Genomic DNA, 72,089 nt, shown 5'->3' on the forward strand with positions numbered 1-72,089 from the left:
TCTAGATAGGAGGGCTGCATGTGCAAAGGCTCACAGAGATAGGAATGGTCATGATGGGTTTGGAATATTACATTGAGAAATGAGGACAGAAGGTGTGTCAGTGCCAACTTTTCAAGGGCATTGACTTCCATTTTAATGAGTTTGGACTGCAGCCTGTAGGCAGTGGGGAGCAAGAGTTTTTGAGCAGAGAAGTGACATGATCAGATTTGCATTTTAGAAATATGACTCTGGCTGTGAAGTTGAGTTTGGATAGGAATAGGGAAGACTGAACACATATAAGATAACAGCAGTGGGGTATAGAGAGGGGTTATTGAACACAGACAACAGGAATCAGGAGGTAAGGGCCTGTTCTCATTTTCTTTGGATCTGCCTAGTTATTATGGATTCTCATCAGCTTTTATTTCTGGGTTCACAGATGCCTCACCAATCGCAGCTGCAGACTGGCAGACAGGCAACTCTGGCTCTGCAAGTGCACTCACTGCAGAGTCTTGAAAATCCAATATATAAGGGATAAGAGCCTTCTAACTTTAATATTCCCTGGATGCCCTTATTCCTATATCACGGAACACATGGTACCAGACTTCTGTGGTCATCATAGACCACAGTTCAGAAAGCTGCTTCAAATGTTCACACGAGTCCCCCAGATCCTTCTCTTTTAGACAAGAGATGTCCCAGGAGGGAATGCTGAGATATTATTATAAAATTCATGTTTGTTGTTCTTTGTTCCTGTATCAGAAAACCTCTGACTAGTTTCATGGAGTTAATTTGGCTCCTACTCTTCTGAGATATTTTCTGCAGAAGAATGTTGGAATTGTAGGGGGAGGAGATGATACATAAACAGTAGGGATTTTGATTTTTAAAGCATATGCTTAAAATTAAAAGCAAACAGGCCTTCATATCCAGTCTTTCTTGCACTCCAATATCATCTGCCATATACAATTTAGTGTAAGTTTGAATGGTCAATTAAACATTTGTTAATAGGACCAGAGAAGAGTTATAATTCCATATTTCTACGAGCACACACCATCTATATTGCAGTAGTCTTCTGATGAACTACAAAGTCATAGCTGGAATCACATGAGTGTCTATAGATCTTGGGCAGGCAAATCCCATCCTATTCCTCTATTCCTACCACCACCACTATCACAAACCAAACCCATTCCTATTCCTTAACATAGATGGATGGGGCAATGTTATGATTTAAAATTTTTAAATTTTAAGTATTGAAAAGAACCTCTTAAGTGATCTAGTATAAAATTATGAGTTAACAAATACAGCTGTTTAGGTTGAGGCCAAGTATAATAGAAACCACATGTCAAAGTATAGAGCTATAACCCAGCATGCAGAACTTAAACCTGAGTTACACACCTGTAAGATGGAAATGATTAATGAATCTTTAGAGATAGTATTCTACCTCTGTGTATATACATATATATGTATACTCATATATTTATTTGTGTATATGTATATATGTATATAAAGTATTTCAAATTCCACTGACACATATTAAGTGTCACATTAACTGTTAGTTATATTTATATGGTTATTTGGAGACTTAGATTTACTGTCAACTTCCAACCTGAATGGGCTTGCTGGCTGCCAGCCCACTGAGTACTCCCCTGATAGAACAAAAGTGAATGTGCTACATTTGGCTGCATGCACCTAGGAGTTTGTTAGGGTAAAGGAGGAATGAATGTTTCCAATGAATCCATGCAGCAATACACAAGAGAAAAACTTTGATGGAATGATCCAAAGTTGTGTCCAAAAATGTGAACATGTGTTAGAAGTGATAAGCTAGAGCTCCTCCTGGATTCCTAGGACTGGAGGAAAGAAGGAAGATAACCAAAGCCGAGATGCATTCACCCTGAGAAACTGCAGGTGAAATCCCCAATAAAGAAAGGACACCAAATGACACTTGGAAATATCACAAAAGAGTCCATTGTAAGCATAATGACTATATGGTCAGGAAACACTTATTGACTGTTACTACATGCCAGTCACTGTTCTAATACTGAGAATGTAGCAGCAAATAAAGACAAATGTCTTCAATCTTGAGTTAAGAGTCTCTAGGGGAAAATGTATGGTAACCTAATAAAGAAATGATTGCATAGACAGTAGTTGTGGGGTGCTTATAAGAAAACAAGAGTAGGAAAAAATGAGTGAGGAGAGAGTAAATGGGCGAGGGCATAAGGAAAAGTTCTGTTTGCTTCTGATTTCTCGGTGTTCTTGGGAATGACGTCATGGTGGCCAGGACGGAAAAGGAAGAAGGTGTTGTAACTTTACAGTGAAGGGATAAAATTGTCACCTGGAACAACAGGAGAGAAAATAAAATTAGGAACTGTAGTCAGATTGTCAGCTTTAAGGACCCTCTTGAGAGCTGTGGCAATGAATGTAAAGTGACATAAATGAACATGTGTATATGTTTTTCTCCAGTTACATTCAATTACCATGGTGCAGACACAGAGAAGGTGGAGAATTAAATTTATTCAAGGTTGGGGTTTGGCCAGGGATCATGATGGGGGATAGGAATTGAGCCTATTCACAAAGAACAATTGAATTTACGTTGGGTATGGAGCAAAATGAAGACAAGATAGGTAGTGAATGCTACATCAGTGGTTTATTGATCCCACTGGGTTTATTCTTTATTTGATTCATGACATAAGAGCGCATAAGTTGCACAGAATAGGAAATGTGAGAGCAGGAGAGGGTATGTGAAAGGGAGATTATCGCAATGACAAAGTCCAGGAAATGTCCTGACAATTGCATAGCTGAAGATGGGGGGGTTGACACCATCATGTACATATGGAGGGAGCCAAGCCACATTTGTCCAAGAGGAGGGAGCAGTACATGAACTGTGCGGATACTGAAAGGCACAAGAACCACGGCAGGAGTAATACTTGAGGTGAAAAAAAATGACTTAGATCATAAAATTGTCAATATATTGTCAATAAATGAGGATGGAGGACCAGCATTGTGGTGCAGCCCGTTAAGCCACTGCCTATGGCTCCAGTATCCCATTTGGGCATTGGTTCAAATCCTAGCTGCTCTGCTTCTGAATTAGCATCCTAAAATGTCTCTGGAAAGTAACAAAAGATGGCTCAAGTGTTTAGGCTTCTGCCACACACATGGGAGACCTAGATGGAGCTTCAGGCTCCTGGCATTGGCTTGGCCCAGCCCTGGTCATTGTGGCCATTTGGGGAGTGAACCAGTGAATGAAAGATCTCTGTCTCTAATTCTGCCTTTCAAATAAATAATTAAATATTTAAAAAAATAGATGAGGAGGGGTAGGAGCAGTGACTAAGTGTCAGACTAGGAAGCAGTGTAATGCTAGTAGTAGTAGTGATATAGTCTGATGGAATTAAATTTGAAGCTGAGGATTTCAGTGAGAGGAACAGACAATAGTTTAGATAGGGTAAGGAGGTACAAGAATGAATGAAGCCTTTCTTGAGGTTCAATGGTATAAGAGGTGCAGGATAGAGAGAAAAACTACTTCAGTGAGCTATGGAGTTACAGTGTCTGCCACAGAACAAGCTTTTAATAAGCTTAAGTCAGTGAAACAGAAGAGAATGAAGATACGGATTGAGGGAGTTTCTGAGGATGGACCTTAAGTTCTGGAAGGTTTATGGGGAGAAGTGGGAGATGGAGTCAGGTCAGAGGATGCATGGAATTACAAGGGGATGAAGGATGGCCTGGGAAGTGGGGCTTCTGGTATTGATGAACATAAACGTGGCCATGGTATAAGATCATATTAGTCCTGATGCCATGGGTTAGACTGATTGTGATCTTGAGACTGCTGGGCGGGGAAGAATGGGGATCCTGTGTGGAGAACTTACAGCTCTGTGAGTGCCATGGTCAAAAAGAGTGTGCAAATTTAATCACATTTGCCTGGGGTCGAAGGAATCTAATGCATCTGCAGCAAAGAGATTTCCTCACATACATGCCCAACTCCAGTTAATTAGTATAGCTGCCTCATGCCTTAAAGAAAAGGCTAAAGTGAATTAATTAGTGAGTTCGGACATGGCATAGGAAGGAGAGTGGTTAAAATCTGCAAGTGAGTGATATTTCATTCATAGAGTTTAAAAACAACAACTTCACGGTGGGCATCTAGCCTAGTAGTTAAGATGCCTACGTTCCATATCAGAATACTGGGATAAAAGTTCCAGCTCTGGTTCCTCACTCCAGATTCCTGCTAATAAGGACTCTTGGAAATAGTAGTTGAGCAAGACTCTTGGCTCAAGTAGTTGGATTCCTGCCACCACCATTGGAAGACTTGGATTGAGTTCCTGCATTTTGACTTCAGCTGGGTGCAGCCCCAGTAGGTGTAGGCATTTGGAGAGTGAGCCTGCAAATGAAAGCTCCCTTTCTGTCTCGCTCACTCTTTTTCTGTCTCTGTGTCTCTGCTTCTCAAATAATACAAACAGAAATACACAAAGGTAAGTGGTTCACTCAAAATCACAACTCTTTAATGAGAAGATGAGAACCACTCTACCAGGGAATATCTGAAAACCACATTTATACAGCTATCGTCAACTAAATGTTATTTTTAATCTTTGCTCAGTTGATAAAATTTAGCAATATAGCTGCTGAGTTGTGGCTGTGCAATTTACTAGCTAATGTGACCCTGGGCAATTCGTTTGACCATGTATTAGTTTGGTTCTTCTAAGACACAAACACCAAGATTGGATCAGAAGTTCCAGAGATTTGTTGGGAAGAAATGCCTATGACAGATAAGGTGGTGCAGAGCAGGAACAGGCACAGGGAGTGAAACACTAGTCTGACCTGTTTCAAAGGTGAGAAGAAAGAGAATTGAGTGGGAAGAGCCTCAGATTGCAGTGCAGGTCTAAACAAGGACTGCCTGCTAGTTGAGTCCTGCCTTGGAAGGAATGGTTCACCCCCCCTTACCCCAGCTGCGCTTAATCATTGGCTGAGAGCAACCAGCCTGACCAAGCTTGACCCTGGGCAGGAATACTGTTTGGCATCTTGAAGCAGTCAGCTAATACCTTTTATATTTGTATAAAAATGTTTATTTGAAAGGCAGAGTTACAGAGAGAGAGAGAGAGAGAGAGAGAGAGAGAGAGAGATAGCAATCTTTCATCTGCTGGTTCATGTCCCAAATGGCCGCATAAGCTGGAGCTGGACAGATCCCAAACCAGGAAACAGGAGCTTCCTCCAGGTATCCCACATGGATGCAGGGGCCCAAGGATTTGGGCCATCTTCTGCTGTTTCCCAGGCACATTAGCAGGGAGCTGGATTGGAAGTTGAGTGGCTGGGACTAGAACCAGTGCCCAGATGGGATACCAGTGCCACAAGAGCAGTTTTACCCTGTGTAATATGGGGCTGACCCCACCCCCAGCTTTTTTTTTTACAGCCAGTTCTCTTTTTAAAAATAAACTTTAAAATTTTATTTATTTTATTTGACAGAGTCAGAGGAGAGAGAGAGTGAGAGAAAGAGAGAGGCATAGACAGAGAGACAGAGACACGGAGTCATATGGGATGCCATAATGGTGGGATTCAGGCAGGCTGAAACCAGGAACTAAAAATTCAATCTGAGTCTTTCGTGTATTTGGCTGGGACTCAACTACTTAAGCTACACCTGCTGCCTTCCAGAGAACTAGCATGGGCAATGGAGCCACAGCTCTGGCCCGGGCACTCTGATAGGATATGTGGGTGTCCCAAGCAGTGAGCATCTTAACCGCTGTGTACTGCTGTGTAGAACTCCTGTCCTCCAGTTCTCTTAGGGGGAGAAATGAGCCGTGTGTCTCCATGACCACTAACATTCTAAGCCTCACTTCAACTCTTTAATTGAGGTAAAATTCATATAACACAAACTACACATTTTAAAAGGTATAATTAGCAGCATTTATTGCATTCATAATATTATACAACCATGACTTCTGTCTAGTACCAAAATATTTTCATCACTCTCAAAGGAAAACTTCTACCTACTAAGCAGTTTTTACCTATATTCCTCTTTTCCCTGCCCCTAAAACTAGTCATCTATTTTTTTGTCTTTATGGTTTTCCTTATTATAGATATTCATATATATGAACTAATGTAGTATGTGTTTTCTACCTTGATTCATTTATCATAATATTTTGAGATTTTCCAGATTGTATCATATATCAGTGTTCTTTTATGGTGAATTATATTCCATTACATAGATATATCACATTTTATCTATTCCTCCACTGATAGTCATTTAGGTTGTTTCTTCTTTTAACTATTGTGAACATCACTGTTGTGAATGTATATTTGTTTGTGTATCTGTTTCCAGTTCTTTTGGGTACATACCTAGGAGTAGAATTGCTGGGTTCTATGGTAATTCTGTGTGTAAGTTGTCAGGAACCACCAAGCTGTTTCCTATAGTTCATATGTCTGATTTTATTTGAAAAATTTATTTATTGAAAGAGTTACACAGAGAGAAGGAGAGGCAGAGAGTGAGAGGTCTTCCATCCACTGGTTCACTCCCCAAATGGCTGCAACGGCTTGAGTTGTGCCAATCCAAAGCCAGGAGGTAGGAGCTTCCTCCAGGTCTTTCCACGTGAGTGCAGGGGCCCAAGGACTTGGGCCATCTTCTGCTTTCCCAGGCCATAGTAGAGAGCTGGATTGGAAGTGGAGCAGCCATGACTTGAACTGGCGCCCATATGGGTTGCCAGCACTGCAGGTGGCAGCTTTACCTGCTATGCCACAGTGCCAACTCTCATCCTCCCGTATGATTTTTCTTATCTGTACAAAGTAGCCTACAAAAGGTCCTACCACATAGGGCTAGTATAGATTGTGAGTGAGAAAATGCTCGTAGAGCACTGAGCACCAAGGCAGGCACCTACCATACACAGATGCTTCATAAGTGATGAGTATTATTTGTAAGGGATACAAAGTATTTTTCCAGACTATTCTTTCATAAATATTTTAGCCACAAGTTTTTTCTTCCTCTCATAAACATTAAAGGTATAAAATTAAGGCTATTATTTGTTCTTAAAGAAAAGCAGATTCCACTTCAATTTATAGGCTATGACAACAAGAGCCCTCAGATCAGGATTACAATAAGCAGGACACAGCTGTGTCTGAGGGTTTCCCCTGGTGCGGACTTTGTGGGCCCTTCTCTCACTGATGGTCTTCCTGCAGTGTTCCCTCCTTGATTGAGGCATGCAGTGCTGGTCACTGCCTCTCACATGTACCAGATCTGGGCAGGCTCTCACAGGCTCCTCTTGGGGCACCTGTTTCTCTGAAGGGGAAAGAAAACATTGCAGATTAAAATGAGTCTTCATATGATGGCTTCAGTGAGGAGGGGAAGAGAACAGAGGCTCGATTCGTCCACAAGTGACTCGGGAGGAGACAGAGAAATGCAGTCATTGAGAGTGAGCTGTCTCAGTGCTGATGTAAGTGAGTGAGGAATGCTGTCTGATTTCCTTGTCTGCAGGGTTTTTTTTTTTTGAAGATTTATTCATTCATTTGAAAGTAACTCTGACTTTCAGATGCATAGAGAGAGAAGGAGATGCATAGAGAGAGAGGTCTTCTGTCCACTGGTTCACTCCCCAATTGGCCACAACAGCCAGAGCTGTGCCGATCCTAATTCAGGAGCTCCCTCCAGACTTCCCACACAGGTGCAGGGGCCCAAGAACTTGAGCCATCTTCCACTGCTTTCCCAGGTCATAGCAGAGAGCCAGATTGGAAGCAGAGCAGCCGGGACTTGAACTGGAGTCCATATGGGATGCCGGCACTGCAGTCAGCTGCTTCACCCACTATACCACAGCACTGGCCCCTGCAGGTATTTAAAACCCTAAAAGCATACCTTTTCTCCTCAACATAAAACCTGTACCTTAGCCATAGTGATGATGTCTAATGACACCAGACTTTCTGACCACTCTATGGGCAGTCATCTTGCCTCTGTTCTAATTTTGCTTGTCATTGTTTGTACTCCTCCAACCCCCAAAACGATGCCTGATGTTCAGAAGGATGCGTCGATGAAGAGTTTTTGAATGAACTTCTTGTTGATGGCACAGTTGCCTTCTCCTTGTCCTCCTTTGATAACCTGGAGTTTGTCTGGGGTAGTGATGGGCACATGGGCTCCAGTACGGGGCTATTTGGGTTGAATCATGGCATTGCCCCTTAAAGTTGCATGATGTTAGGCATTCACTAAGGGACAGTGAAGTTGTTATTTTTCACTCTGTCAATACAGTAGGTCAGGAGATGTCATCTTTTGACATTATTGAGTGGTTTTTGTGATTTTTAATCCATCCGAGTCTTACCTTGCCTGGCAGAAACTAATGGTTACTTTTTAAAAAATTATTTTCTATTTATATAAAGGGAATAAATTTCAACCTTTCACATATAGAGTTTTAAGAATATAATGTTACTTTCCACCCCCCTCTCCCTCCCACCCTCTCTTCTCCTTCCTTTTTTTATTTTTCTTTTACTTTTTTAAATTCACTTTATAATCACAAGCTAAACTCCACTAAATAAAGAATTCAACAAGCAGGAAGTAGAGAAACTACCGTTCCTCAAGAGTATAGGCAAGGGTCATAAACAATAATCAAATCTCAAAATGTCAATTGCACTCATATACATTCCAATTTTTGTATTCTATATTAATTACCATTAATCAGGGAAAACATGATATTTGTCTTTTTGGAACTGGCTTATTTTGCTGAGCTTAATGGAGCCTTTATTTCACTCAGTAATCATATACATTTCATCACAAAAGACAGGATTTTATTTTTTTTGGCTGAGTAGTATTCCATCATCTACATATACCACAATTTCTTTATATAGTCCTAAGTTGATGGACAACTTGGTTGGTGAAATTACTGATTCTTGAGAACAGAGATTGTCTTCTGATATATGAGGGAACTTGAAAAGTTTTATGGAAAGTAGAATTAAAAATGAATTTATTTTAGCCCAATTTTTTTTAAAATTCAAACAATCAAGAAGTCTACAAAAATGTCACAAGATCAAGCATTTAACCTAGTGGCTAACACAGGCATATCCCACATTGCAATGCCTGGATTTCATTCCCAGCTCCAGCTGCCAACTGCAGCTTCCCACCAGTGAAGACCAGGAGAAGTAGCAGTAATGGCTCAGATAAACCTTACACATCAGTGAGAGACCTGAATTGATTTTTGGCTCCTGCCTGCAGTTCATCCCTTGCTGTTGGATTCATTTGAAGAATGAAACAGTGGATGAGAGTGTTCTTCCTACTAATAAAATATATTTAAAACATTCATGAAAATTATGACAAAGTAAAATGTGGGTTCATTTTATGCACAAAAATATTTTAAATTAAATTTTCAACAAACTCTTAAAGAACTTCATAGTGAGTGACACATAGCAAACACATATGCACAAATAACTCCTGTTTATTGATCAATATTTAGACACATGAATCTATGGCTACGGATACGTTATGTGAAGTCATAGGTAAATCCAGGTTTTTAACAAGTAAAAATGTTTAAAAACATAGAAAAAGAAAAGCCTTTTGGCCAACAAAGCAATGTTTCATAAGAATGTAACTTCCAGGATGGCAGGACTGTGCAATCCAACATCAAGAATGGTATCTGGGGCCAGTGTTGTGTGGCATAGCAGGTAAAGGTGCCACCTATGAAATTGGCATCCCATCGACTGTTCAACTTCTGATCCAGCTCCCTGCTAATGCACCTGGGAAAGCAGCAGAAGATGGCCCAAGTGCTTGTACTTCTACCACACACAAGGGAGACCTGGAAGAAACTCCTGGCTCCTGGCATTGGCCTGGTTCGGCCCTGGCTGTTGCAGCCATCTTGGCGGAGGGAGTGAACCAGGATATGGAAGTTTTCTCTTTCTGTCTCTGACTTTCTCTCTGTAACTCTGACTTTCAAATAAATAACTAGATCTTTACAAAAGCTAAAGTGGTTCCTGAGAGTAGACAACTCATCAGAATTAAGGGAATAAATTAGTGACCAAAACAGAACTAGGAAATGTTAGAATTTCTTCCCACATGTATTAATTTCAGTCTCATAAGACTGTAAATGTAATTGTCCCTGTATTAGTTAAGCATTGAGTTTAGCTGCAATTTGTTGAGACCTGATTATAACAGTACAATCAAGGTGGTTATTATTACTTGATGTAATGAGGAGTCCAAGTTTCACTGGCTATAGCCTAGTGGCTCGTTGTTTAGAACTAAATTCTCTGCAATTCTTTCTGCTTTTCATTGCGGTCCTAAAAGTGTTTGCTGCACCTCCAGCTATCTCACCCTGATTATAAATGGGAAATGAAAAAGAATACATAAGCCTTTTCCACATCTCATCCAGCTCTCTTTAAGGAAGCTTTCTTGGAAATCTTATTTCTAAGGCCTTGAACTCACACCCTATTGGCTACCCCTTTTAGCCAAAGAGAAAGATAGAAGGCTCATCTCCCTCCTCTTCCCCTTCCGCCTTTTACTCCTCCTCTTCCTTCTTGCTCCACAAACACATGATTGTCTTATTAAGAAGAAGGCAAAGCTGCTTCCAGGTAGGTACTAGCCATGTTTTTTGGGATCCCGGTAGAGACACAGGCTCAGTGCTGTAGAGCTTCCTACTGGGCTGACTGTGGCTTTGCAGAATTTTGTTTGCCACATCACCCAGAGTCCTCTTTGGAGGAGTCTCAGGACAGCTCTTGGTGGTGATTCTCACAGCAGTTGGAAGCTCAGGGTAGCTACAAATTGTGCAAATGATTGTGTGCCCTACTTATCCCTACCCCTAGGAAGTGAGGATATCTGTAGGATAACCATGGGGAAATATTCTACTCTAGCTTCATTTTTGTTTTCCTAAATGTCTTTGTTGTAGCACAAACATTTCTTTACAGCACCTGAGAATGCTGTGAAGAGAGGTATAAATGAACAATCACACACAAATACACACAGACTCACAAACCCCTCCAAATATGCAAGTGCACAAAGTGAAGGCTGTGAGTTTATGTCACCAGCTTATGTTACCAGCAGAGTTGAGGCAAGAGTCTACTCCATCTCTGTGGCTCTAAAATGTGTCCTTTTTCCTCTCCAGGAGGAATTCCCAACCCTGGCTGCACATCAGCATCAGCTGGGAGCTTTAAAAACCTTCAGTGCTTGGGTCGAGCCCTCGACAAAATATAAATCAGGATCTCTGGGGCTTGAGCCCAGGCTTCTGGATGTGCGAATCTTTCCCCAGGTGATTCTAATGCATATCTGAGGTTGAGGATCACTACTCCTCAGCTGCTCTTAAGCAAAACAAATGAAGTGTGGACTTCTCTAAAGAGAGCACTTTTTAAAAATTATTTTAACCTATCCCAGTGGTTTCTCATCTACTTTATTTTCTCCTGGTGGAACCACTAATACATAAAACAAATGAAAGCAGAGCGTCCTTCGTTCAAGATGGTAAGTGTGTGGGGAGTTGGACTGCCTTCTTTATCATGCTTTTGGCCACCCAATACTTACACATAGCTTCTGTGACTGTTCACAGGACATGACTGGTTTATTTTAATACATGCCTTGGGATAGATAGTTTAGTGACTCGGCAGACATTCTGACCATCAAAGTAACATGCATGGCTGCAAAAAGGCCCAGTCCTGTGGATGATGATAGTGGTGTCGTCTTCTGTGGAAAAGCCTCAAATCCCCATTCTTTTACTTAGAGCTGTTCAGCGGACAGGATGGTAAAAAGAGGGCTCTGTGAATAATAACAGAAGCATAAAGATATTTCCCGGTAGTGGGTAATCTCCATTCATATGGCTGTCTGTGTGTGCGTGTATGTTTGTGTTTAGTTCCCACAGCCACATATGCATAGCCAATTGTGTAGACTTACCACTCAGAGTACGGAAACTCAAATGCCAACAGAGACCAGTCAGAAAGCCGATGTGTGAAGTTTCTGTGGCTTGGTGGATCCTGTGGGGGGACGGGAGTGTCTATGCCTTCCTAAAGTCATTTAACGTTTTTAAAATGTCCAAGCTCTGTGTTGACATACATACAGACATTTGCACACATTTTCTAAGTATGAGATATTTTAATGAGGTGTCTAATGAGGTAGAATTTTTTCTTTCTTTCTTTCTATTTTAGTTATAGATGGACCCGGTTGGTGAGTGTAGAACACTATTCTGTTTTCATGAAGAATTTACTCTCTGCTGTGATTATCAAAGAAGCGTGCATGCATGAGGATGGCACTGAACATTCTGAGTGGTGACCAAAGCTGTCCCTTCTGCAGTCACTTGGAATGCAGAGTTGATCAGACAAGTGTGAGGGCAGAAAAATTTACAAAGGGACCAAGGTGACCCTAGGAGAGGATGTAACTAGAATCTCTTTGGTGGGTTGAGAAGATGCCAACTGATTATTAGGAAACTCCTTAAGGTCCCCCAAGGAGCACATGTCCCTTAGGGGAAGAGGCTAAAGGAGTGGCAGGGTTCATGGACAGCCTAGTTTTTCCACTGTAGCTGCTGAGCGGATCCTCCCGTTCTCTCTCTTGCTTCATTACAAAGCAGAACTGATCCCATTCAGAGGACCTGATCCCTTGGCTCTGAATAGTGCTGGAGGAGTCCTCAGACTTATGCATAATGTATGGATATTTTGATAGTTAATTGGAATGATGATGGCATTTGGATTTTGAAGTTGATAAAGCAGAATAACCAAGTTTCTTTTATAAAGGATTTATTTATTTGAAGTGAAGAGTGACAGAGAGAGAGGGAAAGAGAGAAAGATCTTCCATCTGTGGTTCACTCCCCACATGACCTTAACCAGGGCAGGGCCAGGCCAAAGCCAGGAAATGGAGACTCCATGCAGGTCTCCCATGTGGGTGCAGGTACCCTCACACGTAGGCTGTCTTTTGCTGCTTTCCCAGGTGCACTAGCAGGGATCTGAATCAGTAGTAGAACAGCTGGGGATGAACAGGCCATTGCATGGGATGCTAGCCTCGTGGGTGGCAGCTTAACCTGCTGTGCCACAATGCCAGCCCTTATCTGATTTTATTAATCCTTGTCTCCTCTTCTTCAAGACGAACCAGAGTGAGAAAGAAACACCAACAGTTTGTTCTAATTGTAGGTTTTTTCCATGAAAATAAAAGGACAAGAAGATGGACATTCTGTTCCAATCGTGTTGCAGACCTCTCACCCCAGAATAAAGGCATAATTAGTCCTCCATTGCTTAATTGTGCACAAAGAGTATCAGCAATCCCTCCCTTTTTCTATGACCTCCTTTCTTTATCAGATTTTTACTAATGTAGACCTTTACCATTTTTCTGTGACCCCTCCCAACATCTTTTAAAATCTACATAATTTCTACAATGCAATTATCTGAAGAGGTGACTTTTCCATCCCTTTAGATGTTTCCATCATTCAGAAACTCAGTGTAAGCTATCTGCCTTTTACATCTCCCACTAACGCTTTATCTCTCACTTGAGGATCATTTCTTTCAAAGAAACAAGGGTTTTATCACTCGCTGGAGTAACTGTGTACACACAATAGAGAATAGCATACCCATGTTGAGATGCTCATGTCGGGCAGTTAGCTAGACAGCTAAACTGGAAATTTAAATTTGTGTGTGAAGACTCTTCAGTGCTTTCCTAAATATGTGAAACTTTAGTTAAGTTATGAATTCCTGGAATCCATGCCACAGTTTTATTTCCATGTATGGATATTATAAATAATTATTCCTGTCTCTCTTCTTAATCAATTACAGAGTCCCAATGCATTTTCTTTAAATTGCCCCAAATACAATGTCCAATAATGCCCACTCAATATCTGTTAAATGAATGTTTGAAATGTCATTTACCAGACACGCACAGTAATCCTTCTGATCTGCCTCATGTAACACTTTCATGGGTCAGTTCCTTTTACAGAAGTGCCTGTGTGGCAGAGCATATAATAGAAATAGGTAAGTGTGTATTTGCTTCCTTTTTGTAGTGTATGGGGTGTGCACATCTAAAAGTTTGTGGACAGTGGCAATGCTGACATCTGTGTTTTCCAGTATAAATGAAGTATGCCATGTTGTACTTACTGTCTGTCAACATGACTGGACTATTGGGTTTGTGTCATAGTTCTATCACTTGGGAACCCTAAACTTCTGAAATTCCCTGTGCTGTTATTATATAGAGAATCAGAGAGGGCTGCAGTGGGAAAAATATGTCTAGTTTCCTTGTCAGGGTCTTAGAAAACCTAAATGTGTTCTAAAAGGTTCTCCACCAAATTCTCTCACTTCCTGTTACAAATCTGGCTAGCATTGGGTTTAGAGGCCTGGAAGAGAAGAAGAATTAGTTTGGTATTAGTGTTAGTTCTGGGGGTCATGGGGGCCACCAGAGCCTGAGTTGGAAAAGTAAAGATCGATGTTATTTTCCTAGAGTTGGTGCAAGAGACTACTACAAACTGGCTGACTTAAAACAAAAGGGATTTATTCACTCGTCTGACCTTTCAGATGTCTGAATTCAAGGTGTATGAGGCTTAGCTCCTCCGAGGAGTGCGGGAGAAGGGGTTCAGTGTCTCATACTGATATTCTGCTGGTTTTTGCAATCTGGGCCTTTCTGACTCTTGACACATCAAACCAATCTTTGTGCATGTGTTCCCATGATCATTCTTGTTCAGTGTGTATGTACAAATTTCTCTCTCTTTATAAAGATACTAGTCATTGGATTAGGGCCCATTCAGATGTCATGATCTCATCTTTATTTGATTATAGCTGCAAAAAACCATATTTCCAAATGAAGTTAGATTTCGTACTTCCAAGTACATGCACATTTTTGAAAGATACTGTTCAACTCAGTAGAGTACCCAGAAAGTTAGCAAGGAACTCCATCAAAGCATGGAGTCCAGGGTCAGGTTCAAGGTGCTGGATCTGGGATAAAAATTGGGGAATCCAAAGCCAGGAAGAGGAGTGTAATTTCTCCATGATAATGGGGTGGGTCAGGATTTGGCATAGATTCTGTCACCGTCTTGACTGGCAATCAATACATTGTGCCTCCTCCATTCTTCCACACTATCTTGAACTGTGTTGTGTGTTGACATAGATGCAAAATTAAGAAAATATATATTTAAATGATAAATGAGCAATGGAGACATTCTTAAAGATTTTGAAAAGGAGATCTTTACACTTTGCACTGTACAGTAAACAATTTAAAATTCATGGAACATATTTTTTTTTCTTTCTCTTACCTTCTGTTCTCACTCCAGAGTCTTTCTGGAGTTGTTCTCCCTCTGTTACACATAACAAATGAGTGCTCCCCCTGACTTTTATTCCAAATCTGCACACATGTATTCAGCTAAATGCTCTCTAAACAAAAGTCCTGTTATTACTGTTATTTAACCTTATCAGAAAGTCAATCAGGATTAGTAAATGCAAACAGTGATTTTTTCATTGCCCCTAAACTGCATAGTTAGTTCCTTTGGTGACAAGACCATTATTTTGTTTTTTACTTTTAAAAAAGGTAAAAATGTATTTATTGTATCTTTATGATGGGCAGAGATCCAGAATGAGAGACAGAAATCTCCCAACCTTTGCTTCAGTTCTCAAGTGCACACAGTAGTCAGGGCGAGGGTGCTGCCCCCCCGTATGTGCATCAGCGAGATCTGGACTCAGGAGCCGGAACCAGGGATTGAACCCAGGCATTCCAAATGGGATGCTGGCATCCGAAGCAGCATCTTAACTGCCACTCTAAAAAACTCCCTTCCCCAAAGCAGTCATTTTTACCAATATGTCTTCTACAGCACTAAGCACATCATTTTTCTCATATTAAGCACTTTATAAAAGGTAGAAATTATATTTTTAGAAGACTAGCTTCTGTTTTCCCTTTCCAGTAAATATTTCTGTTGTTTTTGAGACTTTATCCTTTTGAAGTGCTAAACTTCTGAAGTTATTAACAAGTCCAGAAAAAATTGTTCTTTTTCTTCATAATTCTATTTTTTTAACTATTATTTAGCAAATATAAATTTCCAAAGTGCAGCTTATGGATTACAATGGCTTTCCCCCCGCCCCATAACCTCCCTCCTGCCTGCAACCCCCCCAACTCCTGCTCCCTCTCCATTTCCATTCACATCAAGATTCATTTTCAGTTATCTTTATATACAGAAGATCAATATATTAAGTAAAAATTTCAACAGTTTGCACCCACACAGAACATAAAGTGTAAAATACTGTTTCAGTCCAATTCACATTGGATAACACATTAAGGACAGAGATCCTACATGAGGAGTAAGTGCACAGTGACTCCTGTTGTTGGCTTAACAAATTGATACTCTTGTTGATGGTGTCAGTAATCTCCCTAGGCTCTAGTCATGAGTTGCCAAGGCTATGGACGCCTTTTGAGTTCGCTTTGATCATATTTAGACAAGGTCGTAGTGAGAGTGGAAGTTCTCTCCTCCCTTCAGAGAAAGGTACCTTCTTCTTTGATGACCCGTTCTTTCCACTGGGATCTCACTCGCAGAGATCTTTCATTTAGGGTTTTTTGTTTTTTGTTTTTTTTTTTTTTTTTTTTTTTTTTTTTTCCAGAGTGTCTTAGCTTTCCATGCCTAAAATACTCTCATGGGCTCTTCAGCCAGATCCGAATGCCTTAAGGGCTGATTCTGAGGCCAGAGTGCTACTTAGGACATCTGCCATTCTATGAGTGCTGTGTATCCCGCTTCCCATGTTGGATCCTTCTCTCCCTTTTTTATTCTATCAGTTAGTATTAGCAGACACTAGTCTTGTTTATGTGATCCCTTTGACTCTTAGACCTGTCAGTGTGATCAATTGTGAACAGAAATTGATCACTGGGACTAGTGAGATGGCATTGGTACATACCACCTTGATGGGATTGAATTGGGATCCCCAGGCACGTTTTAACTCTACCATTTGGGGCAAGTCCGATTGAGCATGTCCCAACTTGTGCATCTCTTCCCTCTCTTATTCCCACTCTTATATTTAACAGGGATCACTTTTCAGTTAAATTTAAACACCTAAGAATAATTGTGTGTTAATTACAGAGTTCAACCAATAGTATTAAGTAGAACAAAAAAAATACTAAAAGGGATAAGGTATTAAGCTGTACATCAACAGTCAGGACAAATGCCAATCAAGTCATTGTTTGTCATTGTGTTTCCTGTGTGGTGCTCGGTTAGTTGTCACGTAACAAGACTAGGTCTTGCTCAGGAGCAAGTTTCTGAATATATGTGCATGTCTTCTAACAGGGAGCCATTCAATCCAAAAATATTTATTTAATGACAAATTTGTGAGCATTAGGAGAGTCAAGGAAATATGAGGTATGTTTTCTTTCCTGTTCAGTCTCCCACCCTATCTTGTTCAGGCTACCGCTGTAATTGATATTTTTGTGCCCATAGGAAGAATACAGATCTTGGTTTGCTGTAATACAGTTGACATTCCAAGCTTAACCTTCCACTAAATAGTTACTTGACTTTGAGAACATTTTAACTTGTCTGAGACTCAGTTTCCTCATCAGTTAAATGGGAATAATAAGTACCTAGGATTATTGGGAGGATAAAGAGAAATAATGTTTTCTTAGAACCATCTAATGTGTACTCAGTGAATGCTATTATCTTCAGAAAGATTGTGGAATAGTAAACTGAAAAAGTAAGTTTATTTTGGTGTTAAAACGTTTGAAATCCTCAATAAGAGTGTTGATATTTGATATTAATGATGAAAATAAATGCTTTGGGATTTCTGGAGGAAAGTCATTTTTATCCAGGAGGATCAGGAAACTTTGCACAAGATGGTCTTATAATAATGGATAGGATTTCTAAAGGCTGAAGTAGGATATTCATCTAGGGATAAACAGGTTATAGAACGGGCACAGAGAAGACTTGAGGTAGGCTCACACCAAACAATGGAAAACATAGAGTATTGGAGAAAAGATAACCATTCTAAAATGTTCAAAGCAAAGCTCTGTGGTCACACAATTGCATCTCCTATTCACGCTGCACATCCACCATGTCAGATAACAGCTGTTAGTAATGTGCTTTACATTCCACAGGTGTAGTCACGTGGTGGGTATGTGCTGACGGGAAGCAGAAAGCTCAAAACTAGTTGCTCTCATCCAATTAAACAGTCCAAGAGCTCGCTGTGTTTCCTGTAAGCTGTTGCAAGCACACTTTCGACTCCCTTCTAAAAGTCCAGATTAAAAGGAAGCAAACTTCCAAAATTAGAATCATAATTAAAACTTGACTTTGATCAGTAGCTGCTGAGAGGGCCATTAAGAGCCATGAATGTGCTGACACAGGGGACTGTTGGGCAGATGAGGTGAGGAGGGAAACAGGGAGATTGGAAACAAATAAAAATTGTTAAGAAGCATTATCGAATTGCAAATATCAATTATTATGGGTCTATGGATGAGCGATTATTATATTAAAAACATTCTTGGCAAGCAGCCCATACGGGCGTAGATAGCTTGACTCCATCAGAGCTCAGCTTTAATTTGATTTTTGCAAACACATTTTTGGTTTCTTTTCCTTTGATTGGTTTCAGAGAACACTGGACAGCAGCTGGGTAGAAGCTGTATCTAACCCTCTGTGAAACTTGTGAGAAGATGATTTTAGCCCCTTGCAAAGCTTCGAGTGCATGATTGCAGAAGAGATGGGGGAGATAGGAGGAAAAGTTAGTGAAGATGGGTTCTCTCTATATACAGAGACAAGGCTGAGCACTGTGCTCCTGTCCAGAATCTAGGGGCAGAGATCAAGGAGGGACACATAAAGAGGAAGAGGGCTTGATTTTGTTTCCATGATAAAGAATAATGACTCACTGGCATGAGCAATGAAGGTCGTGAAGGATATGGCAAAACAATTCCAGAAAGATAGTGTGTTTACCTCTCTTGAGCCAGCTGTGTGTTGTGGCTGTCAAAAAGATGATAGGTTGCAATTAGAGAGGATAGAAGAAAGTGATCATTCTACTTTCTCTCCTTCCTTTTTAGGTACCTGGAATGCCCTCTTGTCTCTGGTGTATTCCTGTTCATTTTTTCTAAAGCCAGCTCAAGGTCATCTTTGGACACTTTTTCCAACCCCATGTTTACCAGGCAGATTTAATCACTGGCACCTTGTGGTAGCTCAATTTTACCAACACATACATTACTTTTCATTGCCACATTACATGATTGTTTGTCTGGGAAGGCAAGGTCCATGTCCAATTAGATTTCATACCACAGAACCTGACACTTGGGTGCTTAGTACATATTTATGGAATTAATTGGAGCAAGCTAGCTGGAGTCTGTTTAGAGTAGATCAAGTAGAAGCTGCAAGGAGCTGAAATCCCTCTGGAATCAGGCCATGCTAAGTTAGCAGGTTGACTAGTACTGAGTGTCTTCTTAAGTGAGGGTGGTACTCATCCTTCCACAGGAAGGATGTGTAGAGTCACAAGGCAGAGAGACTTTCAGGGAAGCTAAAAGTGACTCTTTACCTTGCATCAAAATTAAGAAAGAGTTATAAGCAAAGGGAGAAAACAATTGTACCCCCTTTTATTCTTTCTTTCCACTTATTTAGCTACATGTGTCTATATATTTGCAGAGTAATTCAGGTATCCAACCACATTCTGAATTTTGCTAGCTTTGGAAGCATTTTCCCTGGGTCTTAGAAAATGATGCCAGGGCTGGTGCTGCAGCTCACTAGGCTAATCCTCCGCCTTGCGGCGCCGGCACACCGGGTTCTAGTCCCAGTCGGGGCGCTGGATTCTGTCCTGGTTGCCCCTCTTCCAGGCCAGCTCTCTGCTGTGGCCCGGGAATGCAGTGGAGGATGGCCCAAGTGCTTGGGCCCTGCACCCCATGGGAGACCAGGAGAAGTACCTGGCTCCTGCCATCGGATCAGCGCAGTGTGTCGGCCGCAGTGCACTGACCGCAGCAGCCATTGGAGGGTGAACCAACGGCAAAAGGAAGACCTTTCTCTCTGTCTCTCTCTCTCACTGTCCACTCTGCCTGTCAAAAATAAATAAATAAATAAAATAACGCCAATTACTGAGTCCCCATGGATGGTGGATTTAGAAACACCACAGTGTATATAGCAGAAGTGAAGGTGAAAGTTGGATGGAGACTCCAGATACATCTTACCAAGAGTGAGAAAATGTACAGAAAAGTTCAACTTTGTGACATGGGGACTTCCAACTTTCACTTTCTGCATCGGCGTATTTGTTACTGTATACAAATCTGAACAATTCTTTCCACACAGTCTTTACAAACCATTGCAAAATTTCTGGAATAAAAATGTTCGGGACAAATATCTATGCTGTATTTCAGATATTCTTAGTAATACTTGACAGTGAAGGAAGTAGAGGGGAATGAGGTAGGAACAGAAAGCATATAACACAGCAGAAACCATGGAGAGGTGAGCTGGCCTCTTAAAACATTGTATGAGGAAATGAGTAATGATTGAAGAGAAACACAATAATCTCACACATGTGAAGGACTATAATATTAAAGAGGGGTCATGCCATTCTTTTTTTCCTCAGATGGGTAAGTACAATTCCAGTAGGCTACCAAAAGGTGTTTTTTTGTTTGTCTGTTTGTTTGCAATCGCTGTAAATGGACTTTGCCTAGTTTTAAGCAAAAATTGAACTTATGGAAGTGGTAGGTGCTTACAGTTTTAAGATTAAAGTTGGAGAATCTATTTTTTAGAAAATCAAGATGTCCAAGTTACTGCCATTGGGATAAATTTGTTCCAACCATTTCCTTCTCATACTCCCTTACACTGAGCATTTAAGTCCCTGGGAGATAGATCTGAATTGTCATAGCTTGAATCACGTGAGTGCCCCTTGGCTAATGGTGAAGAGGACAACTCGACTGATGATCCCATTAAGACAGCATACAATGAAGAAGAACAATATCCCAAAGGAAAACCAAGGTGCTTTCTTCCAAAAAAAAGGGGGGGGATTCAAAATTCATAGTTCAAACATTAGTCATTTGCTACAAATGCATAGGCTGTTCCAGAAATTCTTTTTGAGTCAAGGCTCTCAGATGGGGGTTGAGTGCCTATTTGTCAAGTGCATGGTAGGAAAGATTCAATAATGGAGTGAGTAATTGGACTACATAACCTTCACTCTAAACCTAAGATTTTATATCTTCATGGTTTTGAAAAAAATCAAATCACAATGCTCGCTTCAGGAGGAATAATGACATTGTCTTTATTCTTCCTATTCACACGATTATTTGCAAATATCCAGGATCAACCTGTATATACATACACATACAAAAAAGAAATACATCAATATGCAACACACAGTGCAAATAGCTTGTAATTAAAGAATAGACTCATGCAATATTTTCCCACTTGCAACTCTTCCCCACTGCTACCATTTTTTAAGCCTTCTGTTATCAGGCAATTTAGTGATACACAATAAAAACGTATCCATGTATGAGCAGGTTTAAATATATTTTGTATTTTTCTAAGTGTAAATTAAGAATCTTAATACAACTACTCTGGTTTTTCAGGCTGGCTTATATTTGTTAAAAATTGCAGCTGAAAATAATTTCCCAGATAAGGTCATTTCTTTTCATTTAAGTACTACTGGAAAAGGATTCCTTTAAGTTTTGAAATATTTGGTTCTGTTACCTGACAGATATTAATGATGGCTTGTATCCTGATTATATAAAGGGATCACAGAATTCTAAGGTAGAAGACATGTTGTGATAACCTCTAGTATATATCACTGGCACACAAAATTATTTTAGATGGACTGAAGAGACACATAAAACTTGGAAGCGTGGACTCTACTCAGGGAAAGGCAGAAAGAAGAATCAAACAAATGGCCAGATGAGGGCTTATCTATTTCTAAATGTGAGGAACAGTCTTCAACATGTAGTTGGAGCTCTTAAATATTAGACCTTCTGGGACAGTTCAGAGATTCAAGTATTTAAATTGTTCTTATCTTACCTCAGAACTCACCCGAGGAATAGTTCATACTACCTTTCATAATATCAGTTACCAAGCCAATCATTCTCAGTGGTGGAAAAGAGTACACTTGGGAACATCAGAATCTCAGAAGCGGGGGAAGGTTTTATGGTTCCCATATGACCTCTGTAATGGTACTTGCCTCACTTCCAAGTTCAGAATAAGGGGCATTGGATGTTGGAAATTGGGATTGTCCCTGAAAACTGCAGGGTGTGGTGATTCTGAGTGTCTACTTGGCTCCTCACTCAGAACTAAACGTTGAAGGGGACATCATCTTTCTTTCTTCTTCTACATGTCTTCACAGTAAAGTGTGATACTTGGGGTAGATTTTATGATGCAAATAGATCAATAACTAGAACAGAGTAGGTACACAAAAAAATGGTTGTCATTCCTTTATTTCCATCATCTGTACTATTTCCTTAGGCAGTTCTAAATGCATCTCATTGTCAAATGTATAATACATTTAAATTGGCACTTCACTGTGAGAACCAAGAAAGTTCCCACCTAGTCTATGCATTTGGGGTCCTTGGTTATAGAGTTATAGAGTTGTTGCCTTTTTACTCGGTTGCCATGATGACTTTAGCAATAGCTGATGGGACTTGAAGGGACTGACTGGGCTTGTGCAAGTATTTTCATGCTTCATGACAGTCTGCTTCTGAAAGAAAAATGTTTTTCATGAGTGAAATGTAACTTTAGGAATATCAGAGGCAGTCAGATTCTCAGCATAATTATAGGTTATGTTTGGACCAGATAGTCAAATCATCTTCCTTTCATTGGAGGAGTGTTTGGTTGATTAAAACATTTGAAGCATTTCTCACACAAACATTTCAGAGGCATGTCAAGGGGATTTGGTGCCAGAAAACAACTCTTTCAAGCCAGGAAGTCAACTCCATGTGAGTAAACAGCACCAGGGAGAAAGATGCTTCAGACTTGATGCCCACATGTGTGGATGAACAACATTTTGTGACTTTTTTTCCATCTCATGACTCTGAGACAATAGTGATTTAGAACAGAATTTCTTTGCCTGTCTACCACCTAGTCACACATGAATGATGAGGTTCAAATCTCATGGCATTTGCAGGGTTATTGGGATTTCTCAGTGTGCTAATTGCAACCTTGTCCCTTTCGCTCTCCCCACAAAAACATAACCACTTACAAATGGCTAGCAGTGGCATTTTCCATAGGGCATAGTTCCACAAAGGGTGGTGAGTCAGTTCATAGACAGGAATTAAATCCCACTGATGCACACAGATAATTCTATTTAAATTCTCCAATTGCTCAGATTATAACAGAAGGATTCAGTTTGCTGCAAATGATTACTTAAAACATTTCAACCTTCACTATTTCATTTTGAATAGAGTAGAAACCAGCACTGACTCAGCGTTCTCAGTAATAGTATTGGTTGGAACTTAACATTCTCTGGTAATTTTGTTTATGTTTATTTTCTATTAGGGTTCCATTTATAAAAGTGAAATAAAATTTCCTTAAATAAATTCATTTAAGGAAAGAAATGAATCCATTTAAAGAAAAAGATTTAGGAAAATAATAGCAAATAGTAAACATAATGTCACATAGTATATAATAATATAGATATATTACAATAATAATACAGATAGGGAGAAAAATTCTGATAGTACTACCTGAATGATAGGAAGTTTAGGAAATATTGTTGAAGTAATCTTGAATTCGCTCTTGAATTGAAATCCTTTCACAAAATAAATGTTTCACCTTTCAATACTTTGATGATTATTAGTAATATATTCCTTCTGATATCAGATTGTATAAATGTTTAAGATATTCTAGTATGTTACCCCACTCATCTTTAGAACTGAAGACCAATGTAAACTTATTACAGAAAACATACAGAACATTGGGATATTTCTCTTTTAATCTTTTAGAATATATTTCACATTCATGGTCCATGCCTATGCTCTTTTTTTGAAAACAGTAACAGCCAATGGGACAGCAAGATGGTAGGAACCTATTTGTTTTGAATGATCCAGTGTAACTGAGTGACTAATTGAGATTGCCCACATAGAGATGAAGTCATTTTTTCTTTTAAGCCTCTATATTGCTCAAAGTCCCTTTGTTACATCAGCTTAATTTTACCCAAATGGAGTGCTCCTCCACCATCCAAACCATTCTCTATTAATATTAGAGATAATTAGTTGGCATAATGAGAAAAGGTGGGAAAGAAGTTGTGTCACCTTGTGCCTTTGTAAATAAATTACATTTGACTCATTCTATTGCAGTCTCTCTCCTCCCCTCCACATAAGATCCAAAATGAGTTCGGGAGAAGAGCATTGCACAGCACTTAAATATACAGTATCACAAACTTAACAAATACTGAAGCTGTTGCTTGATTCCCCTAGTCAGAGAGACTGATTCTGGGCACATCAAGGAAAGTTCATATAATCATGAGAAAATCTCCAGTTTCATAAAATACAGGGACTAGATCCTGGGAATAGGGTAGAGGTTAGGTCTTAGCACAAGCTGCTAGAGATTTTTTTCCCCAAAACATTTGTTCTTGGTTTATCTCTACTCAAAAATCTTTTTTTTTTTTTTTATTTGACAGAGTTAGAGACAGAGACAGAGAGAAAGGTCTTCCTTCTGTTGGTTCACTCCCCTAATGGCCGCTACAGTCGGTGCTGTGCTGATCCAAAGCCAGGAGCCAGGTGCTTCCTCCCAGTCTCCCAAGCAAGTGCAGGGATCCAAGCACTTGGGCCATCCTCCACTGCCTTCCCCGGGCCACAGCAGAGAGCTGGACTGGAAGAGGAGCAACCGGGACTAGAACCCGGAGTGCTGGTGCTGCAGACAGAGGGTTAGCCTAGTGAGCCATGGAGCCAGCCCCTACTCAAGAATCTTAGAAAATCTATTTGATCAAACTTGGTTCCTAGGATTACTCCTTCTCCGCATAAAGGAGATAAAGGAGTGTAGAGATCAGGGGGTTGGAGGGGGAGGGCTATAGCTTCATTGTTAGGTCTACCATGCAGTGGAGGATGGGTATTTCTTCAAATGGGACATATGAAGCTCTGTTATTCGGTACTCTGGGCGGGGACACTGGTGCCAGCTTGTATGGGGTCACTAGAGTCAATAGTACACAATTCTTTCGAACATTTTGTGTAATGCAGTCTCCATGGATATATGGAGAGAGCCATGCTGGGGACATCTATACCATGGAAATGAACAAATGATACAAGTCAGGCCCTTTTCTCCAATGAAGTCATTGTTAAACACTTACAGTACATCACTGACTATCCCTTTCCTTTTTTTCACATATTTTCTGTGTTGTAAAATAGGTTGGCTTTGCATGAGACCTAAGAGAAATGGATTTTTCTATTGACTTTTGAAACATATCTGAAGAAAATGAAAAATTTTATGAAGGTGACCAGATCAATGTATCATTTTACTTTACTTGGTCATAAAAACATGTGTTCAATTAAAATTAAGTTCTGGAGTGCTGTATCATCTCATGCAATTCTGAGAAAAGTTATTTTGTTTGGGCTTGGGCAACAAACAGTCCTGCTTTAGTGTCTGGGTAGCTCTCATGTTTTTGACCATTTCATACATAGAAACATTGCATTACAGTTGCCTGCCACTCAGTAGAAAAACAATGCATATATGATGTGTGAATAACTGAACTGCAAGAATCTGGGAGAAAAACATGGTGTGTGAGGGTGTTTCTAAAATTCATGGAAAAATGGAATTAAAAAACAAGTTTATTGAAGTAAAAATTTTTAAATCCATGAATGTATTGTTATAACACATTTTCTAGGAATTTTTGAATACCCCTCCTATTGTTATTTTTAGCAACTCTTTAAATAATGTGGAGACCATTCTGAACTTTTGGACTATAAATAGCCAGGGGCTAGATTTGACCCAGGAAGGATAGATATTTTTACCACTCAGTCAGCTGCTAGGAATGCCAAATGATTAAAATGCATTTCTGTATTACAATGTCCCACATATTAATGCATTTAATGTATCTTTACCGAGAATATTCTGTATGGTTTAAGCGAATGAAACAGTTGTGTGAATTTATAAATTACCTTGCAATATGATGAGTACCATAGCAGAAATACCAAACCAAGTGCATATGAAGAAAAAAAGAACACCAAGCTTCTTTTATGTCAACTTTTAATTGCTCTTGAAGTACATAGAGATTTACTAGGTAGAGAAAAAGGAAGAAAGAAGGCATTCTGCTAGGGGTATAAGCTTAAGTAAATCCACATAGGCATAGAAGGATATCACATATTTGTGTGTTATATTTAGCATATAATGGAGCTTTATGTGACTGGAATGCCATGTGTGTAGGATGACAGAAATCCAGGCTGCAGTATGTTTCCCAACTTTTGTGAATCATGAAATACATTGAGAGTTAAAATACCATGTTTGTTTGGAGCACCATGGGTCCAGAAACTCACACTTCCCCAAACTGCACTGCAGCACCTTGAGATCTGAGTGGATCACTGTGCTCATCAGCATCCCTTGGCGATCTATGGGAAGCTCTGGGCAGGGGCAGCAATGATTTACCAGGTAGAACATCAAAGAGGAGGAAGGTTGTTGCCTTCTCTCTACCCAGGGCTTCAGTCCAGGTTCACATTCTGTCACATGTTGGATGATATCAGAGTTATTTTGAAATACTTTTGCTTTCTCTTTTTTTGTGTAAAATGCTGATAGTTCCAGATTGGGAACCTACGAACCTTAAAATGAAGTAGATACTCTAGATGAAACTTTGCTGCAGAGTCAACACTCAAACTATTTCTTTTTTTTTTTTATTTTTTTATTTTTTGACAGGCAGAGTGGACAGTGAGAGAGAGAGAGAGAAAGGTCTTCCCTTTGCCGTTGGTTCACCCTCCAATGGCCGCCGCGGTCGGCGCGCTGCGGTCGGCGCACCGCGCTGATCCGATGGCAGGAGCCAGGAGCCAGGTGCTTTTCCTGGTCTCCCATGGGGTGCAGGGCCCAAGCACTTGGGCCATCCTCCACTGCACTCCCTGGCCACAGCAGAGAGCTGGCCTGGAAGAGGGGCAACCGGGACAGAATCCGGCGCCCCAACCGGGACTAGAACCCGGTGTGCTGGCGCCGCTAGGCGGAGGATTAGCCTAGTGAGCCGCGGCGCCGGCCTACACTCAAACTATTTCTTCATATCTTCCCCACCTCCCTGACTACAATTTAAAAAATTCCTACACAAGAAAAAAAATTCCCTTTTCAATCTCTACATCTAGCATCTGGAGATACCAGAAGTGCCTTTCTGGCTTTTAAAGAATGATATGTGAAGAGAAACCATAAAATAATGAGTAAATCCACTACTTTGACACTGTTACTTGAAATAATGTCTTTTCTTTAGATAAAGGTCATCAATTCTCAGAACACTTAGATATGTGTTAGGAGATTTGTTCGTGTTAGGAGAGATCCTCCTTTCCCTGTCTCTCCCAAACTGTCCCTCATTCCCTCAATCCCTTCATTGTTCCCTCTCTCTACACTCTCCCTCCCCCTCCCTCCCTCCCTCCTTCCCTTCCTCCCTCACCCAAGGTGCAGGGACTCAGTGAGCTGTGCCCTAGAGGTGAGCTGAGGACTCTGGTTAAACATGGCTATGGAGGAAACTCATCAGCTGACTTCAACAGAAACATCTGTGAGTTCATATTGGCCAAGTCCCTAGAGATTGTTTCACTGCTGAACATGCTACTTCCCAACTGTTTAAGATAGTGGCTCAGAGCTATGCACATATTTTGAGATGCATTCTGCTGATTGGATTATTTTTAAAGCCTGTTTCTTATCTAATGTATTTCCTTTAATTGCTTCTTTTTGGCTTGCTGCTAGGTCTCAGGATATTCCAAGTCTAGAATCACAGAAAGCTCCAAAATTGGAAGTAACCATCCCATCATTTTCCAGATGCAGAAACTGATGACCATCAGGGTTAAAAAAATAAAAAAGGACTGTCCAAATCTCACAGATATCTTGTTCTTTTTTCCTACTTTTCATCCTCCATTTTTCTTTCTCTTCTTCCCTTCCTGTTTATTGAATAGCCTCTGGATGCCATGCAGTCTTTTCAGTGTTAATGATACAAAGAGATGTAGGACACTGACTGCTGACCTTCCAATCTAGTACAGCAATAGTGATGTAAACCACCTATTGCTCTAAGCATGAAAAGTAATTCATAGAGTGGCACATGGGATTCTGTCAGAATCCAGACGAGGAGTAACTGGATTAGACTGGGAGAGTGAGGAGAATTGACTTGAGTGGAGTCTCAAAGGATGTGATGGCTATAAGTGGACTGTGCAGGGAGTAAGATGAGAGAATAGGAATGAGGGGAATAGTTTTCCAAATAGAAGGAAGAGTACAGTTGATTGCATCAGGTACATACTTTGTTTTCTTGAATTTGTGTGTGAAGCAAGACAGAGAGGGAAAGGGAGAGAAAAATAGAATGCATGTCAATGCTAAATGGGACTGCTTAAGTTCCTCATGTCTATGCTAGTATGCTGTGCCATCTCTCCAGCCTGAAGGAGTTCTGGTTGAACCTCACATTTGTAGAGGAAGAGGGGTAACCCCATCGTCAGCATCACCTCTCACAGGCATGTGTGAGCATCTTGGCAAGCCAGTGTGATCCAGTGCTGTTATGATTCTATGTGATTTTATTGGCCTAGTGTAGAAACCATACCCCTATAAGGTGCTCTTGCAGTTATAAAGGCGTTCCCATCACATCTTTATGTTTCGGGGTCTCATTGAGGAGAACTGGTTGCCAGAGTTGGTGTTAGGAAGTGCAATCCTTTCTATTGATTCAATGAGGACACATTTGATGGCTGCCATGCTCCATCTTTTCTGATCTTTTTTATCGGAGGTGGTGTTGTTAAAAAAGCTGTGCAGTCAATAAACAAAGTTAACTAAGTGCACAATTTTTACTTTCCTGGCTCCACCAGGGAGCCCAGAGCCAGCAGGATCCTGAGATACAGTCTCCCCATAGGTCATGCCCAGGGGCTTCCATTATCTCTAAGCAGCACACACTCTGGAGCATCTTATTAATGATATTTAATTATGTTGAAATTGATTATGTTTTTCATCTGATCTTGGGCTGATTTTACAGCTGGGAGATAAGCTGGGCAACTGGCTTCTCCATCTCTCCATCTCAGCAGTCAAGTGCCTTCCTTTATCTCTGTTGATTCTCTGCCTTCTCCAGGTGCTGGTTTCCCCCACCTGCATTCCTCTCTGAATACAACTCCTCCCTTTTTGGTAATAATTAGCTACCCCAAGTCACAACAATGATCCATTTCCCAGGAGGCTTTCTGCTGTTGTAGACAATGCAGTTTTTCTTGACAGAGTTAAATTTGCATATATCTTGGCCATAACTTCATTAGGTTTCAGAACTCAAAGAGTGTCAAATGAGCACTATCTGATAGCTCATACAATACAATAGTTTTAACAGATTCTAATCTCATCATTGTATACTTGAGTGCTCTGGGTTTTGCTGATGAAAATCTTTACAGAAGTGGAATTCAGTATTCAATTCTCAGGTTCAGGAATTGTTATTATTTCCCAATGAAAATAATGAGGATTGTAGATAGAATTTACTGAACTTGAACTGTATTGATAATTTTTGTTTTGTTTGAGCAAAAACAGGTGTTTGAGGGAATTAAACATTTCTGTTGTGAACTATAACACGATAGTATTGAGAATGACATGTTTAAAAATTGAGTACAGGCATGATGATGAAAGTGAATTGGATTGTGGAAGTAAATTCTTTCGAGTTCAAAATCTTAATGATATTTAAAGGGCCTGAAGAGTAAATGGAAACATATTCTTTTGACTTTTTTGTTCATGGGAAATGATCAGAAATGCATTCCTTGAAGAATGCTTCATTCTATTGGCAATCTAACTATTGATTCACTAGGACAGAAAGCAGAAGCATTACATCAAATAATTTCCTTACTTCTTTCTCCTGTTGTCTCAAATTCTTCCTTAAATTTGTCTCTGATTCCCATCCCAAAACAAGCTCGAAGAGCAACCAAAATAATATAAAAATTTCAGTTATAATAGCAGTAAATAAAATATCTCATTGCATCCATTCAGGCAAATTCGAAAATTTTTCAATTACCTCTATATCTGTTTCCAGGATACACAACTTTTTCCTCTTCCATACTCTCTTGGCTCACTTTTTTATTCATTCACTGAACATGTATCTGTAGACATCCATATGCAAAATACCTTGACAGGAAGTGCAGAAACACTGATGGGTCAACCACAGTGCCCTACACATAGAAATGTAAGATTATAATCATGACAATTAGAAGAGGTATATAGTGCCAGCAGAGCTTATAGAAGAGATTTAAACTCACCTGGACAATGAGAAAATACTTTTCTGAAACAGCCTCTGTGGAACTGAGATCTGAAGGCATTTGTTGGCCAAGAAGACAGTGAAGATGACTGTTTTCCAAATGAAAAGTACCATGTGTTCAAAGATCCACAGTGGGAGGGGAAATGGGGTGACAATGCAACTCTATACTTCCAGAAGAAAGCTTTACCTTCTTCCTATAATAGTTTCTGTTTTATGATTATTTTTCTTTTCCTTTGTGGTGACGATACCCTTCATATTTCTGATCCCTAGAGATAAAATTTTCCTCTCAGAGAATTTGCTTTCCTAAGGAGAAGCAGAAAAGTTTGGTATATATCTCCTGATGCAAACCCTCTTGTTCCCCTGTATTAGTTTTTTCAGCATGGATGAAGGAGCACTAGGCTACAAAGTTCCTCTCTAAAGGTGAGCTATGGGAAGGTGTGGGAGGGACTTAACATACCACGTCACAATTTTCAAGTTAGCAGCAAGGGCAATGGAAAGAGTCCTAGGTTTAGGCTCTAAACTTCAGACTTTTCAGGTGAGTCACTTAACTTCTCTGAGCCTTGGTTTTCCTTCTGGAAAATGATTTTGAGACTCCAGTGAGATGGCCACGGCAGAGAACATAGTACTTTTACTTAAATATGTAAAGAGATGCTTTATTGTTATTCTCCATTCAGAAGTTCTGGGCAGGTTCAGCATATTTTTAAAATAATATCTCAGGAGAAGAGTTTTTAACAGTAACTGGAATGTGTTTTTAGTGTATTCTTTAAAATAGTATAATGATAAATAGTCAACCTTCCATGTCTACATGTTCTGCACCCACAGACTGAACCAATTAAAGACCAAAAATATTTTTTAAAAATTGCATCTGGACTGAACATATACAGTCATTTTTCCTGGTCATTATTCCCTAAACAATACAGGATAACAACTGTTCAGATAACACTTACATTTTATCTGGTATTGTTAGTAGCTTACAGATGATTTAAAATAAATGGGAGGATTGTTACCGGTAAATGGTAGGGTTCTTGTCTTCACGCAAGAAAGAATTCAGGCGTGAGACAGAGAGTAGTGGAAAGTAAAATAGCAAGGTTTGTTAGGGAAGGGACATCCGTAAGAATGGATGGGCACCTCTCCAGACAGGACCTGAGAGAGAGTGCCCGGTCTACATTTAGGCCAGTGTTTTTAAGGAGATGGGTCTTTGTCTTCACACATCTCCTCCTGAAACAAAAGACTTTATGGATGTAAATACTAAAAACTCCTATCTGAGTTTTCCCCCTGAAGGTATCAGCAGGAGGAAGCCTGGCTGGTGGCGCCCTGGGTTAGAGGAAGGGTGAGCAAGACCCCCCCCCCCCCCCCCCCCCGGAGGATCAGGATCAGGAGCAGAGTATTTGAAATGCAGAAACTGGGCTGCATCTGGAAGAGTGTCAGGCAGAAGGGGTAGGGACCTCCACCTGGCAGGTTATTGGGTAGAAGGGACAGGGCAGGATGTTTCATGTGCTGATACTGGGCTGCCCCTGAAATGTTATCGGGATTACTTTGAGATGCATGTGCTGGACCTAGATGTCAACTCTTTAGGCCTTTGTCACACACACATAAGCTCATATCTGACTTCCTACCTAACAGGATGTGTGTAGATTATGTGAAAATATTTTACCATTTACATAAAGAATTTCATCATCTGTGGATTTTGGTTTCTTTATGGCTGGGGGCAGGGTCCTAGAACAAAATTCTTGGCAATAATGAGGATGACTGTACTATCTCTTCAGAAAAGAAAAGAGGATGATGTGGGTATTTGTCCCAGCACTTAAGACCCCCTATATCCTATCTCAGAGTGCCTGGGCTCAATTCCTGGTTCTAGCTTATCACTCCAGCTTCCTGCTAGTGCAGATTCTGGGAGGCAGTGGTGATGGCTCAAATAATTGGATTCCTGTCATCCACATGGGAAACCCAGATAGTGTGTCTGGCTCCTGATTTCAGGCCAGTTAAGACCCAACAGTTGAGGGCATTTGGGGAGTGAACCAGTAGACTTATTTGTCTCTCTATCAAATTAAAAGATTAAGAAGAAGAATAATGTTTGGCATTAGCTTCCTTTATTAGGGTACATCATATCTCTGTGTTCATAGTGAAGCAAACCTGTTGGGGAGTTCTACTCACCAACTGGATGGATTTAATTCTTACATCCAAGTACTAACCAGGACCAACCCTACTTAGATCAGATGAGACTGGGCACTTTCAGGATGGTATGGCCATAGACAGTATTTAATTCTTAGTTCAATTCTATCAGCACATGTAGGCCCAGCTGGTGTTCACTGAAACAAAATTAGATCACTCATGGAGATGATTTAGATACTCAAAGTACTTCACCAGAAATAGCAGAGAAATGAGCAAAGGGTCACTTAGGTTTTCTTTTTTTTTTTTTTAAATCTTTTTTATTTTATTTTTTTTTATTTTTTTTATTTTTTTGACAGGCAGAGTGGACAGTGAGAGAGAGAGAGACAGAGAGAAAGGTCTTCCTTTGCCGTTGGTTCACCCTCCAATGGCCGCCGTGGCCGGCGCACCGCGCTGATCCGATGGCAGGATCCAGGTGCTTTTCCTGGTCTCCCATGGGGTGCAGGGCCCAAGCACCTGGGCCATCCTCCACTGCACTCCCTGGCCATAGCAGAGAGCTGGCCTGGAAGAGGGGCAACCTGGACAGAATCCGGCGCCCCAACCGGGACTAGAACCCGGTGTGCCGGCGCCGCAAGGCGGAGGATTAGCCTAGTGAGCCGCGGCGCCGGCGGTCACTTAGGTTTTCAACAAAGAATTATCAGATGGATCTCCTTCATATCTGACACCAACTAACAGGTTTGAAGCTTCCTGGGTCTCACTGTTCCTGTCACTGAGGGGACTGGAGAAGGGAGGATGCATACAAAATTCATTCTAGCTATAACATCATAGAATCCAACAGTCAGAATTCTTGACTCTGGTTATCAGCAGCTCTGTGACTTTAAACAAATTAGCTTAAATTTTCTGAGCGTATTCTCTTGTTTATAAAACAAATGTATAAGCACTTTATTCATAGTTTGCAGGAAGATAAAGACATACATGTGAAACATGTTTATGAGAACTTCTTTACATGTGAGTACTAAGCAAGCAATAATGTTAATGTCCATCTTTTACATTTGTATATTTGATGTACATGAGCGTTTTACCTTAATCATCTGTGTCTAAGAACTTCTTGAGAGGCATGAAGAACTACCAAATTTGATACTGTTCAAAGCTGATAATCATTTGTAATATAGAAAATGCTTGAATTACCTCAGTACTCTAAAAGTGGAATATATCTCCATTAAGTGCAATTATTTCACTTGTAATAATTTGTTATCAATCTTATGACTCATAATATTGCATTATATTGAACTGTGAGGAAGAAAAATGCTTAAGAAGGTAAGGAAAATGATTGTGAGATGTTAAAGATCCTGATTCATTTCTGAAATAAATTTGGTGTGCTTGTTTTTGAAAGAATTGCTGCTTCAGGGGGAGAAAAGAGAAAATCTATTAAATGGAAAAAAAGTTTCTAAAGAAGTTGAGAGGTTCTTTTTATTTTCTTAAACAAATTCTTACTGCCTAGCATTGGGTTTTGGAAAACACAGTTAGCCAGCTATAAAGTTGTAATAGAAAATAGTAAAAGCAATGAAATGTACAATTAAGGATCACACACCCCAGATATCTTCTAGTTCATTAGTCATCCTCCTATCTCAGCCCAGGAGATTTCTCAATCTCTGTGCTGTACTCCAAGGCTCAACTATAGTGAAACCGATGATAAGGTTCAGTCTTTTTTATAGTGTTTCCTTGCACAAAGCAATGATCTCTTAAAGATGAAGTTTAATGCTCCCTCAGGAAATGCTGTCCATTTTAGACTTTATTTTTTCTGCTTGGTAGCATTCTCTTTTTCTCAGTAAATGTTGTGAGCTAGACCAGGAGTCACGGGGATTTTGCTAGATTCACCAGTAGAGGGAATCCAAACCAAGGTGTGTGAAATTCGGGGGAAGAGACTGCTTCAGTTTTTGAAGGTGCTATACATTCTGGGTGGACTCTGGAGAACTGAGATAATTGGTGGCCAGGTGGAGAATGATGCATGCATCCATCCTTTTAGTAAATACTTACTGAGCTGCCATAGGCACTGGGGAGATCAGAAAAGGATACGAGAGAATCTAAACCCCCTTTAAAGAGCTTCTGGTCTGGTGTGTAGGTACTATGTAAGCACATTAATTGTCATATCTTGCTCTTGGTGTAATTACAGGAATGAGGACCACTAATCTCTCCAGACTGGTAGGGGAAGGTCGTGAGTTCAATGTGAGTACTAAGTAAAGTGAGGAGAACTCATTTTTTTTCCTCCATAGTTTCTGGTTAGTCAAAAGAGAAAGGTCATAGATTCCATAAGCCTGGGGGTAAGATATATAGCAGAGACCTGAGAAACCTCAAGAATTTTTTTTTCTTTTTTGCCACCTAATGGAACTGTGACCTTTTTTTAAAGCCTGAGTTTATTTGACTCTGAATAAAGTGTGGTTGGTGGTTAAGTCTCTATTTTCCATCTGATTAGAGATGCATAGAAGCATGGCAAGAATAGAGGGACTCGGAACACTGACCTGTTGTAACTTAATGCATGCAGTCACCTCCTTCAAGGCCATGGGTCAGCTCCCCAAGTCACTGTCCAGCAGTGTGATCCTCACACAATTCCTTATTGACAGCTGTAGGTGTTCAGATTCTTTTCATAAGTGTAAATTGCATATACTGCATTCAAAGACCATTATTTCCAATTGGGGCAGGTGCATTCTGGTTTAGGAGACTTCCCTATGTATTGGTACATTTTCTTATCCTTACCCCTAGTAGAAAAAAACAAGTAAACTTACATTGTAATGCATTTGATATCCAGCCAGCTTTTTGAAGAGAAGAAGTCTTAATAATTTGTCCATTCCCAGCCTTCAGTCCCAAAATGGGCACGTAGCAAATCCCTAAGTATTTACTGGATGAATAAATGTGGAATTGTTACCGGAGAAATTGCAGGGTTCTTGTCTTCGCGCAAAAAAGAATTCAGGCGTGAGACAGAGTAGTGAGAGGTAAAATAGCAAGGTTTATTAGGGAGGGGACATCCTCCGTAAGGATGGATGGGCACCTCTCCAGACAGAGCCTGAGAGACTGGGGGTGGGGGTGGAGGTTACATGGTTGAATGGAGAGATTACACCTGGCCAGACCAGGTGGGAGGCAGAGAGCTGAGTGTGCAGTCCGGTTGAGGCCGGGGGTTTTTAAGGAGATGGGTCTCTGTCTTCACACATCTCCTCCTGAAACAAAGGATTTTATGGCTGTAAATATTAAGAAGCTCCTATCTGAGTTTTCCCTTGAAGGTATCAGACAGGAGGAAGCCTAGCTGGCGCCATCCTGGGTTCATAGGAAGGGTGAGCAGGACCCCCTAGAGAATGGGGATCCAGAGCAGGGTGTTTGAAATGCAGATACTGGGCTACATCTGGGAGACTGTGGAAGATTTGTCAGGCAGAAGGGGCAGGGACCTCCACCTGGCAGGTTATCAGGTAGAAGGGGGTAGGGCAGAATGTGAATACCGGGCTGCCCCTGAAACATTGTCAGCAGATGCATATGCTGGACATAGATGTCTTCTCTTTAGGCCTTTCTGTCACACACACATAAGCTCATAACTGACTACCTACCTAACAGAACGAATCCATCAGTGAATGTATTCAGATTTTTCTGGAAGTCTGATGTTTACAGCCCTCAGTTTCACCAAGGCTATGTTAACATTACATATTCCAGAAAAGTTAAGGTCCAGTTATAACCATGATTTTTCTTTCATGTGTAAATGTGTTTTATTTTATAGAATTTTGTATAAAAATTTAGTGTCGTGAACCTCTCCTTTTGAGATTGATTGATCCTTCGAATCTGTTATCTGTGTCAAAATGCCACAAATGAAGTTCCACAGAAATGGCAGCGAAGGTTCATCAAGCTAGGCAAGGAGAAAAGATCAAAGCAAATCTTTCAGGAGGACTAGACTATTTGAGGTCTGATAACCTTGTAGATTCCTTGTAAATCTGGATTAATTGATAGGTAAAGAGGCAAACCATATTGCTTTCTGTAAGAGCCTTTTTCCTTGCCCATCTTGAATATTTTTCAATGCTTTTGTTTTACTCCTGGTCCTTTCAAACTTGCACCAAATTCCAAAAGTAGGGGCATAAGGTCATTGACCTATATAAAAATTCACTCAAGCTTTGTTTACTTCTGTTTGAACAAATAACTTTAGGTAATAATAACTGATAGGTCCTTTAGTACTATTTGTCACATTGAAGATTTGCATTCTTCCAAACAACATATTAATGTCCCTATATGTTAAATATTAAAAAATAGAGGTTAAACAACTTGCCCAAATTTTGACAGTTGGTAAGTGTCAGAGTCAGAATTTATATTGTATTCTTTCTGTAATCTTTTATTAATTTATATTCTGTCAACTTCATGTTATCTCTAATGATATTCAGTGCTTAGTAAATGGAACATGGAACATTTCAACCTAATAATCAGAAAAGCCAGTGAAATTGTAAAAAATCATAAATAGCTAGTACACAGAAAAATAAGTTAGTGACCCACATTTTTGGCTTGTAAAAATCTTATAAGGTACTAGTATATACAGCTTTTGGATTTTCTCATAAGAAAATTAGGCAGTCAAGGACTTTAGTAAGTCCTTTTTCAGAAAATACTTATTGAGTATCTATTGTAAGACAGAATTTTGGAGCTTGAGGCATAGCAACCCCACAGATTCTTGCTTTAAAGGATATTGGGATATATGAGTGAACAACACAGAGAAAAACCCATATCTTATGGAACTCTAATTCCCAATATTGTCTCAATTATGATTCAGGTGGAATCAAATTAACCCAAATTATGTGGGTAATTGCCTCCGAACTCCACTTGAGTGCTCCCTTGGAGTTGACCAGCTTTAAATATCCATTGGGACACCACATAAACCTTCCTTTAAAAAAAGAATTAAATCTGGAGAATTGAATAAAAAGCAGAATATTTAAAATTACTTTCCAGTTCCTGGTCTGTTTCTCAGTGGGCTGTATGGGAGAAATAGAAATAGGATTTCTGCTTTGGTGAAACGGCAATGAGTCTTTGTGCTTCAGAATTATATAGGTACTAGGACTTGTTGATGAATCTGTGTCTCAAAAATTTGTAAATGATGTGAACTAAAGATATATATCTGCTTCATTAACTCACCCATACTGCACAGGAGTGAACAACACCCTTGGAGGTCATCAATTTCATTAAGTTGAGCCCCTCACCAAACAATCCCAGAGTAACTCATCAAACACTTCCAGATTTTTTTCATTTGGAAATAGGTTTTTCTTTTCTTTTTTTTTTTTTTGGTTGTTTGCTTTTTATAAGCAGAAAAAATGGCTATCTACACATTGTGCGTTCATTTGCTAATTGCTTCTTTTCCTTTACATGCCTCTGGTGTTGATATGAACTATTCCAAAGAGACTAGGAAACTTTGGTCTTTGACCTAAAAATGGTTCTCATTATCCTGCAGCATATCTTGGTAGATAGAATCACTGACTAGCCCCAGTTATTGGGAGTAAAGTGTATTTTGGGTGTACAGTTCATTAGCTTAAACTTTGGCATTCCTGGGATAAGATTTGAGGCTTTGACATTTTGGATGAGCTCATGGACATCCCTATGGGTAGTAATAGCTCATTTTTTTCAGGGGTAGATTCAAATCAGCTGTCACCAAAGGCTAATGTGTGGGCTAAATGAGGTATTTATCTCAGTGTTTCACCTTTTCTGTGCAGGCATATCACAAAGGATCTTACTAAGATTTGTTACCTATTGAGGGATACTCAGGAGGCCCAAGGAGGGGCCCAAGACTCAGCATTTTTCTCCAGGAGTGCTGATGATGTGTGTGCAGATGCTGGACTTTAGGGGACACTTTAGGAGGTATAAACGCTTTGTGGGTGAGCATGGTGGACTAGTCATTATTCACAGCTCAAGACAGCTTTGTTGCTTTCCTTTTATTGTTGCACGCCCAGTAATTTTAATTAAGGCTTTAAAGAAGCATCTTAAAATTTATGGTTGTAGTTGAATGAATTTTATGAAGAAAATATATGCTACAGTGCTGTTCACATTTGGGATTAAGAAGTTCTCACTTGATATAAGAGATGTCAAGGGCTCACTGTGTACATTTCGGGAACTCCTTTACATACAGGATCTCACTGGAACCTTCACTCCTCCATGAGGAGAGCCAGCCCAACTTCACTAGTATACTTTTACAAATAATTAAAGTGAAAACATAAGTAGTGAGGGATCCCTGCCCTGAGGATCATACGCAGAGCATTATATCAAAGCAGGGCTCTAACAAGAAGTCCAATTCTTACTCTGGCAGCAGGTACATCTGACATATGATTCTCGAATATCCTTTTCAGAAATCTCAGAGATTAATTACTTTGCTTCCCCTAATCTGTGTTCAATCCAAACCATTAAATATGCTTAAAAAGTCCTTCCTGTTGTCAACCTCATCACCATTATTACCCTCAGCAAGTGATAGCAGTGCTTCTGCTAAGCACTTATTATTAAGGAATTATCAAGGACCATTTTGTGTATGATATACAAAGGAATGCAGGCATCAAGGAGTGCCCCTCAAACACCAGTCAAAGGATTTCACTCACAACATGAAAAGGAGATGTGAAATATCATTACAAACAGCAAAGTAAATAAGTTAATGCAGTTGGTTAGATGTTTAGTATGTAATAAATGCCCAGGTAGTGTTGCTATCAAATAAACAACTTAATACATGCTATAGAACATTGAAGTGTGTGATAAAGTAAAGCTTAAAGATGAGGGAAACTTTAACGGTCCTTGGGAGTAGTAAAGTTAGATTGGATAAGAGATAAGCTCTATGGCCGGCGCCGTGGCTCAATAGGCTAATCCTCCACCTTGCGGCGCCGGCACACCGGGTTCTAGTCCCGGTCGGGGCGCCGGATTCTGTCCCGGTTGCCCCTCTTCCAGGCCAGCTCTCTGCTATGGCCAGGGAGTGCAGTGGAGGATGGCCCAGGTGCTTGGGCCCTGCACCCCATGGGAGACCAGGAAAAGCACCTGGATCCTGGCTCCTGCCATCGGATCAGCGCGGTGCGCCGGCTGCAGCGGCGGCCATTGGAGGGTGAACCAACGGCAAAGGAAGACCTTTCTCTCTGTCTCTCTCTCTCACTGTCCACTCTGCCTGTCAAAAAAAAAAAAAAAAAAAAAAGAGATAAGCTCTGGTATCCGGCTGGATTTACACCATAGTCCAAGAATTCCCTTGCTGTCTGACTTTGCATAAGTGATTGGCTCAGTTTTCTCGGAGCTTCGATTTCCTTACCCGTGAACTGAGCAGAAAATACTGGGTTCTACATTAGAGGTTGTTGAGAGAATGCAATATGACATACAAAACCCTTAGTGAGCTGCCTAATGCGTAGAATGTTCTGGAACTAGAGCTAGTTTCATGGAATGTTTGTTGCATTCTAAGCACTGCTGTCATGTGTCAACTCATTTCATCTGCAAGGCAACCCCATGAGACTGTGAATTATTATCCTCATTTTAAAGATGAGGACATGAGGTTTAGAAAGATCAAACAACTTTGCCTTGGTTCACACAATTTGGAATTATTAGCATTGTTATTAAAAAACAGGCATCTGGCTCCAAATCTGTGTTCTTTACTAAAACATGCCACCTATAGAAATGTACTACTAATATGACTACTATTTGTTGTGATTGTTACTGTTATTATTACATACCATCAAAACTTCGGAAAAGCTGGCAAAGATAAAATGAAGATAGGCTGCTCAACTGTGAGCATAGATAGAAATATGATCGTCTCACTGTCTTGATTGAAAACCTAGGCCAGTTTGTAGTGGTGGTCTTGTTGGTAGAGGAATGGGAAGCCAGAATGGAACACAGTCTGGAGACAGACCTCAGAAGAGCTGTACTAAGGCACAAATCAGATAGAGCTTTCCACTTAAGAAAATGGGGGAAGTTTGAAAATTCTTGTTAAGGAAATGATTAACTTGCATCGCTATTTAAAATGAATTATAATGAAAGGTTTTGATGTTTATGTGGATGTTGGTGCACACATTGATTGTAACTTCATTCATTGCTCACCATCCATTATAATGCATGTGTAGAGCACAGACAAAAAGGTGTATCTCTTTCCCCAGGACAAAAGATACAGTTACCTATCCACAAACACTCTACACCAAAATATACACCCAATCATAAAATGTGGCTATGAAGTAATGAGGCTAATTTTACAAGTGTTCTGTGGACTCTGTGTTGTTATTTTAATCTTTGCTCATACATGAGAAGTATATCAAAGAAAATAAAACCTGACAAATCAATCATTTTCCTTTGAAGATATCTTTCTACGTGACTCATTTAGTGGGTTCATGAGGGAAGAACTTTTATGGTGGGAAAATTCCTATCACTTACAGTTTTTATAACAGCCTATTGATGATATATATATAACCCCATAAAGGATGTGCTAAAATTGGCTTTTACTTCCTTAAACCATCATTGTATTGAACCATGTAACCAGAAAATCACAATGTGGTGATCTTTCTCTATACTAATCCTCCCATGAGCACTTAATGACTTATCTGTTCATCTTGGAGATAATAAACCTAGCATTGAAGCAATAGCTGTCTCGGTGACTTTGCATAAATCATTATTTGTAAAAGTGAAGCAAAACCTATAGGTAGGAGCCAAAGAATGAGATTGCTCCACTTTCAAGCATGAGCTCTGATAATTGCTGTGACTGCATTCTGAATACACTGAACAAACAGATGCAGACAAAAAAGTAAATATTATCTCTCAAAGTGATCGATATTTCAACTTCCAACACAAGAAGGGCAATTATTAAATATCCTAGTAAGATTTGTCGAAGCAAAACAACATTATAATGAAATGCTTGCTAGGGAGGAAAATGGGAAACAAGCAGAGACCTAAAAAGTTTCCACAGCTGGAAATCAAGGTGACATGTTGTAAGAAAGTGTACATGGAAATAGTTGTTCTTAATATAGTACAATTTGCAATTTTGAATCTAGTTATTTCCAATAATTTTAAATTATGGCTTCAATTAAAATAGTTTTTTCAAGGCGGAATACCTATTGGCTTTCGAAATGTTATTTGTACATCCCTACTTTTTTTTCCCAGCTTTTCCCTCCCACCTTGAGTCACTGTTGAATTACTCCATTTCTCAGCCTCTTCCCAAGCTAAGAAAACACACACATTTTATTGAAGCAAACACATAAATATTTTTTCTCTAAAAACAGATTTGCAAGAAAACAAGGGAAAGAAAAACTGAAATGAGAAGTAGGACATAGCACTATATTTAGTCCAGTTGCCTGATTTCCATTAGCTTTATCCTAATTTCTTTTCAGCTCTTTTCCCAGGGGCTGATTTTGTTGTTCAAAAAGCAGACAGGCCAAAAAGTGGGTAGCTCAGCTAGCAGAAAATACTCTCAGATCAATCAAAAGCAAGCCAGGTTAGAAGCCACTAACCCCAGAAAAGGAAGAGCGGATACACTGCTGAGTTTGAAGCTGATACCGTATCCTACTGAGGGGTTAAGCCAATGGTTCAGAGTCTGAACAGGGAGTTCTTTTTTGTTTCTTTTTTATTCTTTATGTCTCCTCTTTTCACCTTTTTTCATTTTCTCCTTCATGCCTCCTACCCCACTCTTCTTTCTCTTGCTCTTTCTGCTTTTTTTCTTTTTCCTTTTATTCCTCCCCCCTGGGTTGTTACAGTGACCTGTAACAGGTTCCCCTGATTCTATCTTTGCCCCTAGAGTATGTTCTTAACACAGCGGCAGAAGCAATGTTTTTGTAACAAGGGTCTGGGACCACTCCTCCTCTGCCCTGGCTTCCAACTTCAACCAACTTAAAGCTAAAGCTCATGCAAAGGTTTGCCATATGCTATATAATCCAGCCCCCTGTTAAATTGTGGAGCTTATCTTTTTCTGCTCCAGACAAGCAAGGCCCACCTCTCAATAACTGGCCCTTAACTCTTTTAAGTCTTCTTAAGTCTCACTATATCAGTGGCCGCTGGCCACATTCTCTAAAACTGAAATAAGCTTTCCCTTTTTCCCCTTGACCCAGCATTCTTGATTCCCTTTATTCCATTCTTTCCAGCATCATCCAATATACCTACCTTCAATGTTTATTATTTGTTGTCTGTGTAAAGTCCATTAGAAAGGGATCCATGGCTGTTCAATAGTGTGAGCCTTGAACATTGCCTGAGAGAAACTGTTATTCAACAAGTACTTTTGAATACATGAAAGTAACCTATCTTCTAACAAGAAGATTGACACACAGTATGGAAGTGTGACAATGGAATTCTATAGAATGTTACTGTGAAACAATAGTAGAAATTCTCCTTCTCTGTGGCATGGAGATAGGGACTTGAATATGCAGAGAAACGGTGACATCAGTGTAGAATGTGGATGCAGGATTGGAAGCTAACCAGACAGGCAGCCTATAATATGAAGATGGGGGGGGAAAGGGCATTCAGGTAGAAAAAGCTTTTGTGTGAGAAAATGGGACACTCTGTGCATATATTAACTAAGGAGATGCCAACAAGTTTTCTAGCTTTGTTACAGGGAATCAACAGGAGAATGATTGGAAATAACGCACTGATGGCACAATGCAGTGGAACCAGAGGGTGACTGTGTTACTTGCAAATCTGAAGAAGTTCAGCTTTTCTGTAGACAACAGAGATTCAATGAAGAAGTGTAAGAAAAGGAGGAACAACTATTTTTAAAGATTTATTTACATATTTGAAAGAGTTACAGAGGCAGAAGGAGAGAAAGAGAGGGAGAGAGAGTGATCTTCTACCCACTAGTTCCTTCCCTAAATGATTGCAGTGGTTGGTACTGAGCCAGGCTGAAGCCTTGAACCAGGAGATTCATTCAAGTCACCTAGTAGGTGGCAGGGGCCTAAGCAATTGGACCATCCTCTGCTGCTTTTCCCAGGCCATTACCAGGGAACTGGATAAGAAGTGGAGCAGCAGGGACACAAACAGGTGCCCAGATGTGATGCCAGTGTCAGGGGTGGTGACTTTATCCACTACGCTACAACAACCTGCCACTGAGAAGAACCATTTGATTTGGATTTGTATAAAAAATAATGCCCCAGAATTGTTATGAGAAAAGAGTACCTCTGGAGGTTAAGCAGTCAATTACAGAATACTGGAGGAGACATCGATTAGAGCAGTGAAATTGAGAGCAGAGAGATCATGCCTGAAAAACATTATAAAGGTAAAGCTAGAGCTCCCAGACTTTAGAAACTGATAGCATATAAGGTGCAAGGAAGGAGGAGACATCTGAGATCATGTGGGCATTTTTAGTCTGAAGGAATTGCTGGGTTGTAGTGCTATTAAATGTAAATGGAGACGTAAGAAATGAGCAGGCTTGATGAAATAATGTTTGAAAAGAAAAATCGAGTTCATGGTGTTTATAGAAATCTCAAGATAAATTACTAGGTAATTAAAATAAGTGAATTAAAGGATGAAACTTAGAATGGAAGTTTTGGAGATCAGTGACAGGGATTTGGGCAGTGATAGTTAAATGACAGTTAAAGCACAGCTATTAATGCCAAAGTCCAGCCAGAATTTGCGGAATGATAAGACAGCCAAGGTTGTGTCGTAGGGAAAGTTACTATTTAATTATCTGGCCAAGAAAGTACTGCCTGTGACTAGTAGTTGAATAAATGTTCAGAGATTTAATAGGACAAAAAGGGAGCAATAAGTAGAGAAGCCAAGATGGGAAGGAATGACCACTATGATTGGGAGTCATAGACATGCCATGAGAGAGAAAGACTGGAGAGCCCGGTTATTTTCTCAATTTAGTAAGAAAAGTTGTAGAGAGAGTGTAGAGAGGAAGACAAGCTAAAGTGTAAAGATGCACGTGAACTTACGATGGAGTTAAAATAAATCACACTAGCCCTGTGGCAAGTTAAAAATATCCTAAGCCAAAAACACATTTAAATTACTAGACATCCTAGCTTAGTGACACAGCACACTGTAGAGTACCTTTCCCACCTTGTGATTGCAGGGCTCACTGTGAGACACCAGTGACAGAGTATTTACTGCATGGTATGAGGCTGGGAAAAGATCAAAATCCAAAAGTACAAGTACAATTTTTACAGAGTGCCTAGCACTTTCACACCATCATAAAATAAAAACATCATAATTTGAAAGGTCTTGAGTCAAGGATCATATCTATTAAAAGTCCAAGAGATGTGACGAGTGGAAGAATATGATTAAAGCTGAATCTTCAGAAAACCAGCTGTGAACAGGATACAAATATGGCAGTGATCACAGTGACGTAAGGGAGAGAGAAGGCTATTTCTCTCATAAGAAAGTATTGTTAGTGAGATAGATCCTGTGCTGAAGATGTTGAAAACATAGAAGATGGCTGAAGGCTGGGTATAGCCATTAAAACATCAGTTAGGATGCTCACATCCCATATTGTAGTGCTTGAGTAGGACTCCCTGATTCCAGTTACCTGTGAATCTATACCCTGAGAAGGAGCAAGTAATGACCCAAGTAGTTGGGTCCCTGTCACCCAAGTGGGAAACATAGGTTCCAGTTTTGGCCATTGTGAGCATTTGGAGAGTCAGCCAATAGCTGGTAGGAGTCTCTCTCTCTCTCTCTTTCTCTCTTTCTCTCTCTTTCTCTCTCTGTATGTGTATATATATATAATATATATATAATATATTATCTCTATGTAATATGTATAATCTTTTAAAAATGTGGAATAGTGAGGAGAAACTTAACAAGGGTTGAGATGATAGGGATTGCAATGCAGATCATAGAACATTAGCTCTAAAGAAGAAAAAGAACTCATAAATATTCTTTGGAGTTGAGAGAACAGTGGTGTTTACAAATAAAATGCAAGGAGCCTTGGAGTTTTAAAGAAACAAAAGTAGCTCTGCCACTCTCCTTCCCTTAGCTCAAAACCTAAACAGTGATAAAACAATGAAGCAGAGAAGTGAGACTCAAAACAATAGCACCATAATTGGAGAACGTAGCTGTAATGTGTGTGCAGACTTGCTACTACTCTAGCCACAAATGAGACATCCTCTAAACGAAGCATTTAGAGACTGGACATCTGGACATCTCCCAGCCTTCCCACACAGGAGGTGGCTTTACTGAAGGAAAAAAGGATGGCTGAACAGATGTCACTGTGCATTTTCTGCTCATAGATCTCAAAGAGAGAAGGCAGTTGAAGGACACATGCCCAGTCTGCTTTACCATAGCATCCAATCCACCAGCTTCTACAAACATGAGGCCAGTGGTAGAATGAGTTCCCCTTCAAACAGGAAAATTTGTGAGACTGAAGGAATTCTCCCATTTTATTTGTGATGTAAAGCAGAGTTTAAAGTTTTTCTTCCATTTGAGGGAGGTAGGAAAAAGGATAGTAGGGCTAGGGAAGTGTAATGAATAAATTTAATGGCCACTGTAGGGAATGAAGAGTGACCCAGGGCATATGGAAGCAGTGTTGAAAAAATTTCAGCTGATAACAGAGAACGTATATTGACAGTGACTTGGTTTTCTCTGGAAGGCCCCAGCAGGTGTGTAGGAGATGAATCTTCTAATATATAAAAGATGGGAATGTTCATGAGGATTGAAGTTGTAGTGAAAGAACAAAGGAACTAATACATCATGAGGTCTAGACTTGTGTTGCTGTTTTCTATTGTGGCATAACAAACAACTCCTAAATTTAACGGCTGGAAGAAATAATGATTTATTGCTTCTAAGGGCTAGGAAGTCAAAGTTCAACTGGACAATTCTTTAGGTGGTAGCACTGGGGTTGCTAACTTGTCAACGTTCAGCCAGATCTGGACTGAGTTGGAAAGTCTAAGATGAAATCATTCAGTTTCTGACACTATGGTGTTCCTCTTCCATGTAGGGTCTCTGTCTTTCTGTGTGTGTGTCTGTCTCAGACCCTTGTTCTCTTCGTTCCCTCCACACATTGTTTCATCAGTAGTCTAGCCTAAGGTTCTGTTTTGTTTTGTTTTTCTTTTGTTTTGTTTTGTTTTTGACAGGCAGAGTGGACAGTGAGAGAGAGAGACAGAGAGAAAGGTCTTCCTTTGCCGTTGGTTCACCCTCCAATGGCCGCTGCGGCCAGCGCGCTGCAGCCGGCGCACCGCTGCAGTGGAGGATGGCCCAAACCTAAGGTTCTTGATAGTGTGAGAGCTATGTTTCCTAGAATACTCAGAAGGAGAAACTGATAGGCATTTTCAAAGCAAGGCCTGAAACAGCTACAAAGTCTTCTATGCACATTCTAATTGCAATGCCACTAAGGCCCAAAGAGAATGATTGTAGGCTTGACCTCCTGTGGAGCGTGTCTACCTACCTATACATAACGAAGAGGGAGCTGGTGGCATCTATCTTTAGAGATGGTCTAACACAGTGGGATAAGGGGCAGAACAGCAATGGAGCCATGTTCCAGATTTGCCATAAGAAAAATCAAGGTTTTCAATTGCACTTTGAGGAGATTAAAGGCTAGACTTCATGATGTACTTTATTTTTTGGATAAAATTCTACCCCTTGAAGGGTCTGTGCTATTTCTGCCTGAACAGAATGTCTTTCACTGTGCCACAGATTTTCTAGCAAAAGTTTGAGCACTTTGGAAAAAGAAAAAAAAAGCCTACATGTAGGCTTTCTTATTTGAAATTTCATTTTGATATTCAGCCTCAGCTTACTCTGAAGAATAAAAGTAGTTTGGACATGAAAGTGTCACACTAAATTAGATTCTGCTTGGCCTTTTGGGAGAAGGTAAAATTAGGATTTGCCATGAAAACATGTAAGAATTCAAATCTCATAGGTAAGGCTGTCATTCAGGAAATATGCAAGGTTGGTATACTGTGTGAAGGAAGCCCTCTTCCTCTGGGCTATATCCCCTTTATGCCAGTACTTGGCTCCCTTTTGAACTCAGGATTACTCATTAGCTAGAGCTTGCCATCTGTAGCCTCATATCCTTTAAGGAACTCTTGTCTTTGGGATCTGCTTATCAGAGTTACTTCTTCCTCTTGGACCCTACATACGGTCTCTCTGCCCTTTGGGTTTTAAGCTTTGGAATAAATGTTAGTATCTATCTCCATTACTGCTCAGGAATCAGAAAAAAAAAAGTGTTAATTTCTTTTGTTTTTAAAAGTTTCATCTATTTATTTGAAATGCAGAGTTTACAGAGAAAGAGTGAGATACACAGACACACACACACACACACACACACACTCTCTACAAATGGTTGCAATGGCTGCAGCTGGGCCAGGCTGAAGCCAGGGGCCAGGAGCTGCTTCAGGGTCTCCCATGTGGGTTACAGTGGCTCAAAGACTTGGACCATCTTCCACTGCTTTCCCAGGCGCATTAGCAGAGTGCTAGATTGGAAGTGGAGAACAGGTCTTAAACTGGAGCTTATATGAGATGCTAGCATTGCAGACAGTGACTAACAACTATGCCATAATTCTGGCCTGATGTTTTCATTTCTTTTTATATTGCATCATCTAAATTTCCAACTCTGAACCTTTTATAGCCTACCCAAAATTGAACTGCACTGTGTTATGGCTTCCTCTCACCACAGTCCTGAGGTTGTGCCAAAGTCCTGGGATCATTGCAAACTATAAATGCACTGACTCTGTTGAGAAGTGCATGGTAATAGCCTCCATGGGCCATGATGCATTTAGGGCTCTTTTGTAAGTTTATGCGCCTTAATCCTACCATCTTTCCTTCCTGGGCTAGCATGTAGTGATATTTTCTGAGTTATTTGCTCCATTTTTGGGTGTTACACAGAAGCAGTTTACAGGAATCCTCATCATGCATACTTGTGCATCTTTTTACTTTTGTAATGACTTTTTCCCAACCAGGAAAATCTCTTTTAATTGTTGGTAATGCTTATTACTTCCACCCCTACTGTTCTTAATGAACTTAGGCTTTTGATTATAAAAGCTAAGAAATCTTGTCACAATTCTTTCTTGGATTGAGCCTGTGGCCTGCTTGAATGGGGGCAAAGACAGAGAGAAAGTAGAAATTAGTAATGCAAAAGTCTTCCTGCCACATTTTCCCATCACTCCCAATCAAAGATGATTTGTCCATGTGTCTCTACCTCCCAAAGGAACCACGAGCTAGTCTGTTAAACATTTACATCTAAGTGAATATGATCATTCAAAAGAGTGAAAAAAGCCCTTTGAGCTCCTATAAATCTCATCCTTGGCATGTGTGTCCAATTCAATAGTGGCTTTCTGAAGAAAATGCCTAATGTTGTTAGTCATCCCAAGAAATGACTCCATTGATATGCATTTCAGTCTAGGTAGAGTGTAAGGGAAAGTCTGAGGCAGGTGAGGGCGAGCAGGGCAGTGTAAGATTATCCAACTATATTACTTGAGCAGTAGATGCGTAGCCTATTAAAGGATGGTATGCATTGATATGTATATATTGGCATAAATAATAAAATTATGACACTTGAATATTACTTTATATTATCTGGAGCACTTTTCAATCCAGATTTATTTTGACCCTGGTTTCTGAATTCATGTTGCCTTTGAAAGAAATTCCATTGCCTTCTCTTCCTACTTACATAGGATTCCCATTTAACAATGCAATGAGCAAGTATAGTTACTTGTCCTCGAGCAGTTGAAGTGGCAGGGAATTCACTACTTCATGATGCTGAGTATTTTAAATGTGCAACTCTAGTTGTTCAAAAGACGTTTTGTTCTCCATAGAGCTAATAGCTACATCATTCTATTCATTGACCCCAACATGCAGTTTAGAGAAAATCATAGCTTTTAGAATAAGATATACACTGATAAAAAAGCACTTATCTATCTCCTGTGTATGGTTTTGTGTAAGTGACATAGGCTCTGCCAGTATCATTGACTCACCTACCAAATACTAGTAATCATACTGACCGTATAAGATTGTTTTAAATATTAAAAGGAATGGTGAAGATTCTTCATGAGCCTTATGGATAAAAGCTCACTTAATCCTCACCCAGTTCAGAAGACTGTGTGCTAATGCACTTTATCCATTGCCTCCTGTGGTACTGTACCAGTTTTCCATTCAGCCGCTATGACACTGCTTTTTCTGTGACTGTGTGCAATTCATGCAATCTTCTGATCTCTCGTGTACTACTCGCTCACCTGCTATAATCATACAACCAGATAATCCCACACCTTACACTAGAAGGCCACTGAAAAGTCATTATGTTTTGAATTACGGTTTAGCCTAATTTGGTGTGTTGATCAAGTCTGAGGTTTTATTTCCTATTTTTTTAAAGAAAGATTTGTTTGTTTGAAAGGCAGACTGCCAGAGAGAAACAGATCTTCCATTGGTTGGCTCATTCCTCAAATTCTCAACTCCATCTTGGTCTCCCACATGGGTGGCAGAGACCCAATTACTTGGGCCATTTAACTGCTGCACTCCCAGAGAGCTGGATCCAAAGTGGAGTAGCCAGGATTTGAACTGGCTCAATGATGTGGGATGCCAGCATTAAAAGGGGAGCCTTAACTCTGTGGACCCCAATGTCAGCCCCAAGTATGAGTTTTCTGGAAATTATTTCCTTGGTCAGAGGTCCTTTTTCTTTACTTTGTGTTCTAAGTTCTGGATCACTGCTATTATTAAACTCTTTGCATTTTCCTCCACAGCCTGTTCTTCCATCCACATCAAAAGTCACCAGTCATGGGACTGGCATTAGTGCAGCAGGTTAAATGGATGTTTGCAACACTAGTATCCCATGTCAGGGTATTGGTTCAGGTCCTGCCTGCTCTACTTCCAATGCAGCAACCCACCAATATATCTAGGGAAGCATAGAACACAACCCAAGGACTTGGATCCTGCCACCTGTGTGGAAGATCCAGATGGAATGAAGTGCTCCTGGCTTTGACTGGATGAGTTTTGGCTGTTACAGCCATTTGGGGCATGAACCCAAATGGAAGATCTCTCTTTCTCCTCCTCCTCCTCTTCCTTTTCTCTCTCTCTTTGTCTCTGTCTCTCTCAACACACACACTCACAAACTCTGCTGTTTAGATAAATAAATGAACAATTAAATGTTTTTTTAAAGCCACCACACATAGTTCCCTCATCTTCCCAGCTAGTTGTGCCAGAGACTCAGTACTAACGTTAGCCAATATGCCACACTCAGCCAGTAACTAAGTTCTTTCAGTTCTATCCCCAAAATATATCTTGCATCTGTCCCATTCTTTCGTACTACCCTGTTCCTGATTTGCACCATCCCTTGTTGGAACTATCGCAAGAGATTTTCAAAGGGACACTGTGACACCAACTAAAGGAGTTATAAAATTAAGTGATGTCCTAGTCTCTTTTAGAAAGCTGGAGTCTATGTAATATATTTAGACATGCAACTATCCCCCTGCCTCCTCCTTTTTACCTTCAATGTTGAAGTAGTAAGTTTCAAGTTATCTGGAAAATTCAGTTATGTGGAACTCCTTATTTCTGAACTGTGCTGGGAATAAAAGAGAATTAATATAGTGCATTTATTCAAGATTGATTTTTGCAAAAGATTTCTCCTGTATGTAGACTCTGTGTGTGACTCATGGAGTCTCTCTTTTTGTTCTGGCTGCTTTGAAAAGCCAAGAGAAAGTTCCTTCAAGCCCAGCAGTTAATTGTCACAGTGATGCCTGTTTGATGACTCCATATTTATTTTAAGAGGAACTGCATCCCGTTGGGCCTGCCAGGATGAGTTAGCTGCAAAATGCATTCCTAAATAGCTAAATGATTCAGCGCAGGATCCCATATATGAAATTGACTTTGTAATGCGGCTGCATGTCTCTCTGTTGGAAAGTCTATCTATTTCAGTTCTGTGCTTTATTTTATAATTCAATATTGCATATGAATAGGTAATGGAGAGAAGCTTTCCTGCCTCACAAACCTCATGTTACAAGCAATACATCGTTAAAACTTCACCCAGTTCGTTGGAAGCTTGCTTTGGTGAGAAGAACTTGGTGATATGGGGTAAATGTATTCCAAAATATTCAGAATTGCACACTTCAGTTTGCAAATAACAACTAGGATGCTCTTGAACTGAGAAATCCCCCAAGAGTGTACTTAGCTCCTTTGCATCAATAAAGTACAACAGCTTCTTATCAGAGGCTGACTTTTGCTTACAGCTAGAAGTCTGGCTAAACCCGGTTTCCAACCACTTAGAGACTTCAAATAATTCCCAAATTATTCTTTCCTTCAAAGGGAATATGCTTTAAATCAAGTGTTTAATGTTAGGAAAATAGTAATTCACAAACTCACATACCTTAGCAGCCTATTTTCCCTTAGAAACAAAGAGAACAGAGAACAGTACAGTTTGTGCTTTGTCCCCCATTTGCCCCAGAAGTGCTCAGGAAATAGGTTTCTTTGTAAAGAACAAGGGCTTAATCGGCACTGAACCCCATAGTGGCTCAGCTGGGCATTTTGCTCAACAAATAATATATTGAGGATAAAAATGGTGTTATTCTGAGATAGTGTGGCACCTGATGATATAAGGTTGCTTGTTTACAGCAAGGGGTCAGAGTACCAGCTCAGTTTTTTGCAGCCTTAGGTGGGTTTCATCCACCTTTTAATGAAGGTGACTCCTTGGCTGGGTACAAGGGGTCTCAAATTTTCATCAAAAATGTACATCCTTTAATTCTGTTTCCCCACAAATATCTACATCCCCCCCTTATATTTATGTTCATGGCTCTGTCTACTGTGGGCCACCTTGTAATTGTAGGGGAAAGCAAGCTTATATTGCCCCCATGTGTGATGTTGGGGACTGAGAGATGGGGCAAACTGCCAGGGACATCTCATCCCACCCAGAGGTCTGGGAGTGGCAGATGTCTAGTGCTTTAGATCTCAAATGTCAGGTATGTAGACATTCTGTCTTGTGAGGCTCTAGAATGGTACTGTATGCCATCTTTAGCAAAATTGAGAAAAGTCATTCACATTGTATTTCTGCATTCTGTGGTTTAGATGAAGAAACACAGATGAGAAAGCCTGGTTGAGAGTCACCATACTCAATTTCTAACTTTGTTAGGTAGCAAATCTGTAAAATTTTGAGGTATTGCTTTAATTATATTGGGTACCATTTTTAAATATGTGACATTTATAAGGGGAGCTGGCTGATTTCTGAGATGCTTTATTGCTCAGAGAATCTAAGGTGATGGAGAAAGGTTGCAAGTATTCAGAAGGGTTGTTAATACTGATGACATGCTCAAGAGTTTTGAATCTTCCCAGTTCAAAAATTTGTGTACTTATTTATGCTGCAGTAAGTTTTGTTTCCCTAAATTCAAAGTATAGAAAGTGAAGTACCATGGAATCTAGTACAGTCTTACAGCCAACATTTGACTTTCCCCTAAAATAGTCTAACTAAATAACCATATAACCCATACACAAATGTTTCTAGGTACAGAATACCCACAATCAGCCAATTTACTTGTACCATTTTTTGAAACAGTCTCACTGTTCTGCCCTATCTAATATATTATTTTCCCAGTTCTATTATCTGAGAACAAAATGAAATTACATCCTTTTTGTATAAAAATAATTTCCCCTCTAGATACTGGAAATTATTCTTTGTAAGTACCTTAACTGTTCTTTCTGGATACTGCTTATATGGACTTCACAAACCCCCTTGTTTGGAAAATTTATGACAATACACTCATTCCAACATGGTGCAAGTTTACATGGTTCCAGGAGGGATGCAAGTTAATGCTTGTCTTCTATACAAGTAGCACAATATAAGTGACGTAGGATGTGCCCTGGAAAGAAATTGTTGGTTACAATTGTAATGCTCCCCTGCCAGATGGGACCCTCATCGGTTGGGAGACAGATTGACAGCACCTCCAACATGGCTCCCTGTTTAGATTGAGTAATTAAGTCCAGTCCTTTATCCTGGATGGACTGCCTAAGAACAGTCAAACTGAACTGTCTTTTTTTGTTCACACCATCAGCTGGGTGGCATTCTCCCATCTCACATAATGACAGTGCAATAGCTGTAGCCACGGAGATGTGGAGACATCTGGAGATGTTGACAGGTGTTTTGGTCTCCTGCTGTTTCTGATAAGCTTCTCGGAAGACACAACCCAAATCTAAATATAAGACCCACACTCAAATACTATAAGACATTTTTCTATTTTCTGTCCACAGTGATCAAGAGCTTCTTTCTTTTTGCCTTTGTGTAAGTGCATGTCTCTGCAATTGTTGCCTGTATGTGTATAGAACCATCTGCCCAACTGGGGCATCTCTAATCTGTTGTTACAGTACCATTGACCTGAGCCTGGCTACTTGGTTGGCTAGGAACCCACAGAGAGTAGGCAGGAGAAAGAGTGAAGGGGGAAGGGAAAGAGAAGGAGAAAAAAAAGGAACAGGATACTAGGATGCCCCCGTGACTAGAGGGGTGGGTGGGAATGGAAAGTGGTGAAAGAAGTTGTGGTTTTCAGTTGGGAGGTCTGAATAGACCTTACTGAGAGAGCGAGAGTTGAGTTGATGTGAAGATACGTGGTAGTTAGGAAACCTGACTTCTGTGAAAAGAACCTTTTGTTCCCTACCATATGCTGAGCACTTGGAATAGCGCCTGGTATGCAGTAGCTCAGGGAAAAGGCCCAGAATGGGTGGAAGTGCAGGGCCTATGTAACGTAACCCATTCCTTTTTCACAGGTTGGTTTGAAGATTCCATACTGCATCTTTGTTTGATCTCTAGCTCTTTTAGGAGCTAAGAGATCCGTAAGCAAGAATACATAAACCCAATGGTCAAATACTTTGAGATAGTAAGCAGAGTATCTGATGATTGAATTTGGACTATTCCAGCTAATACAGTTTCCCTCAAGAACAATCAACAGATTTTTGCCTTGCACCAGTGTGACTAAAGGATCTCACCAGAGGGATCTATCTTTGAACAAATGATAGATGTGTTCTAAAGACAAATTCTATTTTCTAAGTTGGGATGCAGAAATTTATGACAAACTCCCAAAAAGAAGTTTTCTAATTTAAAATCACGTTGTGCTTAAGACTCCACTTAATACTTTATTACATAAGGACCATATGTGCCTCTGTGTTTTGCTCATTGCCCTAATGTTACTATAATGAATGAGTAGAATCCCTCTTCTACATATTGATGCTAAAATATTTGAAGCAGATTATTATCCTCACTGATTTTTGCCTTCTCCTAAGGAAATACTTCATTTATTTAAAGAATTATTTTAGGTAAGACTTCAAAATTTCTTCAGCATCTTATTTAGTGTCCTCTGAAAATGTCCTAACTTGCTTTAAATTGTGAGGCTTAGAGTTGAGTGAATACATTAGGTGTGTTATCCGTAGCACAGAGGTGGGATAGGATATAGATATTCCCATCTCATTTGTTTAAGATATATTTTTATTAATGTGGATTAAGATCACATTAGCTCCTTTGGGGGCAGTTCTATTTCATCACAGGTACTTATCAAGCCTGTGGCTGCCTAAGCAATTAGTATTTGTGGCCATGTTCTGGGAAGCCAAATGGTCTTGTGAATATCTTTATACATTTTTCTGCTGAAGTTTAACTTGCTAGATTTAATATACTTCTTCAGCCCATCAAAATTTTTAAAATTTTGGTTTCATCTCCCAATATATTTGTTACCTTCTGCTCTCTTGTGTTATTGTCATTTTTGATGAGTTGGTCTTATTAATTACTACCTAAGATGTTTAATTTAAAACTTATGTGACTAGACATCTTTGGAAGTAAACTGTTACACAGTACCCTAAAACATAAAGGTGGGGCTGGCACCGTGGCTCACTAGGCTAATCCTCTGCCTGCGGCGTCAGCATCCCATATGGCTGCCAGTTCTGGTCCTGGTTGCTCCTCTTCCAGTCCGGTTCTGTGCTGTGGCCCAGGAGGGCAGTGGAATGTTCCAAGTGCTTTGGCCCCTGCACCCACATGGGAGACCAGGAGGAAGCACCTGGCTCCTGGCTTTGGATTGGTGCAGCGCACCAGCCATAGCAGCCATTTAGGGGTGAACCAATGGAAAGATCTTTCTCTCTGTTTCTCTCTCTCACTGTCTAACTCTGCCTGTCAAAAAAAAAAAACCCAAACATTTTCATGTATGTATACAATGCAAAATGTTTTGAATCAGGATATTTAGTATATCTATCACATCATATATTTATCATTACTGTGTGGTGAGAACATTCAAAATCTCTTCTAGAAATTTTGAAATTACTCAATACAGTATTGCTAACCCTAGTCATTCTATTTTTCAATAGAATTCCAGAAATCACTCTTTCCAGCTAAGTGTAATTCGTAACTATTGGTATGGTCTCTTTCTACCCCTTTCCTCATTCCTTCTTTTTCTTAAATTTTATTTAAGTTATACAAGTTTCATGTATTTCATTTATACAGACTTAGGAATATAGCAACACTTCTCTTCCACCCTCCCTCCAGCCCGTACTCCCACCCTTTCTCTTCCTCCCTCTGTGAAATGAATTAGATGTTTGAAAGAATATAATTTTTGTTTAAAGGAAAAATATTAATAATTTTAAACAGATGTTCCCATCATTATTCAACAGAACTTGAGACTCTACTGAACTTTCAACTCTACTTAATGTGTTGGAGGTACAGTGATATGTAAGAGAAAAAAGCACCTGGAGAAAAAAGCACCTGGATCTTCATTCTAATGAAGTGAGACAGAAAATAGACACATGTACATTGACATACATACATATGCATTTAACTGGATGTAGTTCAGTGTATATATATATACCAGGGTACCTATGAAAGTTCATGGAAAAAAATGAAATTAAAAGTATGAATTTGAGGCCAATATTTGGTGCAGAGGTTAAGCTGCTGCTTGGGATACTCAGATTCCATATCAGAGTGCCTAAGTTGAAGTTCTTGGCTTCGCTTCCAACGTTAGCTTCCTGCTCATGCACCTTGAGAGGTAGCGGGTGATGACTCAAATGTTTGGGTCCCTGCCACCCATGTGGGAGACCTAGTTTGAATTCCCAGCTTCTGTCTTTGACCTGGCCCAACCCTGGCAATTGAGGACATTTGAGGGAATGGCATTTAGAAGATCTAACATTTTAAAAAGTATGAGTATAGTTTATTTTAAAACAGTTTTCATAATAAATGGAAAAGGTATTTAATGGGGCAAAACTGTATACATTTTAAAAATACGGAAAAATGAACTTTTCATTCATTTATATGAACTTTTGGAAGTTCCTTTGTGTGGGGTATGTGTGTTTAAAAATCAAAACCTGCATCTGTGCAACTGAATAGGGCCGGAGGAAAAAACACAATTTGTGGATTCTTCTCTACTCATTTCCACTAACTTGAAGAGGGTCTTCTTGCTACCTGGTGTTTCTACTGTACTTTCTCAGGCCATTCTTCTACTTTCATGAAGGATTATTTTACACCTACCTTTGTCTTCTCAACCCCTAACAATTTTCCCATTCCCTCCTACAGCCAGTAACTTTTCTTCCCAGCTCCCTGAGAAAGTGGAAACTACCACAAGAGAGTATTTGCAGGGCACCACCACAAGAACTTGCCTTCCAGCACTGCTCATTTCTGCCAGCCTGGTCCCTTGGATGAAGCTGCCATTCTCCTATTTAATGCCAAATCGTATGCATTGCTTCCTGGCTGCTCAAAGTTCTGGCTTCAGGAATTCTTTATTTCTCTTACATCGGCTTTCTCCTGCATCCATTTCTCCCATCAATCCTCCCCTTGACACTACTGTCCCAAATAGCCACTGCAATATCTGTCCTATTTTAAAACAGTTCCTGAAAAGTATTTTCTGTACTTGTCCTCTCTAGTTATCCCCACTTAAATTATTTGATGTTTTAGTGCTTTTTCTAATTACATCAGAACTTCTAATTATAAAAAATTTAAAATTACCTAAAATACAAATTGGCATCTTAATATATGTTTATAAAGAAGCTTCCATGAAATACACCAAGACTAATTTGGATATTGGCAGCATCTCAAAAGCCCTTCATGTATTCCTTCTGAGTTACTAACCTTTTCTCTTCCAATATGTAATTGCTGTCTTGATTTTTAATATCAACCTCTCTGTTATAAATATCACACACCAGCTATGCATCTCTGAATAGTTCATATTTGTATGAATCTCAGCGTTTTATAAATGGGTTTAGGTGGTCTTTGGGTCTTTGTGTTGTTTGTTTCTGATATCTTTTACTCCCTGTCGTGTTTGTGGGATTCCCTGTGTGTTGTGCAATAGTAGTTTGCTCTTTTTCATTGCTGTGCATTGTATGAGTATTCTACAGTCTTTTTGCATTCCAGCATTGATGGGCATATTGTTTGTTGTTTTATTTAAATTAGTTTAAAGAACACTGTTACAGGCATTCTTGTTCATGTCTCTTGATTTTTGCATACGCATAGCTCACTGGGATACAGAACTAGAAATGAAATTACTAAGTTACAGGACACATATTCTCAACTTTAATGTCAAACTACTTTCCAAAATATGTCAATTTATAGTCTCTCCATCAGTACCTAAGTGTTCTAGTTGTTCCACATCCTCCAAAACAATTGATATTTTTAGCCATGGTAATTTACATTTCTATTATGACTAGTAAGGATGAATGCCTTTTCATGTGGCAATAAGCTATTTGCATATCCTCTTTTGTGAAATATCTGTTCAAGTCTCTTACTGCTTTTATGTTTGGCTATTGCCATTTCTTATTGATTTGTAGAAAATATTTGTATATTTTGGATTTTAGTTCTGTGTCCCTTGTATAGGATGAAAATACATTTTTTCCCAATCCATCCTTGTCTTCTTACTTTCTTCATTTGATGAATAAAATATAGTCAAATTAAATAATGCTTTGGTAACTAGAGAATTTTAATTATCTAGCAACTCACTGTCAAAGTTATTCTATATTATTTTCTGAAACATTATTTGTTTGGTACTTTATATTTACATATTTAACCTATTTTTCATGAAATTATGTATTTGAAAGAGACAGAGAAAGGTATAGATATACTGACAGAAACCTCCAATCTGTTGGTTCACTTTACAAATACAACGGTCTGAGGTGCTGTTGGGCCAAGCCCAAGCTGGGATCCTGGAACACAATCCAGGGGTCTCACGTGGATGGCAGGAACTCAGTTACGGGAGCCATCACCTATGCCTCCCAGGGTTCATGTTAGTGGGAAGCCAGACTCAGAAACTGAGCAGAGACTCCAATCCAGGCACTGCATTATAGAGTGTGGAGATGCTTTCCTGACCACTGTGCAGGAGCCCTACCCCCACCCCAAATATTGTGTTTTTGGTGTTGTGCATAGATTTTATCTTGTTTCCCAAGATGGCATGCAATTATCTCACCCCAGATGTCTCCCTGGAGAACTCCCTCACTTGCTACAAGTCTCTGCTTTCATGTCATCGTCTCAGGGAAGCCTGTCCTGATCACCCTAATCAAATGCATGGGTTCCACTCACTCCTGTAATCACCACTGCATTCCATGGCACTTCATTCCCTTACAATAAACTGTATAATTTACTGCTTATAGTCAGTCTTTCCTTAGAATATAAGCGTCATGGATTGGAAAACATTATAATAAACAAAATAAGCCAGGCACAGAATGACAATTACCACATGTTCTCTTATGTGCGGAATCTAAAGCAATCAGATTTATAGAAACAAAAATTAGAAGGGTGTTTACAGAGGCTGGGGAAATTGTGAGATAATGGGTGAAGGGCAAACAATATGAGTTAAACAGGAGAAATATGTATGACTTTTTTTTCTGAGATCTGGTTCACAGTATGGAGAAAATAATTTATAATAGATTATTATAAATTTTGAAATTGATAAAATAAATTTCAAATGTTCTCATATAAAAAATGCCCAGGGCTTGATTGATGGATGTTAACTGTCATCGTTTAATTATTCTATATTGTATTCATAAATCATCATTTTGTACCTCATAAATGAGTGATTATAATTTGTCAATTCATAATAAAAATGTAAACTCCATGAGGGCAGAAATCTTTCTTCATTTTGCCCATCAATTTATCTAAGGTACCTACATGTGCCTGGGATAGAGTAAGTGTTTAATCAATATTTGTTGATTAAGTGAAAGATTAAAGGAATGCATAAAAATGTGGGAAGTATTTTATTCAAGTCAGAACTTATAACTGTGTGATTCATTGTACTGATGGTGTTCACTATGTGAGATTTTGAAACAGTGCATTTTAGCATATGTGCTATACTTATTATAACTTCTTAAACAATTTTAATGTAATATAATATAATATAATATAAATAATTGACATAGATTTACTTAAGGAAGAGCCCTCATTCAGCACATATTTTTAGAGTACCCAGTAGGTGCCTGGAGATGTGTGAGAGTCTAAGGAACAAGGCCTTGCCCTCAGTGAGCTTAGTTTACTAAGAACAGATCACAACCATAAAATTAAGCTATTAAAATGTAACTCCATCCTTTTGTTAGGTTAGATGGCTCCAACAATTTAAATCTAGTTCCAGCACAAACTTAAAGGAATCCTCAATGAAAGTTAATTTGAACTCTTTACCAGGTCTGGTTAGGATCCACTCAGGATTTGGTCTAGTGTTTGTGCCAGCCCATTAGCTACGTAGCTTTAAAAAAAAAAAAAGTTTGTTTATTTGAAAGACAGAGTGACAGAGAGAGAGAGGGAAAGACAGATCTTCCATCGACTGTTTTCACTCTCCAAAGGCCCACAGCAGCAGAGGCTGAGTCAGCCAGAAGCCAAGAGTTCTATTCCTCCAGGTCTTCTGTGTGGGTAGCAGGAATCCAAGTACATGAGTCATCATCTGCTATCTCCCAGGGTGCACATTAGCAGGAAGCTGGATGGGTAGTGGAGTAGCAAGGACTGGTAATGCACCCTCCAGAATGGAATGTGGGAGTCCCAGAAACTTAATTAGCTGTGCCAAATTTAAATTAATGCCCTGAGAGGGGAGTCATAGGAACTAAAGGTTTCTTGGATAAACTCTAATGGAGGGTAATAGAAGGAGCTTATTGTGGAGTCATAGACATTTTTTTGAGTGTTAGATCTCTTAATTATTGCATTATCCATTGGTTCACCAAGTATATATTGAGCACTTACCATATACTCAATGTCAGTCTCTACTCTGCACTTTATGTGTATTGTCTAGTCGCATATGTCTCTTTCCAGTGAGATGCGCTCCATTAGTATCCTGTGTTTATATGAAGAAAACAATACACTAAAACACTTTTCCCAAAGTTGCAAAGTTTTGAAGCGATAGATCTGGGCCTCACACCTTGGCAATCTGATTAGAGAACAAAGGCTTGACCTTTTGCATATGCTTTCACTCACTGAAAAATCCATTTATTTATCTAGCAGCTAATTACCAAGTGCCTACTATTTGTGGTATTAAATTGAGATCTATGTGATCCCTTTGACTCTTAGACCTATCATTATGATCAATTGTGAACTGAAATTGATCACTTGGACTAGTGAGGTGGCATTGGTACATGCCACCTTGATGGGGAAAAAAAATTGAGATCTAGTATACAGCGTTGCCAGGGCACTGGCTAGTTCTCTGTTTCAAGAGCTGATAGCCAGGCAGTCACCCATATACAATGTGGTTATGGCTATGCTGAGATTTTCTTCATTACATAATCATTTGGAATATCAAATAATGAGCAGATTGGAGAACATTTCGTAAGCTGCAGAATTCTCTACGACAAGGAGTTTATTATAATTCTTATTTACTCAAGAGTCACATGCTTAAATCCAACTTTTTAAAATGTTTATGTATTTGAAAAAGTTGCAGAGAGAGAGAAAATCTTCTATACACTGGTTCACCCTCCAGATGGCCACAAGCCCTGGAGGATGCCAGGAGCCAAGAGCTTCTTCAGAGACTCCCATGTGGGTGCAGGCGCCCAACCATTTGGACCATCTTCCACAGCTTTTCCCAGCCGGGACTCTAACCAGTGCCCATACAGGATGCCGGCACTGCAGGTGGCAGCTTTACTTCTATGCCACAGTGGCAGGACCCTAAATACACTTTTAATAACTGTTCGATGCCTACCAAGTTGTTATTTTTATTTCTGCTAAAATGAATGCTTAAGTCAAGAAGGGGAGGGATGGAGAAAGAAAAATGCAGGAAAGGAAGGGAGGAAGGAAGCAAGGGAGGTAAGTGGGTGGGAGGGAGGGAGGAAGCAAGGGAGGGAAGTGGGTGGGAGGGAGAGAGGAAGGAAGCAAGGGAGGGAAGTAGGTGGGAGGGAGGGAGGGAGGAAGCAAGGGAGGGAAGTGGGTGGGAGGGAGGAAGCAAGGGAGGGAAGTGGGTGGGAGGGAGGGAGGAAGGAAGCAAGGGAGGGAAGTGGGTGGGAGGGAGGGAGGAAGCAAGGGAGGGAAGAGGGTGGGAGGAGGAAGGAAGAGAGAAAGCGAAGGAAGGGAAGGCAGGAAGGCGTGAGGAAGGCTGGAAGCCTGGAACTCGTTATTAGATTTAGAAACCTGGCTGTAGTAAATTCTTTTCTTGAAGTTTTGATTGTTAAATGTCATTTCTGTTGTTGGGGGGGGGGGTGGGGGGGAGGAGGTGGAAGAGCAGGAGAGACAGAATAGCTACATGTGATTATCCAAAGCTGAAAGCCAAGCACAAGTTTGATAGCAGCCATGAATGCAATGCCTGTTTTGAAGAGGAGCTTAAAACATAAGTCAGTGTCTGGACACATTTGTTAAATTGTCCTCCGCAATTCCATGTAGATCCTATTATTTCCACAAATTCCTTCATAATATTGCACTTTTTGTCATGATGAACACAACCTCTCTTATCTCAGAAGTGGGGTTTTCCAGCTGTTGGGCTGAGACAGCTCTATTCTTAGGAGTTTCATATGGAAGCAGTGATAAGCGAGACAACACTGCGGTATTTTAACTAGCTGCGCTGATGAAATGCTTCCATTGTCAGGTGGTGGAACACCAATTGTTCATTTTAATCAAAAGGAATCTAGTAGCTTAATGAAATCATTGGCGTTAGATGTTCCTGTTTCTCCAGCAAATTGCTCACCAGATTATAGCGCTTGATTTTCACGTATTAGAGTTACCATCCTTGCAGAACCCTAAACATATCTACTGAGTTTTTGTTTAGTATTAAAGTGATCCTCAGTTTGTATTTCATTATCTTCTATATAGTTACTTTGTAGGTCAGAGAAATACCATGTTTTAGCCTCTCAAATGATATAATCATCAGCAAAACTCCATGGTCATATTCTTCCCTTCATTCTTCTATCTTGATGGGATAATATCTATTTTTGAATTTCTAATATTTAGGAATTTATGAGGAGTGTTGAGCTTATCATCTTTAATTCGAATGTTAATTTGATAAAATTATTGGTTATTGACTGATCACTGGATCAGCTCATTCTCTATCTTGCATCTCACAAGCTACTCCTAGGACAGCTCCTATAACCCTACAATAGAAATTGTTTTTTAATGATCTAGAATATTCCACTAGCCAAACAGGAAATTTTCGAATTCTAATGTAAGAATTAAAGATTTTAAGATGTAATTTGAAGTTTTTAATGTAAACAGTGTCAGGGTTGGCATTGTGGTATAGCAGATAAAGCCTCTACCTGTGATGCCAGCATCCCATATTGGCACTGGGGTGGTGTGCTGGCTGCTCCATTTCCAATCCCTGCTAATGGCCTGGGAAAAGCAGCACAAGATGACCCAAGTGCTTGGGAACCTGCTACCCCAGGACCTGAAAGAAGCTGTTGGCTCCTGGCTTCAGCCCGGCTCAACCCCAGCCCTTGTAGCCATCTGGGGAGTAAGCCAGGGGATGGATGATTGGAAGATTATTTCTCTCTCTCTCTCTCTCTCTGACTTTTGAATAAATAAATAAATGAATGTTAAAACAATAAAATGAATAGTGGCTTTATTAGTATTTTCCTGACAAAAGCAGGGTTGAAGTTGTTGGAGTAACTTTTTGAGAAACAAAGAGATAGACTAAGTTCCCATCTGTTTGTTCACTCCCCAAACACTCAGTAGTTGGGGATGCAATCCAGGTCTCCCACATTGGTGACAGACATCTTACTGCTTGAACCATCACCTGATGCCTTCCAGGGTACACTTTAGCAGAAAGCTGGAACTGGAAGTGTAGCTGGGACTCAAACCCACCTACTTGGTTATGGGATGCAGACATCCCAACCTGTCTTAACACTAATATAACACACATCTCACCTTAACATTTAAGCATAATTTAAGCTAATATGTATGTTCAGCTGCTCTTAAGTACATTGTACATAATTTTTGATTATAGAAAATTATAGGTAATTACTTCATAGATATTTGAACTACACAATTTAACCTTTTTAAATAGGATATAGTTTATTGGTCTTTTAGTTAAGGAATGATGCATTTTTGTGTGACAACTAGGGAAAAGAATGTGTATTCTTCCTTTATGTTATTATCTTTTCAATAAGATTGCAAGATATTGGAATCAGGAAAATACTATGTATTTTTTTTTATTTGTCTCCTAAAAACTACAAACTTGTGAAATGTTTACCAATGGTATTTGGTTTTTTATTGGTATATAGCAACTTACTTCAAAACTTAGTAGTTGAGTGGCAGGCATTTGGCATAGTGGTTAAGATGCCATTTGAGATGTCTATAGGGGCTGGAGCTGTGGTATAGTGGGTAAAGCCACCAAATGCAGTGCCAGAATCCCAAATGGGCACTGTTTTGAATACTGGCTTCTCCATTTCTGATCCAGCTCCCTGCTGATGCTCCTGGGAAATTAGTGGGGGATGGCTCAACTCCCTGGACCTCTGAACCCACATGGGAGACTAGGAACTCCTGGCTTTTGGCTTTCAATTGGCTCAGCTCCGGCTGTTGTAGTCATTTGGGGAGTCAACCAGTGATTGGAAGATTCTCTCTCTCTCTCTTTCTCCCTCCCTCTCTCTCTCTTTCTTTTTCTTTCTAACTCTGCCTTTCAAGTGGATAAATTAATCTTAACAAAAAAAGATGTCTATAACCCTTATCAGAGGATGTCCTGGAAGACAGCAGGTGACAGTTCAAGGAGCTGGGTTCCTGCCACCCCTGTAAGAGACCTGGATTGAGTTCTTGGCTCCTTGCTTTGGCTTGGCCCAGCCCTTGTGTTGCAGCTATATGAGTAGTGGTTGAGAGAGGATTTCTCTATATGTCTCCCTGCCTCTCAATAAAATAAATAAATAAAATTTTAAAAATAAAATAGAAAGCTTAGTGGCTTAAAAGAAGCATGTTTGATTATGTTGTTTGTGAATCAGAAATTCAAGAATGTCTTGCCTGGTGGTTCTGAATCAGGTTTCTCACAATTTGCAATCAGAAGTAGGTGGGAGTTCTAGTTGTCTGCAGGCTTGACAGAGACTGGAGGACTTGATGCAATGTGGCTTGTTCACTGGAATGCTAACTTGAGACTGATTGTTGGTGGCAGGTCTCAGTTCATCTCTGTGTGAGAATGATCCCAGACAGTGCTGTGTCAGAATCCTCATGATGGCCGGTGCCACGGCTCAATAGGCTAATCCTCCGCCTGCGGTGCCGGCACACCAGGTTCTTGTCCCAGTCAGGGTGCCGGATTCTGTCCCGGTTGCCCCCCCTTCCAGGCCAGCTCTCTGCTGTGGCCCGGGAGTGCAGTGGAGGATGGCCCAAGTGCTTGGGTCCTGCATCCCCTGGGAGACCAGGATAAGCACCTGGCTCCTGCCTTTGGATCAGCGCGGTGATCCATTGGAGGGTGAACCAATGGCAAAGGAAGACCTTTCTCTCTGTCTCTCTCTCTCACTGTCCACTCTACCTGTCAAAAAAAAAATAAATAAAAAGAATCCTCATGATGCTGACATGATTAAAGCGGGAGGGCCAGTGCCTTGTATGACCTATGTTTGGAAATCATACATCATACGTTGTCATTTCTGCAATTGGTTATAACCTGTCCTGATTCAGTGCTGCAGGAGTCTGTGTAAGGACATAAAAACCAGGAAGTGAGAAATAGTTGAGGTTCCTTTGAAGGCAGGCTCCAACATTGAGTTGTCTCTAAGACTTGTATATCAACATGTGTACTTACCAAGTCTTCTAAACATCCATCCATAACCATAAAATCGATTCAGTTTAAGACATCAGAAAAACTACTTTTTACTAAACAGGCAGCTTTAAGTTTCATAACAGCCATGTTTAAGAGAAAATTAAATTCATATTTTTGGCTTAGACCAGGGTGGTAGGAATTGTTGGTGGATATAATATAAAAGACTAAGAACAGAGTGAATTTAATCTAGGCACTGACGGTGTCATCAAGGCCCTACTTTACTGTGTCTCCTTGTTCTGCCCTATTGCTAAAATAGTCTGCTTTCATGGTAGCGAAATGGTTACCAATTACTGCTGGGTGCTCCATTTGCTTCCATGTCCATTAACTGAACATTCAATTCCTGATTGGGCCATCTCTGTGTTAGAGGGCAGGGATTGTCCTGGATGTATAGTCACTGAAGGTCTACCCCAGGAGTAAAGCTGCTCTATGATGGGGAAAGATAGAAAGTACGCAGGGGAGTCGGTGTTGTGGCAGAGCGGATAAAGCCGCCGTCCACCATGCTGGCCTCCCATGGGGGCATCAGTTTGTGTCCCAACTGCTACACTTCTGATCCAGCCTCCTGCTAATGGCCAGGAAAAAGAAATGGAAGATGGCCCAAATGCTTGGGCCCCTGTCACCCACGTGGGAGACGTAGAAGAAGCTCCTGGCTCTTGGCTTTGGCCTGGCCCAGCCCTGCCTGTTGAGGCCATTTGGGGAGTGAACTACTGGATGGAAGATCTTGCTCTCTCCCTCACCTTGCTCTGCAACTCTTACTTTTAACTAAACAAATAACTATTTTAAAAAATGAAAACAGGGAAGAAAGGCAGTGTCTCCTGTAGGGACAGATATTCATACTTATTACTGTTAGTCACTCCAGCTTGAGCTAACCAGATACTCTATCTAAATTAGAATATATTTTTATTTTGTTTTATTTATTTGAGAAGGGAGAGAGAGAGATCACTCCCATCCACTTGTACGTTCCCCAAACACTAGGACTGGGCTAGGCCAAAGCCAAGAGCTGGGAACTCAGTTCAGATCTTCCACATGGGTGGCAGGAACACAATTAACTGAGAGATCATCACTGCCTCAGGGATCTGCCTTAGCAGGAAGCTAGAGTAAGAAGCTAGAGCTAGGACTTCACCGAGGTACTCTGATGTGGAACACAGGCATCTGAACCACTAGGTGAATGCTTGCTCCCAAATGGGAACAGCTTAACTGGCCCTTCTCTACTTTGTATAAAATAAGAAAGAAAGAAAAAAAAAAACTAAAGAAAAACATTGCAAGGGTTTCAAAATGGGAATGTCTTTTCTAAATATCTTCTAATAGGTACATCATTCTGTTTAGTCACTTTATTAAAATGCATAGATAACTTTACATTTGTATTGCTAATAATACTTCATTCTCTTTTTAAAAAGGTTTATTTATTTGAAAGGCAGAGTTTCAGACAGAGGGGAAGACAGAGAACCTTCTACTTGCTGGTTCACTTCTCCCTAATGGCTGACATGGCTGGGGCAGAGCCAAGCTAAAGCCAGGAAGCTGGGATTTGATCAGAGTCTCCCACAAAGGTGGCAGGGTCCCAAATTCTCAGGCCATCTTCCGCTGATTTCTCAGGCACATTAGCAGGAAACTGGATTGGAAGTAGATCAATGGGGATATGAACTGGTGCTCACATGGGATGCCAGTGTCACAGGTGGCAGCTTAAACTACTACACCACAACACCAGTCCCAATAATACCTCATATTAAAGTAAGTCATGAATTAAGTAGGTTTTCAATTGTTTGAGGTTTACATAATCAGAGATGATTCTGATCATTTACCAATAAATTAGAAAGCCTATGAAGACAGAGATTCAACATGTGGGCCATAATTATAATTAATAAATTCGCTTATCTTTCTTCTATAGACTATGAGCTTCTTGAATTCCTGTGTGATCCTCTTTTCCTTTGTTCCCAGTGTCTTCTGTGTGCCTAGAACAGAGAGGGGAATCAGTAAATAATTGCAGAGTAGATGGATGAGATTAATTATGATCAGCAATGCTATTCTGACACTCAGTCCAGTGTGTGGTGCTTGTGGGAATCACTAAGTGGATCCATCTGCCTTAAAGGATTGTGTGCAAATTACATGGGATACTAGCAGTTACAACTGCAACCTGTATCATTGTTATTTTCCCCCCATTTCCTAGGCCAAATATGAATCTCTGTCCAGCTTACAGATTTCTCTGACTCCTAATTCCCTGTGTTATGATCAGTCAGACGTGGGTTCAAATGTATGCTTTGCTGCATAGGAGCTACAAGATGTTTAGGAAATATGATAACCTCTGTAATTTTTAGTTTATAACAGAAAGTAATTAGGTATCTTCCTCATAGGAGAATCAAAGTGTTAAAGAAGAAAATGCACTCCCATCCCAAAGAAAAGCTCCCACACGTGGTGAGCTTAAAAATTCAGCTATTATTGTTTAGACATGAAAATTTTGCCTGCATTTCACATAAAAGACAAACAGATTTCACAGTGGAGTTTCAAACTTATTTGAAAATCCTGACTGCCATGGAAACTCGGTATTTTCACTTTGGCAACAAGGTACTGTAAAGAAGAGGAGTGAGCTCTCACATAAAAATATTAGTGTGGAACAAGCACCGTGAATTCAAATAGGTCTGCTTTGGTCCTTGTTGTAACATTGAGTGATTTGATTTACCCCTTGGATCCATTATTGGTTCACCACAAATTACCATGTATTTATTGTCGTAAAAACAACATGCGTTCATTCCCTCAGAGTTTCTCTGAGTCAAGGAATAGGGCATGATTTCACTCGGTCATCTGCCTTGTGCCTAACAAATCTACAACTGAAGTTTAAGTCAAGGTTGGGTCCTCATGAGACACTCAATTGGCAAAGGATCCATTGCCAAATCCCCTCAGATTGTTGGCAGATTTAGTTTCCTGTGGCTGCAGTATGCATGGCAACTTGTGTCTTCACAGGTCCAGTTTACAGTGAGTTACTCCGCAATATGGAACCTTACATAATACATTGTATTAATGGGAGTGATTTCTCACCTTTGACATAGCCAATCACACCCACACTGAAGGTGAAAGGATTATATAGGACACTGACACCAGAAAGCAGGGAATCTCAGGGCCACCTGAAAATCTCTCCCTCACACTCCCTAGCTTTTATTTCTTCTTCTGAATAATGAGTATAAATAATGCTAATCATGTGCAATAATCCATATAAAGTACTTAACATTCTGCTTGGCACTTGATAACAGCTTCTATTGGTACCATCTATTATTAGTTGTTCATTTGGTGGAGGTAAAAATGAATAATTAGCCAGAATAAGTTATTGAAAATCAGGGCTACTTGAATGTAATTTATTCTCATTGACTCTACAGCCAGCTCTTAAATTTATAGAATTCTTACTGTTCAAATTCCCAACACTGTTGGTGTTTTGATGCCATCCAGTCTGCAGACTTTAATGAGATAGGCATGATTTTTTTGCCCTCAGAATCAGACTTTCTGTAGTAATACCCATGTTGAGAAATTGATTTTTGATAATGAGAGAAAGGGAAAATCTGTCCTTTGTCCTTTGCTCTATCCCTTCCTCTCAAAGAGGAAGCATGTTTTAATTGGTGACATAGAGTAAAGCAGACTGAATTTAATAATTCAAAAAGAGCTGTGGGATACTTCACAGTTTATGAGGCTGAGTCTGAGAAGTCAAGTAGTATACTCTCTTAACTCTGAATCTTGGGCTCATGCAAACGTATTATTGTAAAACTCATTTGGAGACTTTGGAAAATATGTGTCAAACTGAATTGTAGCTAATATTTGTTTCAGGGAATATCCCTACATTTACTGTAACATTGAAAGAAATTTGTCTAATGGGGATTTTTGACTAGTGTGAAAACAATCAAGAAGTGTCATTCATGAAGGACAGATAAAGGATTATTTAGAGAAAAGCTTATGGAATAACCCAAATAATATGAGGGGGCACAATTATTTCACTGACTGTCAAGGACAGCCTGGTTTGTATTAAAAGGAGGCTGAGTCTTATTTATAAGCATGCATGATCTGCATTGGACTTTATTTAAATCCATACTAAAATATAATGAAGTAATAAATATGGTATTACATCACTGTCAGCCACAAATGACCATACAAATGGACAAAATATGTGAATCATTGGCTTTGAGGCTTTCAGAAAACATGCACCATGTGATTCTTGAAAAGAGGAAATTTGTAATTTATAAATTTTTAATTTATAAGGTGAGCCCCATACTTTTTGTTTGTTCTTTGCCTGAAATGGATCTCTAAGTATGCTATGAAGAGCTAAAAGCCAAGTAAAGATTCCTGTTGATCTGAAATAGCTAAAAAATCTAAGTGTACTCCTGAAGCAACTTTGGAGACAAAAAGAAGTTCTTCATGATAAGCAAGAATTCTGTGCTGCAGAAGTTCTTAAAGAGTTCTTGACTGAGTCTTCAAGTGGAGACACAGTATAGAAACAAAAGAAACTTAATGGTGCTGAGGGACATTCAAGTTTCAGTCCGTCTAGAGAAGAAAAATCTCATGAACATTTTTTGGAATCTTATTGAGATACCAGAGTAAGAACCCTCAAGAATAGTCTATAGTCTCAGATCTATTCTGCTTAAAACTTAACCAAGCCCAGACTAATCACTGACAAAATACTGAGTTGAGAGTTTGAAGGTAGAATCTACAAAATTAGAGGGTCTCACTGTTGCAGGCATTTGGGAAGTGAACCAAGGGATGGAAGATCTCTTCTATCTGCTTGTCTTCTGTCTCACTCTCTCTCTCTCTGCCTCTGTGCTTTTAAAATAAAATGACAATTCATTTTTTAAAATGTGGATGAAATAAATACATTTTCAGAAAAAAGAAAAACTGAGTTCACATGCCACCAGTGTACAGGCAGTTTAAGAAATGCTACAGAATCTTCTTCAAGATGAAACAAATGATACCAGATAGAATTATAGATCTAGAGGTAGGCAGAGAGAACAAGAAATAAGAAATCATAAAATAAAATCTTGTTATCCTTATCATAAGCTCCTTGAAAATTATTGGCTGTATAATATAAAAATAGTAATGCTTGTATGGAAGGTGTGGTTAAAACGTGTATGAAGGAAAGGAATGAAAGCAAGGATACAAGGAAAGGCAAAGAACATTATGTCTATGAAATGTAAACTAAAGAGTGAAATGGGAGGTTTGTCAGAGGAGATGGGAGAAATATCAGTGTACAGTGTGAAGTGAAAAAAAAAATTGACTCCAAATGGGCTTTGATATGTTGAAGTTGGATATTGTTAAGTGTAAGAGCATTAACTAAAAGAAGTATAGATAGTAAATGAAAAAGAGAATATAAAATACAAAATTAAAATATATCCAAGTAATCAAAAAAAGTACACAAGAAGAAAATGGAAATGAAGATCAGGTGACAAATATAAAAATAGTAGAATATACCCTTACACCTAATAATATATGACTGCATTAAATGCAAGTTGTTTAAATACTGTACTTAAAATGAAGTTTATCAGCAAACAAAAATATGTCTCTACTAGGGTTTGTTAGCAAGAAATGTAGTTTGGCTATAAAGATGTACAGAGAATGAAATAAAACTACATAAGAAAATGTAATGTGGAAAACTAATAAAAAGTTATGTTGGCTATATTAATCAGATAATATTGAACTAGTGACAAGAAATACTATTAGAGAGACATTTTACTATAGTAAAAGGGGAAAAACATCAGGAAGTATGCACCTCATAAAATTAAATTCAAAAAACAAATGCAGAGGTAAGTAGAGAAATCAATAATAGTAAGAAGTTTTTAAAAAATTTATGAATATAAACGGAACACGTTTCATGCATTTCATAGGTACAAATCTAAGAAGATAATCTTAATTTCCTCCTGCCGTCTCTCCCTCCTTCAATCCCTTCTTCCTTTCTGTTTTTCTTTATTTTTTGTGAAGATATAATTTTAATCCACTCTATAATCAAGGCTTATTTCACCACTAATCATAATATTCAACAAGTAGAAAGTAGAAAGACCACAGTTCAACAGGAATATAAACAAGGGCTACAAATAACAATCATATCACAGGATGTCCATTTCATTACTACACTTTTTTAAACTTTTATTTAAAAATATAAATTTCCAAAGTATAGCTTATGGATTACGATGGCTTTTCCCCCCACCATAACTTCCCTCCCACCCACAACCCTCCCAACTCCCACTCCCTCTCCCATTCCATTCACATCAAGATTCATTTTCAATTATCTTTATATACAGAATATCAATTTAGTATATATTAAGTAACGATTTCAACAGTTTGCACCCGCACAGAACATAAAGTGTAAAATACCGTTTCAGTACTAGTTATAGCATTAATTCATATTGGACAACACATTAAGGACAGAGATCCTACATGAGAAGTAAGTACACAGTGACTCCTGTTGTTGACTTAACAAATTGACACTCTTGTTTATGGCGTCAGTAATCTCCTTAGGCTGTTGTCATGAGTTGTCAAGGCTATGGAAGCCTTTTGAGTTCGCCAACTTCAATCTTACTTAGACAAGTTCATAGTCAAAGTGGAAGTTCTCTCCTCCCTTCAGAGAAAGGTACCTCCTTCTTTGATGACCTGTTCTTTCCACTGGGATCTCACCCGCAGAGATCTTTTATTTAGTTTTTTTGTTTGTTTTTTGTTGCTTGGTTTTTTTGGTTTGTTTGTTTTTGTTTTGCCAGAGTGTCTTGGCTTTCCATGCCTAAAATACTCTCATGGGCTCTTCAGCCATATCTGAATGCCTTAAGGACTAATTCTGAGGACAGAGTGCTGTTTAGGACATCTGCCATTCTATGAGTCTGCTGTGTATCC

General features: G+C 39.7%; 1 long non-coding RNA gene across 1 annotated transcript; it reads right to left on the reverse strand.

Moving 5' to 3' along the window:
- Positions 1–22,214: 22,214 nt before the first annotated feature.
- LOC127490067 (uncharacterized) lies at positions 22,215–42,532 on the reverse strand. The gene is made up of 4 exons (XR_011386790.1): positions 42,367–42,532; positions 34,779–35,015; positions 29,911–30,064; positions 22,215–22,476 (listed from the first exon to the last, which is right to left on the reverse strand). It is a non-coding gene; the product is annotated as an uncharacterized lncRNA (long non-coding RNA).
- Positions 42,533–72,089: the final 29,557 nt, after the last annotated feature.

Source organism: Oryctolagus cuniculus, chromosome 2 (assembly GCF_964237555.1).
Source record: "Oryctolagus cuniculus chromosome 2, mOryCun1.1, whole genome shotgun sequence".
Taxonomy (NCBI): domain Eukaryota; kingdom Metazoa; phylum Chordata; class Mammalia; order Lagomorpha; family Leporidae; genus Oryctolagus; species Oryctolagus cuniculus.